The sequence below is a fragment of the Pseudonaja textilis genome, chromosome Z (genome assembly GCF_049901715.1).
Source record: "Pseudonaja textilis isolate UNSWEBS1 chromosome Z, rPseTex1.2, whole genome shotgun sequence".
NCBI lineage: Eukaryota > Metazoa > Chordata > Lepidosauria > Squamata > Elapidae > Pseudonaja > Pseudonaja textilis.
In genome coordinates, this window is record NC_142008.1 from 121,534,226 (window position 1) to 121,606,314 (window position 72,089).

General features: G+C 41.7%; 2 pseudogenes; both read left to right on the plus strand.

Moving 5' to 3' along the window:
* The first annotated feature begins 20,334 nt into the window (after nt 1–20,334).
* On the plus strand, nt 20,335–33,666 carry LOC148124348 (vomeronasal type-2 receptor 26-like; annotated as a pseudogene).
* A 32,160-nt stretch (nt 33,667–65,826) lies between these two features.
* LOC113453623 (sal-like protein 2 pseudogene) lies at nt 65,827–69,507 on the plus strand (annotated as a pseudogene).
* The last annotated feature ends 2,582 nt before the right edge of the window (nt 69,508–72,089 follow it).

A 72,089-nucleotide genomic window follows, 5' to 3' on the forward strand; every position in this document is an offset into this window, starting at 1 on the left:
GTTTGCGATGACAGGTGAGAGGGTGATCCCATGGGTGCTCCTTCTATTTGTTTGTATTTTTGTCCATTGTAGGTGAAGTATGTATTGGATAGGCAGTGGTTGGTTAGATCTAGGATGTGCTTGGGGGTTGTATTTGTTTTGGATGGCTGTCAAGGCTTCTTTTATTGGCACTTGGGTGAAGAGGGATATGACATCGAAGCTTACTAGTAGGTCGCTAGGTTGTAAGTTTTGTTTCTTTATGATCTCGATGAACTGGAATGAGTTTCTTACGTGTGAGTTGATGGATTCTGCATAGGGTTGTAGCTTGTTTGGTGAGAAATTTGGCCAGGTTTTGTAGAGGTGAGCCTATGGAGCTGACTATTGGTCTGAGTGGGGTTCCTTCTTTGTGTATTTTGGGGAGACCATAAAGCTTGGGGCATCTGGATGATTTCTCTCTGGGTATGATTCGTTGCTGGATTTCTTCACTGATGGGGGAGGCTTTTATTTTGGATTTGGTAGTTTTTTCTAGGTAGGTGGTGGGGTCTGTCTTTAGGGGTTTGTATGTGGGGTCTTGGAGTAGGTTGGTTAACTTGGTTTGGTAGTCAGATGTGTTCATTACCACTGTCACGTTGCCCTTGTCTGCTGGTAGGATTATTATGCTGGTGTCTTCTTTCAGGTTAAGTAGTGCAGTTTGTTCTTCTTTGGATAAGTTGCTTTTGGGTGGTTTGCTAGTGCAGAGGATGTTGGTGATTTCGAGTCTGATTTTGTTAGCATCATCAGGGTTGGTTTTGGTCAGGCTGGTTTCAACTCCGCATATGATGGTTTCTGTGGGGATGTGTTTGGGAGCGACAGCAAAGTTGAATCCTTTTGAAAGGACCTTGGTTTCAGCTTCAGTGAGGATCTTGTCTGAGGTGTTGTGCACTGTTTGTTTCATGTGTGGCTGTGGGGGGGGAGGAGTTGGTTTCTGGCCCCCACCCAATCAAGTCCCACCCCCACTAGCAGTTAAAAGGAAGGAGCAGCTGCAATCTCACATTACTCTGAGAAGCAAGAGCCAGAGACAGAAGCCTGAAGATGATGAATGAGACTTCATCGAAACGTTGCCTAGATACTCCGAATCTTACGCGGGAGAAAACCCGAACAACCAAAGATCCATATATATATATATATATATATATATATATATATTACCTTCTCCATTTTTTTCCTTTTTTAACAAAGAAGAGACTTTTATAAATTTTGATACTTGACCTATACCTTTTTTTACATTTTTTCACATTGTACAAATAAAAAAAAACGTGGGGGAGAAGGGAAGAAAAGGAATCTAGCAATGGGAAACATGAAATGCAATATATACTATGTATTATTATTTTCTGTAACCATTGTAATACTTGTAACACAAGCAACTGCAAACCAAAGCTTATCCCAGAGGAAGGAAACATATGGGAATATTTAGCAAGAGAAATACTCAACACCACTAACTTTTGCCTAGCAGGAGGGAAATCAGTCAAGGATAACTTAACCACATGCCTAATGGGAGTAGCAACTAGGCCACATAACAATATCAACTACACCACATTTAGAAACCTTCCTGACTCCTATGAAAGCATTTTTATCTGGGGTCATTCTACAAAAACCAAGGACCACACCATGTACGCCTTACACATTGCTGCAGTAACCACCTCTGAGAGATGCTTTAATGTCACTGGGTGCAGCTCACCGAGGATCACAGAATGCATCAGTCTTAGCAACACAGAACTAAAATGCAACTATACAGAAACTATATCATTTTCATATAGTTACCTGAAGCTCCCACCAGGATGGTTTTTCCTTTGTGGTTTAAAAGCCTACTCATACCTTCTTGCAAATGCCACAAATGGCCCCTGCACCTTGGGAAGGTTAACCATGCTTATGCCATCCTTACAGAGATGACACAGGAGAACCCTCCAAACCCTAGACTCAGACTGTGATTCCAAAGTCTCCCTTCCCACAAAAATAGAATATAACTCATTGGCAATATCCTTGGTAGGGGTACTTGGATTGGCAGTGAGAAATTCTAAAAATTTGAATAGACTAGCATGTACCCTGGCAAAAAGCTTGAATTCGACCTCCCATGCCCTGGATGCCCTTAACAGAGAACTGAGGGAGGTCAGAGAAGCCACTCTGGAGAATAGGGCAGCAATAGACTTCCTTCTCTTGAAGCATAACTATGGCTGCGAAACATTCCAAGGGATGTGTTGCTTCAATCTGAATGAAACCTCAGAACTCATAGGAAGGGACATCCACCACCTGAAAGAGCTAGCTCAAAATATTGGCCAGGAGCAATCATTCCTGGACTTTTCATGGCTCTTCTCATGGATGCCGGATCTCCATTGGCTCAAAATCCTCATAACAACCACAGTCAACATTTGTGTCTTTGGAGCACTCATGTGTTGCCTCTGTCAATGCATACCGCCCTGCCTCAGCTGCCTAAAGGCCTGTATCCCCTCTAAAAAGAGAAAATTAAAAAAGGGACAGGCAGCCATGATGATGATACACATTGATCATGAATACCAAGTATACCCAGACATTCAATCAGAAACCACCCCTTAGGGGGGAAAAAAGGAAGGATTATGGAAAGGGAACTTCACGAGGACAGTGGTGACACCCAAGCAGGAAAAGCCCGAGGGGAACATCAGGCCAGCCATAGAACAAATTGGCATAGGAAAAGAAATTTAATAAAAAGTATTGAAAGAAGCCCCCTAGACAAAAGCCAAGTAATTAAGAAAGCTAGGGAAACAAGGAAATGAAAACCCATACAGGACATACCAAATCAGCAAAACAAACAAACAAAAGACACAGAATAAATTACATAGGAAACAGACAGGAGATTGCCAGAAAACAAACAGAAAAATCCATTATAAAGATAAAAGAGATTAAGAAAAAACCAATAAGGCAATCAAGCCGCCCCGCAGAGTTTATTTTCCACACCTCGCTGTTGTGACTCTGGGATTTGAATCTGGTCCGTCAGCGGATGTGAGCTCGAGTGAAGAGGATCTGGCACTGAGATTTGAGCCTGCATTGTTGAGTGATTTGGAAGGCCAGGATGAGGAAAGCCAGGATGAGGAAGTGGACTCAGCTATGAGAGACGAACCTAATTTATTGAAGGTGTCAGAGTCCTCCACCGAATATCCCTCTCTGATTACACAGCAGCTGGGAACAGATAATCAGGAAAACATGTGAGAGATTTCGAGTGAGGAGGAGGACTTTGAGGGATCTTGGCTTGACGTGAGAAATAGACGGAGATTGAGACATCAATCTCAATTGGGAAGGAGGCGTCAAGCCAGTGATTAATTAATGAGACTAACACACACCCTTTAGGGGATAAAAGGAAACGGATTGGCTTGAGAAATTTGCCAGAAGCAAAGTGTATTGTTGAAGCAAAAGTACTGTGAAGATTCTCTGAGGCATTGTGATTTATAGGCACCTCAGGATTGCCAAACAGATATCAGAATTACTGCTGAGGACTGGAAAACCTCAGCAGTTAACTTTGTTGGGGTTTGTTTTTGGTTGCTTATATTTTTGGAACTTTAGAATTTTGATTGCTCACCTGTGGATACAGGTGAGACATAACATTCTTGCTAAGTATGCCTTCCGGCAAAAATTAAACTCTGACAGGATTTTAATATCTAAACATTAAACATTAAACACTAAATGAACATTTACACACAAAGGGAGAAAAAAATGGTATAAAGAACCAGGAATTCACCATTCAAAGTTAGCTAGCTACTAGGAACGCAGCATCTCTTGCCTTCCTGAAAAATAAAGAGAAGCTTTCTTTCTGTTTCCTTCTCCCAGCTCAGAAGAAAGAAACTTTCAACAGCTGCACAAGAAAGCAGAAAAAGTCTTTCTTTCTCTCCCCAAAATTGGTGAGTCCTTACTGGTGACACACAATGATTCTTCCAACTGCTTTCTTTATTATTTTGCATCTATAGGCAAAATCTTGTAGGACTGCCCACTTTACTGTTGGTATTAGCAATATCCTCTGTTAACCATAAGGAAGGGACTCCATTCCATTATAGATAATATATTCAAATGTATGAGACAATAATAGGATAAAACATAATGTAACTGGAAAATGTATTTGCTTTGTGTGTATGAAGAAAGTATATACATAGATAAACATAAACCTTTTCAATTACATTTATCTTGTTATCATCTTCTTTCTGGTCTGCAATATTTCAAATCAAATGTTAGCATGGCTACAGAAAGTATAAGGCTGTTTACAAGTAAGAATAGCATTAAACTTTTATAACACTATACATCCTACCATTTCTTATGCATTTATTAGAAGTCATCCAGTTTATGAGGCTTTAGTAATTAAATGTATTGCGAATTAATTTTTTCTGGTTTTCTTTTAGTTTGCTATTCTACATTACTTTTTTTCAGTAACCTGATATTTAACTTCTGCCTCTATATTGGAAAGATTGTTATGTTATATTTGTTTGATACTGGCCTACAATTAAAATATTAATAAAGCTTTAACATTTTCTTTGTTTAAAGAAACATCTATGTGTATATTTTGAACATATGAATGTAATCTCCTCTCTCTCCTTTTCTCTCTTTGTCTCTCTCTGGCTGTCCCTGTATTTCAGGTTTATTCTTTTCTGAGAAGTGTCAGATTCGACAACAGTGTTGGGGAGAAGGTCTCCTTTGATGAAAATGGACAATTCATTGATGGATATGATATTATCAACTGGATCTCATTCCCAAACAAATCCTTTGTTAGGATCAAAGTTGGGATGATAGATCCTACAGCCTCCAGCAAATATGTTCTTCAATATTTCTGTAGATTCCATCGTGTGGCCAGTAGGCTTTAATCAGGTTAGATGTCTGAATGTAGACTGCCCTGCCTTCATTTACGTATGCATAAAAATATCTTTACTGATTAAAGTCTTCCAGCATCATATCTGAACTAGCCTAAATACCAATGTTCTAGGGAAGGAAAAAATTGTCTTAGGAAGGATTATATTGCAATAGTTGATATAAAATATTGTACTCTTTACTTTCGGCCTTTATTATTATGTACAAGAGTTTCATGTCTTTGAAGTAAAAGCTACAATCCAGTACACTAAATTTCATCAGTCTGGTGACTTCAAAATTAAGAAGTTGAGGAAAACATCTTTAACCAGCACAAAAATTATCATTGGAAACTGGGGTTGATAGACTTAGAAAGTCATTGATAGCAATAATGCTAAATATTGAATGAATTATTATTTCAGACCAATTAGATCTCAGAATGATGTAATCACATTACTTCTCATTATCAATCCATTTTTATGCACTTGATTCCACACTAACAATATCTTTCAAAGAACATACTTTTTACTTGTATCTAAAAATTCCTTCATTCACTGATAGACGTTGCCTTTATCTCTGTGTAATGATCCCTGTGAGATAGGATACAGCAAGGAAAAGTTAGAAGGAGAATCATTTTGCTGCTATGCCTGCCGTCTGTGTCCAGAGGGGAAAATATCAAAAAGAAGGGTATGAAATTTCCAAAACATTATAATGGGACTAAGCCATGAGGGTACAACACTTTCTATAATCCACTCCATCAATTCCAATTGAAATCTTCTTTTTCAGATGTAGATGACTGCTCTCCATGTCTGGAAGATCAGTATCCAAATCCTGACAAAAATATGTGCATTCCAAAGCGGATCAACATTTTTGTCCTATGAAGAACCCTTGTGGATCAGTCTGATTGTTCTTTCCCTTTGTTTTTCTTTGATGACAACTTTGGTCATCACAATCTTCATGAAACACAAAGATACTCCATCATCAAAGCCAACAACCAGAATCTCACCTACATTCTCCTAGTTTCCTCCTCCTCTCTTTCCTTTGTGTCTTTCTATTTCTCGGGAGACCCAATACAATTGTGTGTCTCCTTCGACAGCCAGCTTTTGGGCTCATCTTTTCAGTGGCAGTTTTTCTGTCTTGGCTAGAACATTTGTTGTGGTTCTAGCTTTCATGGCCACCAAACCTGGTTCTGGATTGAGAAATGGGTGGGGGGAAGAATGGTCAGTTTCATTCTTCTAGCCTGCTCCCTTGTCCAAATGTGTGTTTGTGCTGTGTGGCTGATAACATCCCCACCATATACAGATTTTGATGCACACTCAATACCTGGAAGAACTCATCCTGGAGTGCAATGACGACTCCGGTCATGTTCTAGTGTGTTTTGGGCTTTATGGGTTTTCTTGCTCTGGTTAGCTTCTCTGCTGCTTTTCTAGCTAGGAAGTTACCTGACAGTTTCAATGAAGCCAAATTCATCACCTTCAGCATGTTGGTCTTCTGCAGTGTTTGGCTGTTCTTTATCCCAACCTATTCTAAGCAGAAAGGGAAAATATACATTGGCTGTGGAGATTTTCTCCATGATCTCATCCAGTGCTGGATTATTGGTGTGTATCTTTTCTTCCCAAGTGTTTTATCATTGTGATGAGACCCGAACTGAATGATAACACATCAACTCATGAAGAGAAATTCTTAACAAATCTTCCATTTTCCTGATATCCTTTGGAGATCTTCCCAGTAGCGCATTTTTAAGCCAAGAGAACAATGTGCAGTAAGATTAGCCTTCTAGATTGCCCTTTGTCTGTGATTTAAGATAGGTCAGAACTTTCTTTCCCCTTTCTTGGAAGGCACCAATTATAAATGGGGGTGGGTGGTGTGGATCTAGATAATTTAACAGTCAGTTCTTCTGCCCTAATGACCAGTTGGGTAGGTGTGGCTGGGTGGGCATGTGACTGGCTGGGCTTGGCCAACTCAATGTCACTCAAGTCAAGGGAGCTTCTCCTCACTTGGTCTCTTGCAACTTTGGGGATGCTGTAATGAGTTGTAAATGTGAAAAACAGTCATAGGTCACTTTTTTCAGTACCATTGTAACTTTGAATGTTGTAAGTCAAGGATTTCCTGTACAAAAATACAAAAAGAAAATATTGAACAAAAGTGCTGAAAATGAATAGATTGACATTTGAAATTAGAGAACAAGAGGATGAACAATTTTAGTAAAATTTGGGGTCTTTTCTTATCAATGGTTAGACAATAAAATACAGTAATGAAATATGTAGACTTTTAGAAAATAATAAATATATAAAGATGTACTTCTCTCTTATTTTATCTACAAAAATGATTTTTAGGATAGATTTGGGATGATGATATGAACTGTTATAAAATAAACTAAGTAAATTATGATTAACTTTGTAAAACATGAATGAATAAAATAGTCAAATGATTAATTAATAATGATACTAAGGTATTTAATGATTGACAATATGAGATGCCTGCCTCATAAAGGCCTGTATCCCCTCTAAAAGGAGATAAAAAGGGACAGGCAGCCATGGATGATACACATTGATCATGAATACCAAGTATGATTCAATCAGAAACCACCCCTTAGGGGGAAAAAGGAAGGATTATGGAAGGGAACTTCGTGATTTGGAAGGCCAGGATGAGGAAAGCCAGGATGAGGAAGTGGACTTGGGCTATGAGAGACGAACTGTCTAATTTATTAGCAGGTGTCAGAGTCCTCCACCGAATATCCTCTCTGATTACACAGCAGCTGGGAACAGATAATCAGGAAAACATGTGAAGAGATTTCGAGTGAGGAGGAGGACTTTGAGGGATCTTGGCTTGACGTGAGAAATAGACGGAGATTGAGACATCAATCTCAATTGGGAAGGAGGCGTCGGGTCAGTGATTAATTAATGAGACTAACACACACCCTTTAGGGGATAAAAGGAAACGGATTGGCTTGAGAAATTTGCCAGAAGCAAAGTGTATTGTTGAAGCAAAAGTACTGTGAAGATTCTCTGATGTATTTTAGATTTATAGGCACCTCAGGATTGCCAAACAGATATCAGAATTACTGCTGAGGACTGGAAAACCTCAGCAGTTAACTTTGTTGGGGTTTGTTTTTGGTTGCTTATATTTTTGGAACTTTAGAATTTTTTTGATTGTTCACCTGTGGATACAGGTGAGACATAACACCTTGGCATAAGTATGCCTTCCGGCAAAAATTAAACTCTGACAGGATTTCAATATCTAAACATTAAACATTAAACACTAAATGAACATTTACACACAAAGGGAGGAGAAAAAATGGTATAAAGAACCAGGAATTCACCATTCAAAGTTAGCTAGCTAGCCTAGGAACGCAGACTTCTTGCTATCTCTTGCCTTCCTGAAAAATAAAGAGACCCAGCTTTCAAGCAGTTGTCTGTTTCCTTGCACTGGAGCTCTCCCAGCGGGAAAACTGAATCCTCAGAAGAAAGTCGTTTTGCCAGCCTTTCAACAGCTGCACACAAGGAAAGCAGAAAAAGTCTTTCTTTCTCTCCCCAAAACTCTGCCAGAAATGAGTCCTTACTGGTGACACACAGTGATTCTTCCAACTGCTTTCTTTATTATTTTGCATCTATAGGCAAAATCTTGTAGGACTGCCCACTTTACTGTTGGTATTAGCAATATCCTCTGTTAACCATAAGGAAGGGACTCCATTCCATTATAGATAATATATTCAAATGTATAAGACAATAATAGGATAAAATATAACATAACTGGAAAATGTATTTGCTTGTGTGTATGAAGAGAGTATATACATAAATAAATATAAACCTTTTCAATTACATTTATCTTGTTATTATCTAGTTTCTGGTCTGTTGGAATGTAACTGCAATATTTCAAATCAAACCTTAGCATGGCTACAGCAAGTATAAGGCTGTTTACAAGTAAGAATAGCATTAAACTTTTATAGCACTATACATCCTACCATTTCTTATGAATTTATTAGAAGTCATCCAGTTTATGAGGCTTTAGTAATTAAATGTATTGCGAATTAATTTTTCTGGTTTTCTTTTAGTTTGCTATTCTACATTACTTTTTTTCAGTAACCTGATATTTAACTTCTGCCTCTATATTGGAAAGATTGTTATGTTATATGTATGATACTGGCCTACAACTGAAATATTAAAAAGTTTTAATATTTTCTTTGTTTAAAGAAACATCCATATGTACATTTTGAACATATGAATTTAATTTCCTCTCTCCTTTTCTCTCTTTGTCTCTCTCTGGCTGTCCCTGTTTTTCAGGTTTATTCTTTTCTGAGAAGTGTCAGATTCAACAACAGTGTTGGTGAGAAGATCATCTTTGATAAAAATGGAAAATTCATTGGTGGATATGATATCATCAACTGGATCTCATTCCCAAACCAATCCTTTGTTAGGATCAAAGTTGGGATGATAGATCCTACAGCTCCAGCAAATATGTTCTTCAATATTTCTGTAGATTCCATCATGTGGCCAGTAGGTTTTAATCAGGTTAGATGTCTGAATGTAGCCTGCCCTGCCTTCATTTACGTAGCATAAAAATATCTTTACTGATTAAAGTCTTACAGCATGTCTGAACTAGCCTAAATACCAATGTTCTACGGAAGGAAAAAATTGTCTTAGGAAGGATTATTTTGCAATAGTTGATATAAAATATTGTACTCTTTACTTTGGGCCTTTATTATTATGTACAAGAGTTTCATGTCTTTGAAGTAAAAGCTACAATCAGTACACTAAATTTCATCAGTCTGGTGACTTCAAAATTAAGAAGTTGAGGAAAACATCTTTAACCAGCACAAAAATATATTGAAACTGGGGTTGATAGACTTAGAAAGCCATTGATAGCAATAATGCTAAATATTGAATGAAATTATTTCAGACCAATTAGATCTCAAAATGATGTAATCAAATTACTTCTCATTATCAATCCATTTTTATGCACTTGATTCCACACTAACAATATCTTTCAAAGAACATACTTTTTACTCTGTATCTAAAAATCTCCTTCATTCACTGATAGACGTTGCCTTTATCTCTGTGTAATGATCCCTGTGAGACAGGATACAGCAAGGAAAAGTTAGAAGGAGAATCATTTTGCTGCTATGCCTGCCATCTGTGTCCAGAGGGGAAAATATCAAAAAAGAAGGGTAGGAAATTTCCAAAAACATTATAATGGGGCTAAGCCATGAGGGTACAACACTTCTATAATCCACTCCATCAATTCCAATTGAAATCTTCTTTTCAGATGTAGATGACTGCTCTCCATGTCTGGAAGATCAGTATCAAATCCTGACAAAAATATGTGCATTCCAAAGCGGATCACATTTTTGTCCTATGAAGAACCCTTGTGGATCAGTCTGATTGTTCTTTCCCTTTGTTTTTCTTTGATGACAATTTTGGTCATCACAATCTTCATTAAACACAAAGATACTCCATCATCAAAGCCAACAACCAGAATCTCACCTACATTCTCCTAGTTTCCCTCCTCCTCTCTTTCCTTTGTGTCTTTCTATTTCTCGGGAGACCCAATACAATTGTGTGTCTCCTTCAACAGCCAGCTTTTGGGCTCATCTTTTCAGTGGCAGTTTCTTCTGTCTTGGCTAGAACATTTGTTGTGGTTCTAGCTTTCATGGCCACCAATCCTGGTTCTGGATTGAGAAAATGGGTGGGGGGAAGAATGGTTGGTTTCATTCTTCTAGCCTGCTCCCTTGTCCAAATGTGTGTTTGTGCTGCGTGGCTGATAACATCCCCACCATACCCAGATTTTGATGCACACTCAATACCTGAAGAACTCATCCTGGAGTGCAATGACGACTCAGTCATGTTCTAGTGTGTTTTGGGCTTTATGGGTTTTCTTGCTCTGGTTAGCTTCTTTGCTGCTTTTCTAGCTAGGAAGTTACCTGACAGTTTCAATGAAGCCAAATTCATCACCTTCAGCATGTTGGTCTTCTGCAGTGTTTGGCTGTTCTTTATCCCAACCTATCTAAGCAGAAAGGGAAAATATACATTGGCTGTGGAGATTTTCTCCATGATCTCATCCAGTGCTGGATTATTGGTGTGTATCTTTCTTCCCAAGTGTTTTATCATTGTGATGAGACCCGAACTGAATGATAAACATCAACTCATGAAGAGAAATTTTTAACAAATCTTCCATTTTCCTGATATCCTTTGGAGATCTTCCCCAGTAGCGCATTTTAGCCAGAGAACAATGTGCAGTAAGATTAGCCTTCTAGATTGCCCTTTGTCTGTGATTTAAGATAGGTCAGAACTTTCTTTCCCTTCTTGAAGGCAATTATAAATGGGGGGCAGTGGTGGGATTCAGATAATTTAACAGTCAGTTCTCTGCCCTAATGACCAGTTGGGTAGGTGTGGCTGGGTGGGCATGTGACTGGCTGGGCTTGGCCAACTCAATGTCACTCAAGTCAAGGGGAGCTTCTCCTCACTTGGTCTCTTGTAACTTTGGGGATGCTGTAATGGTTGTAAATGTGAAAAACAGTCATAGGTCACTTTTTTCAGTACCATTGTAACTTTGAATGTTGTAAGTCAAGGATTTCCTGTACAAAAATACAAAAAGAAAATATTGGAATGTGCTGAAATGAATAGATTGACATTTGAAATTAGAGAACAAGAGGATGAACAATTTTATAAAATTTGGGGTCTTTTCTATCAATGGTTAGACAATAAAATACAGTAATGAAATATGTAGACTTTTAGAAAATAATAAATATATAAAGATGTACTTCTTTCTTATTTTATCTACAAAATGATTTTAGGATAGATTTGGGATGATAATATGAACTGTTATAAAATAAACTAAGTAAATTATGATTAACTTGTAAAACATGAATGAATAAAAGTTTAGTCAAATGATTAATTAATAATGATACTAAGGTATTTAATTTTTGATTGACAATATGAGATTATATACAATGTAATTGTAATTGCAGACTATGAAATGGAAGCACAAAACAATTTGTAAAGCAACTGGTACACTGTATGTACACCTATGGAAGATAGCTTGATGTTTTTATGTTTTGTTTGTTCATGTTTGTTTTTAAAAACCAATAAAAAATTTTTAAAAATACAAAAAGCTTCCTTGCCTGCAGAGAGCTGCCCTAAATGCCAATCATTAGATTAAAAATACTTGCAAGCTGGAGTGACAAATCAGGCAGGGGGCCAGAGCACCTTGAGGAATTAAAATATTACAAAAATAACTATCAGCAGCTGATTCTTCCTCATAAAGTAAAATCCTTTAGTAGAGAGGTCATTTAAGCTCCCCAGAAAGAGCACACTCAGGAGAAGCAATCTTTAGATCCATTTGCATGACTTAAAGAGACCAGCTGGTCTCACTCACCTCACAAGATGTCCAAACAAAATCATCCAGGTTTAAGGAAAGATCACAGGCTCCCCAGAAAGGCAATAAAAAAATCAGTGCCAAGCTTGCATCTGGCCTCTTGAAAGTACACCCCAAAAGGACAGTGCCAGGAACCAACAAAGCAGTGAAGGAATACCCCCTCATCGGATAGAAAAAGAAACCATGAGGTAGGAAAAAAATTAAACACAATGCAAATTATGAAATCACAACAATAGCTGTTGGTTCTTAAACAATTACCAGGACACAGGAACTAGCCAGATTTCTCAACCCAGTTTCTTTTCAGGAACAGAGATTAACCATTTTCATTCCTGAATAGGGAAAATTATTCCATCAATAAACACAGGATTGAACATCGCCAAGCACAGAATTAAACTTCACCAAAAACTAGTTTTAGACCAAAACTCAGAAAGGGTATGTATATTCACATTTGAATATCAATCAATTTGAATATCAATCTTTCTAGCTAGCCAAGAAACCTTGCTGAATGTCACTCATCTTGGTTCCTTGTCATTGAAAGCTTCTTTCCGCCAGCTCTGCTTCATTGTTCAATTATTTCTTCAAAGTGCTGATTGTTGCACCCCAGCTGGAAAACTCCAACAGGGAGTATTTCCTCCCAACAGTATCATAAAGAATTTAAAACAACCTTTCCCCTTTAAGAAAGTCAAGCCCCAGCAACATACCAGCATAGAAGAAAAAAACTCAAGAGAAGCTCAACTGACAGGAAGTCTAGGCATACTGCCAAGAATCTAATAAGTGTTAATGGAGAGGCAGTTTCTATAAGCAGGACAATAAAGATTAGGCTAGAATCAACACAAGAATGTTTCCTGCCTTCCTTACAGGATTAGTCCTGTAAAGTGGGAAAAAAGGAGATTTCTTCCATTAACCAAGTTCTTCAAACTGCTCAGAAAGTTTACAAAAAGTTCTAGCAAATAGGTGAGAACCGGTAGAATCCCATCCCTGATGGGGACCACAAAAGCATATGGATAAATTGATGTACGGTCATATTTAGTGTATTATAGGCAGCTCTGATTAAATATATGATTAAATATGAATTGTAAATTTCTATTGACTGATCATCTTAATCCACATCCATTGTGGAAAAATAGTGGAGTTAAATACGAATAGCTTTTCATTTAGAGCTTATGAATGGTTTCTGAAACAAGCAAACACTGACAGTTTTCTAGTGTACATCATGTGTAGAGGTTACCTATGAAAAATAGGTTAAATTCAAAAAATCTGCCTGGAATTTGCAGAGCCTTTGCAACTAGGTGATCTAAGAAACTGTCCCCAATGAGATTTTATTTATTTATTTATTTATTTTTGTCAATTGCTTACAAAATAATAGGTATAAGTAAAAACATAGTTATGAATACATGAATACATATAAGAAAAATTTTAAAAAATAAAAGAAACAATATGACAGGGACGGTAGGCATGTTGGTGTGCTTATGCATGCCCCCTACAGATCTCTTAGGAAAGGGGTGAGGTCAATAGTAGACAGTCTAAGGTTAACATTTTTCAGGTTTGTGGAAGAAACCACAGAGTCAGGTAGAGCAGTGGTCCCCAACTTTTTTTGTGCCACGGCTCGGTACCGGCATCACAAAATGATCCGTGGCCCGGTACCAGCATCAACACGCATGACAAGGCAAGGCGAGCTGAGCTTCTCCCTGCCACCTTCAATTCCTCCTTTGTACCTTTATCGATGGGCTTCGCTTCGGGACAGCTTCGGGACGGTCGCTCGGCTTGCCTTGGCTTGGGTGCTGAAAGAATCCTCACGCCTTAGTTTTGTTTGAAGCCCCCCCCTTCAGTGAAACTAAGGCATGAGGATTCCTTCAGGACCCAAATGCTGCTTCCCAACTGGAAAAGCTCACCCGGAAGCACTTTCTTGTCAAACAAGATGGCAGCGCCCAGCAAACCGGCGGCCCGATAGGAAATGTTCCATGGACCGGTACCGGTCCACGGCCTGGTGGTTGGAGACCCCTGAGGTAGAGTATTCCAGACATTGACCACTCTGTTGCTGAAGTCGTATTTCCTGCAATCAAGTTTGGTGCGATTAACCGTGAGTTTGTATCTATTGTTTGCTCTTGTATTGTTATGGTTGAAGTTGAAGTATTCATTGACAGGTAGAACATTGCAATGTATGATTTTATATACTATACTTAGATCGGACCAAAGACGGCGTAGTTCTAGGTTTTCTAGGTCTAGAATTTTGAGTCTGGTGGCATAATGTATTCTACAATGAGTAAAAGAGTGGAGAACTCTTCTTGTGAAATATTTCTGGACTTTCTCAACTGTGTTAATATCAGATACGTAATGTGGGTTCCAGACTGATGAGCTGTATTCGAGTATTGGTCTAGCAAATGTTTTGTATGCTCTAGTTATTAGTGTAATATTACCAGAGAAAAGGCTACATAAGATTAGGTTAAAAACTCTTAACACCCTTTTGGCTATGTAGTTACAGTCAGCTCTCGCACTTAGGTCATTAGAGATGAGTATTCCAAGATCCTTGACAGAGTTTGGATCATCAACAAGATCTTGACTATTCAGACTGTATTTTATTTTCTGATTTTTTTTGCCAATATTTAAGACAGAGCATTTATTTGTTGAGATTTGAAGTTGCCCCCAGTTGCCCAGGGATGTGAACCAATCAAGTTTCAGGAGGCTAAGTAGTGCTACTAAGCACTAACAGCAATGGTCCTGAAAATTGGCCATACTCTACATTGAACTCACTGCTCCCCAAAATGAGTATATGGTTCCCTTGGTAGTCTCGTAGTCGTATTGGACTGAGTTTGAGAGTCCGGCTCACCTTTTATTTCATATCTCCTTCATGGTTTCCCATGATACTATTGCGGTGGTCGATCCTGTGTCCACTTCCAACTTCCATGGCACCCCTTCTATATTAACATATATTTTTGTCACATATATTTTTGATGGGGGTGGCTTCCTGATTGTTGGCTGACATTTCCATGGGCCGCGCGTTGGTTTGAATTGTGAAACATGCTTCCTCTCTGTCTTTTCACCTTTGGAACCAGTGTTTCCCTCCACTTGGACATGCCTTGGACATACTTTCGGGGATTAACACAGGGAATGCTGCACAGCACACATGTGAGAGGTGTCCCTTTTTCCCACAGTGTCAGCAAATCGTGTTTTTGTGCCAGTATGCTGATCACTGGTGTCTCCCCTCCCCCCCTCCCTGCAGCCCATGCATTTGGCTGACCTTCTGTCAGCATCTGCAACATGGCTCTTGGGGGCTGACCTCATGTGATGCCTGTTGCCCTCATCTCCATCGTCATCGTCAATGTCCTCTGTTTCTTCATAATTAACCATGGCTTCCTGCCTGGTAGATCATGGGCTGGTTGACTTGTGCTTTTGAATTTCCTCCATTGATCCACCTTATTGCTTGGCAATGATTGCTTCATTGAAAGCCTCTTCTAGTGTCAATGTGGCCCGGGCTAGCAGGTGTCTCTGCAATTTAATGTCCCACATGCCACTCATCAGTTGGTCCCTGAGGGCCTCATCCAGGCTGCAGAACTTGCAATACAATGCAGCATTCCGAACTGTTGGCCATGTAGCGATTAATGGACTCACCCTCTCTTTGGTCCCAGCGATGAAATATATGTCATCTGGCAATGCTTTAGGGTCATGGAGCATAATGCCAAGTCAATTTCTCCTGTTATGTGCTCCAAGGGACCATTTGCAGTGGGTCTGGTGTGATGAACCGCCGAGCTTTCTGCAGCTACTCAGAAAAAGGGCTCTATTCTGGTTCTCTGTGATGTTTGTGTAGTTGTTTGCTTCTAGGATGCAGTTGAACTGTACTAGTACAAATCCCATGTTTGTGTTTCAGGGTTGAATGCCACAAACTTGGGGGGGTTGTCATTCTTCTCAGCTTTGATCCCTGCAGTGATCCATTTGGCTCCCATCCCAATCAATCCCACCTTCATCGCGAGTTGCTAGGTTCAGCTATCTGAAGAACTGCTAGGAACCAGGATCCACTCAACTGTTTATTACATGGTAAGTATTGCAACAAAATTACTGAACAAGCACGCTTCCCACTGGTGGGCAGCCTTTATATACTTGCTGCCCACTCCGCTATTATCTAATGGACACTAATGAATTTCCCACGCTACTTTGTAATGGGCTATAAGGTGTCCGTGCCTGAGCAGACACAATGAATAGAATAGAATAGAATAGAATAGAATAGAATAGAATAGAATAGAATAGAATAGAATAGAATAGAACTATATTTATATTTGTGTCTTCATTTATGGATACAATTGTTTTATTTTTGTCTTGTGACTCCTACCTTCCTGCCCCAGGAGGCCTTCACATGTATTGACGATGTTCACACATGTAACTGTCTCACTATCACGAAATTAGCCAGTGTCTCTCCTCCAAATCCTATGGGATCCCATGGAAAAAGGAGGAACAGACTCTGAAGGATGCTATTTATTGTCCCCATAATATCCATCCTATGGTTGGGGACCCTAAAGCTCTGTGAGTTCATTTGATAGCATGTTGGACTCCCTGTTTGTGTCTGAAAGACATCTCAAGAAGGCAGGACAGTCTGATCTAATTCAAAGATCTTCCTGCAGACAGAGACATTTGCAAACAGAAAGTGGGGGGGGGGGGGGGGGGGGGGGGGGGGGGGGTGGGGGGGGGGGGGGCGCGCGGGGGGGAGGGGGGGGGGTTGTTTTTTTGTTTGGTTTTGGGGGGGGGTTGGGAATAGGGGGGGGATAGTTACTGGAGGGAACAAGGGGGGGGAAGGGGGGGCCCCAACCTTATATAGGGGGTTTTAAAAGACACCTTTTTTATGTTGTGTTTCCTGGGGATTACACACCCACAGCCTTGCAACCCCGGGATACCGAGGCACTTTGACTGACACGCCTGTTGGTGTGGGGAAAACCTGCACATTTAGAGGCTGCCTGTGCTCTGCCCCCTATCCCTGCTCCCTGCTTGTTGCGTGGTGTCACCGCTGCCGCGAGATCTTTGCAGCAGAGAACCAGTTTTAACCGCCATAAACTGAGGTTTGTCAGTTCCATTACCTCAGGAACGCTACAGGAGGAAAGGAGATCCATGAGGTTCACAGCCCTGTAAGGTGGCCTTCCGATCCCCACATCCAGCACCTGCAGCCCCGAGACCAGGGAGACGAGTTTCACAGCCCTGTGTGGTCACCCCAGCCCAGTCCGTCATAAACATCGCAGGAGGACTGCACCGCAACAACCAGACACAGCGCTCACGATAAGCAGCATCGGGCGGCTGTCCTGTAAGTGCAATTAATCCTAAAATCTGCATTTCTGTCTTTGTGGCTCTCCCTTCTTCTCTCCCACTGTAAAACGCTTGGATGTCTAGTCTGCAGCATTCAGCTCCTCTCAGCTTTAATTGCCTCCATAGCACCTCTTACAGTTCTTGCTTCTCACCATCCTCACAGAGCACACCATGCAAACCCTCCAAAAAAAATCTCTAAAACCCAAACCAAAAAACCCCCTTATTTTGGACATCACCTTGACTTTAATTTCTTTCTCCTGGCAGGGTTCTTCTTCTGAGGCCGTGTTTCCCTGTCCTACCATTCTGGAGCCTTCAACTCTCTCCTGTTTCACAGCACAGACTTGCTGAGCTCTGCCAAGAGTGCTGCAGGTACGTACGCGTACGCCTGCCTACTGCTAGTTACAGAAGGGAGTACGTAGTGTAGTGCTTTAAATTATTTTGTCTGTCAGGAGTCTGTCCAACATCACCGTTACAGAGGTAATAAAAGCAGTTAATTTCATAGGTTTTTAATTACCTCTGTAACAGTGTTGTTGGACTGACTCCTGGTACAAAATAATATAAATTAATTTCTTAATTTACCTTGTCTATAAATTGCCATGATTTTTATTTATCGATTGTTGCAGCTCTGAGATGGATAATCCAAAATGTAAGAAAGCAAGATTGAATGATAAAGGGAGTGGTAGTAGCAGACCCTTTCAAGATAGATGGAAATAGCATTATAGCATTATATGGCATTATAGACAGAAGAAAACAGATCATTGTGCATACTATGTAATGAGACAGGAGTAAGCAGAACGTGGAACATAAATAGACATTTTGAAACTAATCATCTCCAGCTCTTGGGAAAAAGTCTGGATGAAAGGAAGGAACACATTTCTAGGCAGTTACACCTCTATAACAGCCAATCAAATTCCCTCCTTAAATTTGTAAGAGGGTCTACAAATTTAACATCAGCAAGTTTATGCGTTGCTCACTCCATAGCTCAGCATGGGAAAGCCCTCAATGAAGGAGAATTTATTAAAGAAACTCTTCTAAGATGTGCACCAGTTTTATTTCATGATATGCAAAATAAAGACGCTATAATTAAGCGAATTTCTGAGTTACCAATCAGTAGAAATGTCATCAAAGACAGAATAATGAGATTGAACACAAACATACAGCATCAGTTAAAAGGAGACTTAGATAATTGTAAATATTTTTCGATTTCTCTTGATGAAACTACTGATGTCACGTCAGATGCTCGGTTGGCCATTATTGCTAGATACTCAGATGGCCTCACAATGAGAAGAGTTGATTAAGTTAGAATCAGTGCCAACAAGTACATCAAGGAAGGAAATATGTAAGGTTGTTATACAAACATTCTGTGACCTAAGCATTGATACGTGTAAAGTTGTGTCCGTGACGACAGATGGGGCACCCAATATGGTGGGGAAAAGTGTAGGATTTGTGAAGTTGTTTCTGGAAGCTATTGGACATCCACTTTTTCCTTTTCATTGTATTATCCATCAGGAGGTGTTGTGTGCCAAAGCAGGATTCACAGAATGAAATGATTTAATATCAGTTGTAACAAAAATAGTGAATTTCATAGCTGCTCGACCCCTTCACAAGCGAGAATTTTCTGCACTGTTACAGGAAGTTGATTCGACCTACAGTGGACTGCTGATGTTCAATAATGTGAGGTGGCTAAGCCGAGGAAAAGTACTTGAGCGATTTGTGGAGTGCTTTTCTGAAATTAAGCTTTTTCTTGAGAATAAAGATCTTGCAAACTTTCCTCAGCTCAATGATCATAAGTGGGTTTACTCATTGATGTTTTTCACAGGTATCTCTGTTCAAATGAATAAGCTCAACTTAAAATTACAAGGTTTTGGCAAAAGTATAGATGTTATGTTCGGATACATAAAAGCCTTTCAAAGTAAAATTAAAATCTTTAAGCGAGATATAGAAAGTAAAACGTATAAGTATTTTCCACAAGTAAAAAAAGTATTTTGAGAATGCCAGCACAACTGTACAAAATGAAATAGAGCCCATGCACATGAAGTACCATGATATTGTGAACTCATTATTTGACCAGTTCAGCGAAAGATTTAATCAATGTAGAAGCCTTGAACAGACCATTAAAATAATTAAGTATCCAGATGTAGTAGTCTACAGTACTTTAGAATTAAATAGTTTCAAAGGGATGAAAATTGATGATTTGGAGGTGCAACTTGCTGAATTTCAAGACAGCATCTGGATTCAAGTGTTTGTCGATTTGAGCTCCAAGCTTGAGAATCTGGAAAGAAATCATTTGGAGAAGGAAGAAGACTGCCACTACGAACAGGAAATTTGGAGTGCTTGGAACAGATTACCAGACACTTTGAGTGCCTTGAAAAATCTAGGAATGGCTTTACTCACAACTTTTCCCTCAACATACTTTTGCGAGACCTTATTCTCAGCATTAAATAATATTAAAACAAATAAAAGAAGCAGACTGACAGATGAAGTTAGTAGTGCTTGCTTGGCCCTGAAGTGCACAAAATACAACCCTGCAAATGCAATTCAGCAACAGAAAAGTCACTAAGGTGAATCATCATTTGTTTTTTGAACTAATAAATATATTAAAAATATAACTTTTTCTTTATTAGGGCTGCAAATATTACCAAATGTGATGAAGGATTGCAGGTGCCACGATACAAAGCAAACATTTCTTAATATATATCTTTTCTTTACAGAATATTTTTTCAGAATTACCAGCATGTCCTGGCCTTAGCATTTACTCTAAAAGAGATCAATGAAAATCACCAGATCCTTCCCAATATCACGCTGGGCTTCCATATTTTTAACAGCCATTTCAGTCCAAGCTGGACTTACTTTGCTTCAATGCTGCTGCCTTTCACTCATGGAAAATTCATCCCTAACTACAAGTGTGGGGTCCCAAAACCTTTGGCTGCAGTGATTGGGGGACCTGATATCTCTCTTCACATGGCAGCTGTATTGTCCATCTACAAAGTTCCTCAGGTAAGAGGTGCAAGAAGATATTCTTTATTATATTGCCATACTTCCCCAGAAGACTGTGTGCTTCTTTCTCTCTAAAAAAAGAAAAAAAGGAGACAACTTTCATATTCCAGGATATTATTTTTTGCTTGATAGGGTTACCATAGCAGCATGAATACTCATAATTCTGAACAGACAGTGGGGATACTGGCATAGAAAAACATTCCCTAATGCCAGACACTAAATTAAGAGTTGGAAGGAACCATGGAAGTCTTCTAGTCCAACGCCTGCTCAACCAGATAACCCTATACCATTTAATTGTACAACCTCTTCTTAAATGCTTCCAGTGATGGAGCACCCACAACATCTGAAGGCAAGCCATTCAACTGATTCATTGTTCTAACCTGCTTCTCTCCTTGATTAGTTTCCATCCATTGCTTCTTGTCCCACTGTCAGGTGCATAGGAGAATATGTTGACCCCTGTTTTTTCCTCAACCTCATGATATAGAGGGACATCTTCGTTGCTTTCTAAATAAACACAACTAGTTGTATAATGTTTCAGTATATAAACTCAAGGGCACCCAAAGCCTTAAATTAATATAAACAGTATCAGAGGTTACTTAGACCTTTCCATCTGCATATGTTTGTCTTCCTTTAGTTGACCTATGGCTCTGCTCCAGCCATGGATAAAGAGACTCAAGCGGTTTTCTTCCAGCAAATGTTTCCAAATGAATCCCATGAACATAAGGGCCTCAAACTGCTATTGAAGTATTTAAGATGGATCTGGGTTGGAATTCTTGTAGTAAAGGATGAGAAAGCAGAGAAATTTGTCCAGGAGGTAGTTCCTACCTTTTCTGAGTATGGCATCTGCACAGAATTCATAGCAGAGTTACCAAACACAGATTTCTATAATGATTTTACTGATGTTATGGATGAATTACTACATATATACCATGTTCTCATGAAGAGCAAGGCCAATGTGATAATCATATATGGTAAAATTGACACCATAACAGTTCTGAGAACTTTCCTCCGGTTTTCAGAAGTGGAGGACATACCAAAGAAGCCAAAGATCTGGCTTATAAATGCTCAGACAGACTACACTACACTTTGCCTTCATAAATCATGGGACATCCATTTCATACATGGGGCTTTATCCTTTGCAGTTCACACAAAAGAAGTCCAAGACTTCCAGAAATTCCTTCACAATCTAAGTCCAAACAATGACTATCATGATCATTTTAGGAAAGATTTCTGGGAACAGGCATTTGGTTGTTTCTTCTCCAACTCAAGAACTGAGACATCTGAGGAAACTTGTACTGGACAGGAGAAGCTTGGGACTCTTCCTACATCTGTGTTTGAAACACGCATCAGTGGACAGAGTTACAATATTTACAATGCAGTCTATGCTGTGGCACATGCTTTGCAATCTCTGTATTTATCCAAATGCATGGGTGCAACAATAGTGAAAAAAGGAAGGAAGCAGTTTCACAATCAAGTATGGTGGCAGGTAAGCCTGTAAGCAGATTAATGCAGAGATAACCATATCTGAATGTCTGTGGAGATTCTCAGTCATCCAGGTCATGGTTGTTCCAAAGGTTCTTTTTCAAGAGGCAACTGGACTTCTTTGCTTTTCTTTGAAGACCTCCAAATGACTCTCAATGAATCTCAGAAAGAGAGTCCTCAATGACTCTCAGAAAGAGTGTGAATGACCGGATGACTGCAAGGAATATAAATCCTTTCATTCCACACCATTCACTTAGAACTGAAGAAGCTGTTGGATGAGAAGTGGAAACTCTTCAAGGAAAACAAAAAAGTCCAGTTGGCTTTTTGAAAAGAAACTTTGGGACAATGATATCTGCAGTTGCAAGGTCTGTCCATAAACTCAAACAAACAATATTGTATAGGGGGATTAACTTTAGGTCTAAAAGTGAGGTGTATTAATGGATTAACTAACTGATTCTCTACCTGAAATTGACAGACTTGCCCAAAACTTTCTTGGTGACACACAGTGATTCTTCCAAGCTGCTTTCTTTATTGTTTTGCATTTATAAGCAAAATCTTGTAGGACTGCCCACTCTACTATCGGTATTAGCAATATACTCTGTTAACCATAAGGAAGGACTACATTCCCTTATAGATAACTTGCTGGATACTGATGCTTTGCAATGAAACTATGTGGTTGGCCTTGATAAAGCTTGAAAATTAATGATTAGTTTCGATCGGGCCTGATAAATTGACACTTAAAGCTTGAAAATTAATGAGTAGTTTAAAAAGGCACTGTATTATTTCATTTGAGACAGTAAACTAAATCTCTGTTACAGATTAAGACATTATGATAAATCTAACAGCAGTAAAATAGATGGGCCCTTTAATCTCACCAACACTCCTGGCTTTTTGGTCATGCTAATAACTTGCAAAGCATAGACTTTCAATTCATCTTCTCAGATGAATTGCTCCGGACCTCCCTGTAAAGAACATTCCTGGTTTTGCTCTCTGGCTGGTGAATGACCAGGCTCAGGTGAACTGACTCTGGAGCACACCACATACAATTGGCCATGGGAGAGAGTCACTCCTCAGATGCACACCAGCCACTTTTAAAGTCTGCCCCGGACCTTATTGATGGTGATGGCGTAGCACATTTTAACGAGAAATTGTAGACATTTGAACTCAAATTGGTAATCTGATGGGATTAGAGCAGTGGTGAAATTCAACCACCTCACACCACCTCAGGAAAGGTTGTAGGGATGATTTGAATTGGTTGGCCGTGCCCATACCCACCTGCCTTCTCTTCGTTTTAGAGACTGAGTCCCACCAAGCCATGCCCACAGAGCCGGTAGGGAAACATTTTGAATTTCACCCCTGGATCAGAGGAATTCAGGGGATGAAAACAGTTTCTCCCTGATTGATGCCTGTGAAAATTGTGGCTTTAATTACAAGTTTGTACAGAGTCTTCACCTGAAGCCTGGTGCCACTGCACAGTTTTGGAGGGCTTAGATTGCGTAACAGCATGATTGGAGCACCAACCTTGAGGTAGAGGACATTAAAGTTTTTCCTGTGTTTTTTCCCTCTTTTCCCTTTAAGTGGTATTACAGTAGAAGGAACAGATTTGTCAGAACTGAAGAGGTCAGTGTAAGAAGTGAGTTGGGGCTAGGACACTATGCAGGACAAATTTGGTTCACATTCAATTGGCTCAGTGGTGGTGGGTGATTGAAACTCATAAGGGAATATCTCTCCTGCCACCTTAAGTTTGGAAGCAGTATCATAGGTTGAAGGTGTAGATATTTTGATAGGTACCGACATTTAGTACTGTAAGGAGCCACAGACCCCTCCTGAGTGAAGGTGTGGAACATCTGGCAGTTTGAACCGAGGTAACGGAATATGAGGCAACTGGCAGTTGGAACAGAATTCTTTTCAAGTATGGAGGAGGAGCTGAATGTCTAACTCCTTAGCATCAGAGGGTGTTAATACCCAGAAGCAGTTCCATACATGGAAGGTATAGACATTTTTTTTAAGTTTTCTTTATTAAACAATTAAACAATCAAACAGACACAGACAATTCTTACAATAAAAAAGTTGAACGTGGTACAGTCTTCCTAACATCAATCATTGTCATTGCTTCGCTAAATCCAATAGTAATATTACATAATTCTCCTCTGTTAAGGTATAGGCATTTTGATGAGGTACTGATGTTTAGTATTGTAAGGAGCCCCAGACCGCTCCTGAGTGAAGGAGTGGAATGTCTACCAGTTTGAACTGAGGTAATGGAATGTGGCAACTGGAAGTTGGAAAAGAATTCTTTTCAGGTGGGGAGTAGGAGTAGAACTCCTTAGCATCAGAGCATGTTAATTACCATATAAGAAATACTAATGAAATACTAATGATCTGATTATCATTTCAAAAAATCATTTCTTAGTGAGCTCCTACCAGCCAAGAGGAACATACATGCCAAATTTCAAGTTTGTAGGCTTTAAAGTTATGGAAATTCCATGATAAATGAGTGGTATTTGGCATTTATATATAGATAACTAGCTCTATACCTGTGCTTCGCTATGAAACTATGTGATTTGGCTTAGTTTTTTGGGAGGAAAATTTGGCTAGCATCCTGTCAGTGTGTGAGAGAGTTGAGGGCTGTTTGGAAACTGAAACATGGAAACTGAACAGTATTCGCTGTGTGAGCAAGAAGGAGACAGCAAGGAGTCTCAGCATGGCTTAGCTCAACTAGTCAATACTAAAGCTGGTTGCTACTAAAACTGAAACTCCTCTCCTCTGCTTTTCTTTTGCATTTGGAACAGATTTCTTTTCAGGTGGGGAGCGGGAGTAGAACTGCTTAGCATCAGAGCCTTCTAATAATAATAATATATGAAATGCTAATGCTCTGATGGTCATTTTGAAAAATCCTTTCTTAGTGAGCACCTAGAAGCCAAGAAGAATATACATGCCAAATTTCAAGTTTTGTAGGCTTTATAATTCTGGAGATTTTGTGATGATGTGTGAGTGGTATTTCACTTTAATATATATATAGATATATTCAAATGTATAAGACAATAATAAGATAAAACTTAATGTAACCAACAAGTGTGTTTGCTTGCATTTGAGAGAGAGAGTATATACATACATAAACATAGACCTTTTCAATTACTTTTTGTTTTATCTTGTTATTATTTTACTTCAAGTGTGCAATAATCCAAATCAAACCTTAGTATGGCTACAGCAAGTTTAAGGCTCTTTGTAAGTAAGAATAGTAGTAAACTTTTATAGCCATATCCATCCTAGTATTTCTTATTATCTATCAGAAGTCATCTGGCTCATGAGGTATTAGCAATTAAACTAATTTATATATTTTTTTCAATTTTATTCATAAACATTTTTGAATATAGCATTTTGTCCAGATATATTATTTACAAAAAAGACAGAAAGAAAGAAACATAGCTAATACTGTAAAAATATTGTCCATTTACTAATAATAATACTAATAATATAATAACACCTAAATTAACAGCACTAGTAATACTACAGTTCCCATACAATACAGTTCCCATTCTTTGTAATTCATATTTTTAATGTTTATAGCAATTATAGTTATATATCTTCCCTGTTTTTAATAAGAACGTTCATTGTTTTTCTTCCTCTAACTTCTACCCCTTATTTTAAGCCACTCATAAAATCTATTCCACATCAAATAGCAGAAGAAGTGGGACAGCGGCTCACATGGGCTTCTTTTGCACATGGCTAGTGGTGCTACTGCCACCATGAGGCAAGTGTCAGGGCATGGATGCTTGGCTGTGGGGACCCTAAGGTAAGCCAGTGCAGGGAGCACCACCACCCCACCTGCGGAATCGCGAGCAACCAGATGGAATAGGCAGACAGTTGGTTGCACAGGCTCTTACATAGGACTTATTGTGTGTGGGGAGTAGGGCTTATATTAGGCACACATGTAAAAAACATGCTAGAGTTTATTTTCAGGACAGGTCTTATTTTCAGGGAAACATGGTATTTGTTCGATCCTGGCCTACAACTACAATTTTTAAAATGTTTTAATATTTTCTTTGTTTAAAAAAACATATATATGTGTTGTGCCTCCGAGGTTTGAACCAGGTCAGTCAGCAGATGTAGGCTCGAGTGATGAGGAAGATCTGGCATTGAGATTCGAGCCTGCATTGCTGAGCGATGTTGAGAGGAGTCTGGGGGAGGAGGAGTTGAATCTGAGAGATGAGCCTGATTTATTAGAAGTTTCAGAGGCGTCTTCCTCTTCTGGAACTCTCTCCCTGATTGCACCTCAGGTGTTAACTGTTAATCAGGAAAGTGTGCCAGAGGCTTCAAGCGATGATGAAACTGCCGGATGCTGTCTGGATGCTAGGACTAGGAGAAGATTAAGACATCAATCTCAATTAGAAAAGAGACATCCAGCCAAGGATTAATTAAAGAGACTGACATGCCCCTTCAGGGGGTATATAAGGAGCGTGTTAACGCCTCTCCCCCGCTCAAAGCAAAGTGGATTTTTAGTGCTTTTTGGATTTGGAAGAATACGTTTGAAGCGGCCGTCATGATTTATGGACAATTCAGACTTGCCAGACAGATTCCAAGAAGACTGCCAAGGACTGTGGAAACAGAGTAGTTAACTCTTTTGGGTCTGGTTTTGTTTTGCTTGAATATTTGAACTCTGAACTTTGGATTCTCACCTGTGGATACAGGTGAGACATAACATTTTTGCTTCAAGCCAAGACTCCATCTTATAACCAAGATGGACCCAACACAACTAAAGCAACTAGTGGAGCAGCAGCAACAATAAATAGACCAACTTTTACAGAATAACCAAGTACTCCAACATCAGGAAACTCAATTGGTTAATTGTGTAATGCAGTTACAGGCTCTGGTTGCTCCCCCAGCTCCTCCTCTTAGGAAAAGCCCCATATCTGTGCTGGATAAATTCTTGGGACTGACTAATATGTTCCCAGTGTTTATGGGACAATGCCAATTATTCATGTCCTTACGGCCTGAAGACTTTCCTGATGATCGGGCTAGGGTGGGGTTTGTTATTAGCCTCTTATCAGGTCCAGCTGCTAGATGGGCTACTTCTCTGCTGGTACAAAATAGCCCTTTATTAAATGACTACCAGGGTTTTCAGCAGCAATTACATGTCATGTTTGAGAATCCCATTAAGAGCCAAACTGTGGCCAGACGATTGAAGGACATTTGTCAGGGGAAACGTCCTTTGCAAGAATTCATTGCAGAGTTTCGTCTGCTCTGCATGGACTCTACTTGGAATGAGTCAGCCCACATGGATGCCTTTCAGGAGGGCTTGGCTGATGACATCCAAGATGAGCTGGTGCATGCAGAGTGGGCTCTAACCCTGAATGCGTTAGTCATACAATGTCTATGTATTGACGCCCGGCTTCATCAATGCAAGAGTAAACAACCAGTTCCAGAACCGCCTCTCACTCACGACTGCAACCTCCAGTACAACCCATGCCCTTGGTATTCCGCAATAATGTGCCCAGGACCGGAGAGCCGATGGAGTTGGGTGTACTCTGCCCACGGTTGATGGTGCAGGAACGCTCGTGAAGGTTCCAGGGAGGTTTGTGCCTTTATTGTGGGGGGCCGGGACATTTTGCCAGTTCTTGTAAATGGAGGGAGACATGAAGACCAGTGCCAGAATCGAATCCTGGGCCATCGGGAAATGGGGTGGGCCCGACCTCGGGGAAACCTTAGGTCAGGCACATATCCCACCACTACCTGAAGTGGCTGAGGTGAACTCTGGTCCTCCCCGGCATTTACTTTTGGACACGCAGGTTTTCCTACAGTCCTGGAAGGAGGGGATTCCTGTGGTTGCATTGGTGGACTCAGGGGCTACGACTAGTTTTATGGACCAGGCCTTCTCAACTCACTTTGATGTCCCTTTGGAACCACCCATCAAGGTGGAAACTGTTGACAGGCGTGAACTTAGGTCGGGGCCCATTCGCTTTGCTACCCAGCTGCTGCGTTTGGTTATCGGAGACCATGAGGAGGCGATTAGCTTCTATATCACCACGGACCTCCATCTCCCTTTGGTTCTCGGCATGTCCTGGCTACAATTGCATGATCCTTTGGTGGCTTGGGCACAGAACGCCATTTCCTTCCCAAGCCTCCAGTGCATGGATCATCTGAGACATATCAGTGCTGGCCAGGACATCGCTGCCCCCGCTGTTTCCATACCAACGGAGCTTTTGGACTACTCCGACATTTGCAGTGAGAAGGAGGCAGAACAGTTACCACCGCATCGAGCCTATGACAGTCCCATGGACCTTCTACCTGATGCCCCACTGCACAAGGGTCATCTATATTCCATGTCTGAGCCCGAATTGGCTGCTCTCCGAGATTTCCTGGATAAGAACTTGGCCCGGGGATTTATCAGACCATCCTCATCTCCTCTTTCTGCTCCCATCCTTTTTGTGAAAAAGACAGGGGATTTGCATTTATGCTGTGACTACTGCCGGTTGAACGCCATTACAGTGCGGAATAGTTATCCCTTGCCGCTCATTCCAGAGTTGATGGAGCAGTTAAGGAAGGCCACTATTTTTATGAAGCTCGATCTTCAAGGGGCCTACAACCTGGTGCAGATGCACAAAGGGGACGAGTGGAAGATGGTGTTTGGCACCCGATACGGACATTTTGAATACACCGTAATGCCGTTTGGATTGACCAACGCCCCCGCAGTTCTCCAGCATCTAATGAATGACATTTTACGGGACATGCTTGATCAGTTCGTGGTGGTGTACCTGGTCGACATTTTGATCTATTCCCGGTCCAGGGATAGCCACCTTCGTCAAGTCCGTCAGGTATTACAACGTCTTTGGGAGCATAAACTCTATGCAAAGCTGGAGAAATGCCTCTTTCCAAACTTCCATAGAGTTCTTGGGGCATATCATCTCTCCCAAGGGCATTGCCATGGACCCGAGGAAAGTAGAGGCCTTGTGTAGTTGGGAACCCCCTTGTCGAGTAAAGGACGTGCAACGTCTCTTGGGGTTCGCTAATTACTACAGGACCGTCATCCCGGATTTTGCCGAGCTGATGGATCCCATCACCCAGCTCCTTCGCAAGAAAGTCCTGTTTCAGTGGGGGCCCCCGCAGCAGCAGGCTTTTTAGTCTCTAAAGAAAGCCTCCGTTGCCAAACCTATATTGAGGCATCCTGATCCGAATCATCCATTTGTGGTCGAGACAGATGCCTCCAACATAGCTATTGGGGCGGTGTTGCTACAAGCCCCAACGGAGGGCGCACCTCTTTTCCCATGCGCATATTATTCAAGGAAGCTCACAACTTCTGAGCACAATTATACCATTTGGGAAAAGGAGTTGCTGGCCATCAAGGCTGCATTCGAGACCTGGCAACATCATCTGGAGGGGGCTCAGCACAAGGTGGAGGTTCGGACAGATCACCGTAACCTGGAACATTTGTCCACTGCCAAGAAGTTGAACCAATGACAGATCCGGTGGTCGTTGTTCTTCGCTAGGTTCAACTTTTCAGTCACATACGTTCCCAGTGGACAAAATCAGAGAGCAGATGCTCTATCTTGTAAACCCGAGTACCATAGTCCCGAGGACCCTCATCCTCCACATACGATCCTGCCACCGGAATCTTTGGCTGTTATTCAGGACCCGGTGGATTTGAGGGCTCGAGTAAGAGAGGCACAGTGTGTAGACGCTTGGTCACAGCAAAGAATGGGGGAAATTGGACCTGATTCCCCATGGACTCTAGAGGAGGGCTTGCTATGGCATCGAGGACTATTGTACGTACCCACCAGGATGCTTAGAGCCCTCATCATGACTCAATGTCATGACAATCCTGCTGCTGGCCATTTTGGCTTCTTTAAAACTCTTCACCTAGTCACACGGACTTTTTGATGGCCTCGAGTCCAAAAAGACGTCTTTTCTTACGTCGCCTCTTGTATTACATGTCGACAAGCGAAGGCCATGTTGGGTGCGCCTCCTGGACTACTTCAACTGCTGCCGACTCCGGGTAGACCATGGGGTGTGATCTCCATGGACTTTTTAACACACTTGCCCTCGTCGTCGGGTTATACAATGGTACTCGTGGTAGTTGACTTGCTCACTAAGATGGCTCATTTTATCCCTTGTCAGAAGTTCCCATCAGCCCGCACTACTGCCCAGTTATTTCTGCAGCATATTTTCTGCTTACATGGTCTGCCAGACAGGGTGGTTTTGGATCACGGTGTCCAGTTTACCGCTCAGTTTTGGAAGAACCTCATGACGGCATTACAAGTGCAGGTGTGTTTGGCATCGGCGCACCATCCGGAGACTGATGGCAGGACTGAAAAAGTGATTGGCATCCTCACCCAATATCTGAGATGTTTTGTCAACCATCGATAGAACGATTGGGTGACTTATCTCCCTTTGGCGGAGTTTGCCTTTAACAATTCGCAGCATACATCTACTCACGTAACACCATTTTATGCGAACGTGGGCTACCATCCACAATTTTTTCCATTGTCAATTGTGGACTCCCTGGTCCCAGAAATGCGAGAATTTCTCAAGGAGCTGCACTCAGTTCACTGATTAGTGGCGCAACAACTGGAACGGGCGAAGGAGGACTACAAAAGGTTTGCAGATCGTTCAAGTCGGGCAACGCCTCCGCTAGCTGTGGGTGACAAGGTGTGGTTATTCACAAAGCACTTTTGAGTCGATTGCCTGATTAAGAAGTTGGACCACCGCTTCATTGGTCCATTCCCTATTGAGGCGGTCATCAATCCCGTCGTGTATCGACTTACCCTGCCACACTCCATGCACATTCATCCTGTCTTCCACTGTTCCCTTCTGGTTCCTGACTCCCCATCGTGTACACTCCATTCTCCTGAAGGTACAGCTCCTCCATTGGTACCCAGCAATGAGACCGCCGCTGATGACACGGTTGTCAGAGTTCAGGATTCTCGTTGGCTGAAGGGGAGATTTCAATACTTTGTCAGGTGGCTGGTGAATGGATCAGAGGTTATCTCTTGGGTTGATCCTTCCACGGTTTCTGCTCTGGACCTTATCTGGAGGTTCCATGAACACTTCCCATTGAAACCGCATCTGGCTCGTCAGACTTGGGGGAAGGGCCCTGCAGTGAGGGATAGTGTTGTGTCTTCGAGGTTTGAACCAGGTCAGTCAGCAGATGTAGGCTCGAGTGATGAGGAAGATCTGGCATTGAGATTCGAGCCTGCATTGCTGAGCGATGTTGAGAGGAGTCTGGGGGAGGAAGAGGAGTTGAATCTAAGAGATGAGCCGGATTTATTAGAAGTTTCAGAGGCGTCTTCCTCTTCTGGAACTCCCTCCCTGATTGCACCTCAGGTGTTAACTGTTAATCAGGAAAGTGTGCCAGAGGCTTCAAGCGATGATGAAACTGCCGGATGCTGTCTGGATGCTAGGACTAGGAGAAGATTGAGATGTCAATCTCAATTAGAAAAGAGACATCCAGCCAAGGATTAATTAAAGAGACTGACATGCCCCTTCAGGGGATATATAAGGAGGGTGTTAACGCCTCTCCCCCGCTCAAAGCAAAGTGGATTTTTAGTGCTTTTTGGATTCGGAAGAATACGTTTGAAGTGGCCATCATGATTTATGGACAATTCAAACTTGCCAGACAGATTCCAGGAAGACTGCCAAGGACTGTGGAAACAGAGTAGTTAACTCTTTTGGGTCTGGTTTTGTTTTGCTTGAATATTTGAACTCTGAACTTTGGATTCTCACCTGTGGATACAGGTGAGACATAACATATATGTATGCTTTGAATATATGAATTCCTTCTCTCTTCTGTGTCCTTTTCACTCTTTGTCCCTCTTCGGCTGTCTCTGTATTTCAGGTTCATTCTTTTCTGAAAAGTGTCAGATTCAACAACAATGTTGGTGAGAAGGTCTCCTTTGATGAAAATGGAGAATTCATTGGTGGATATGATATTATCAACTGGATCTCATTCCCAAACCAATCTTTTGTCAGGGTCAAAGTAGGGATCATTGATCCCACAGCTCCAGAGGACAAATTCTTCAATATTTCTGTAGATTCCATCACATGGCCAGTAGGATTTAATCAGGTTAGTTGTTTAAATCTAGATTGGTCTCCCTTCCTTTATGTGACATAAAAGTGTCTTTATTGATGAAAGACTTAGAGCATCATCTGTGAACGAGCCTAAGTATAAATGTTCTAGATTAGGAAAAATTTATCTGTAAGAATGATTACTGTTGTAATAGTTGATATAAAATACCCTTTACTGGGCCCTCTGTTACTTACGTATAATAGCTTCATGGTTTCAAAATAAATGCTGCAATCCGGTATACAACCAATTTCACCAATCTGGTAACTTCAAAATTCAGAAGTTGAGAGAATAATTGTTATCTAACCACCACAAAGATTGTCTTAGGAGAGTTTTGATGATGGTTATTGAAAGCCAATAAGGGTAGATGAATTGTTATTTTAGACTAATTACATCTAAAATGATGTCATCACATTACTTCTGGATTGCACTATTTAATTCATAAATATGTTTTATGCTGGTTATTCCACATTCACCAAACACTTTCTTTTTCCTCTGTATCTTAAAATATTCTTTGTTCTTTGATAGGCGTTGCCTTTATCTCTGTGTAATGATCCTTGTGAGGCAGGATACAGCAAGGAAAAGTTAGAAGGAGAATCGTTTTGCTGCTATACTTGCCACCTGTGTCCAGAGGGGAAAATATCAAAAAAGAAAGGTAGGACATTTCCAAATACAGTATAATGGGACTAAGCCAGGAGGGTACAACACTGTCTATAATCCATGGTATCAATTCCAATCAATGTGTTCTTTTTCAGATATGGATGACTGCTCTCCATGTCCAGAAGACCAATATCCAAATCCTGACAAAAATATGTGCATTCCAAAGCGGATCACGTTTCTGTCCTATGAAGAACCCTTGGGGATCAGTCTGATCATTCTTTCCCTTTGCTTTTCTTTGATGACAACTTTGGTCATCACAATCTTCATGAAACACAAAGACACTCCCATTGTCAAAGCCAACAACTGGAATCTCACCTACATTCTCCTAGTTTCCCTCCTCCTCTCTTTCCTTTGTGTCTTTCTATTTCTCGGGAGACCCAATACGATTGTGTGTCTCCTTCGACAGCCAGCTTTTGGGCTCATCTTTTCAGTGGCGGTTTCTTGTGTCTTGGCCAAAACCTTTGTTGTGGTTCTAGCTTTCATGGCCACCAAACCTGGTTCCAGATTGAGGAAATGGGTGGGGGGAAGAATGGTCAGTTTCATTCTTCTAGCCTGCTCCCTTGTCCAAATGTGTGTTTGTGCTGTGTGGCTGATAATGTCCCCACCATACCCAGATTTTGATGCACACTCAATACCTGAAGAAGTCATCCTGGAGTGCAATGAAGACTCAGTCATGTTCTTCTGTGTTTTGGGCTTTATGGGTTTTCTTGCTCTGATTTTCTTGCTCTGCTGCTTTTCTAGCTAGGAAGTTACCTGACAGTTTCAATGAAGCCAAATTCATCACCTTCAGCATGTTGGTCTTCTGCAGTGTTTGGCTGTGCTTTATCCCAACGTATCTAAGCACAAGGGGAAAATATACATTGGCTGTCGAGATCTTCTCCATGATCACCTCCAGTGCTGGATTATTGGTGTGCATCTTTCTTTCCAAGTGTTTTATCATTGTGATGAGACCCGAACTGAATGATAAACATCAGCTAATGAAGAGAAACTTTTAACAAATCTTTACATTTGCCTGATAGCCTTTATATTTAGACATTGGAGATCTTCCCCACTGGCACATTTAAACCAGAGAACAATCTGCTGTAATATTGGCCTTTCATAGTGCCCTGATACTGAGATTTAGAAAGCTTTTGAAAGAGACCACAAAACCATATCAATAAATAATTGCACAAATTGATGTATGGACCTATTTCAGTATATGATATAGAAATTAAATGTGAGTTTAATCTCAAACTAAATTTGTCTTGACTAGTCATGTTAATTCGTATGCAGACTAGAATATCTAAGAGGAAGTGGGCATTAAATAGAAATGAGTGTTTTAATTTAAACAGGGAAGGCCTACAAATTGTGTCAGAATCAAGTAGATACTAGCAATTTTCTGGTGCGTATGATGTGTAGTAGTCACCTGACTGTTGTTCTGGTCCCTTTCACTGTTTTTTTTTAAACAAGTTTTATTGATTTTACCAACAAACAAACAAAACAAAACATCATTAAACATTAAAAACATAAAACCTCTTTCCATTGTAGATCCTTACAAGGCAAGTAACATATTGCTTTATATCACGTACTTATAGTTTATCCCATTTCCATATAAACACGTAAATTCCCTTTACGAAATTCCTCTTTAATCATTATTCAATCATATTTCCTTTCTGATTTATCTGCTATCCAGTCATCAACTTTATATTTTCCTCTGGCTTGTTTATAATTATTCTCATCTAGTCTTCTTCCGAGATTTTATTATTTAATTCTTAATTAAACACACACACATAAAACATAGACATAAAAACATAAAACTTTCTTCTAGAAAGTAACTTGGCCCCAGATTACCTCTTTTTGTATGGACTCAATTGTATTCACGCTCTTCTTATATACCATTACCCATCTTATTTACCATTCTATATCTATTATATAACTCCTCTCCACTTTTGCCTCATGTTAATTCTGTTTTATATATTTAATCTTGCTTTTTTAAAAAAAATATTTTTATATCTTTTGTCCATTTCTCCATTTACATCTGTCTCATTTCCAATTTAAGAAAGAATAGTTTCCCCTGGAATCACTAATCGGAGTATGATGCCTTTCTATCATTCCCCTAAGTTAAAATTTAAAATAACACCTAAATCCCAATCAGATTCTGCTTAGTACATTCTACTATTTCAAAAACCAATACTACAATAATAAATCTATAACAATCAACACATTAATACATTAAACTCTATATTCAAACTAATATTTTAAACATTCCCTTTAGTATTTTATTAAAACTTATTATCATTCATTATTAAACCTTTTAAAGTTATACCTTGATATTTTAGTCTTTTATTAGATCTTAAAAAGTTCTAATTATCTACTTATAATACAAATACCACTATTACAATACTCATGTGTACTTTGCAGAATCCCCCTTTTTAAAAAAAACCCCATGTTACCCATTATCCCTGAAAAAAGTTTCCTTATCTCCATCTTGTCTTATATCTTTGTAACTTTTCCCCCCTTTTCCCTCTCCTTCTTAGCTCGCCTAAACTTTTTACCCGCTTCTCTCCAAACCTCTGCCTTCTTGATTTCCCCTTTCTGTTGCATTCCTCTTTCCTTTTGCTTTCTAGCATTCTGTTGTTTTTGCATCTTCTTTTTCTCTTTCATAAACATTTTTTTTATTTCTTAAGTCCTTCCTTTTTGCTCCTCTCTTTCTCCTTTCTTTCTTAGTCACACTGTTTAGTTCATTAAAAATGGCTTCTTCTTCCTCGGCTTCTTGCAGCGGTTGTTTAATTTGCTGACACATGACAAGCGCCATATCTAGGAAACAAAGGGCTTCTCCCATAACATCTTTGCCTTCTTTCTTTATTTTTAAATATTGTTTTTTTAGTTCATCAAGAGATAGAGCCATTTTAAACTGTTTCTTCTTCTCTTTCTGTATCCTCTTCTTAAACCAATCAGTTATTTCCAAACTTAAAACAGTTCCCAAAAGTTCCAAAGTCCCACAGTCATCAAAGAGTCCAGGCAGAGTACAAGCTTCCTCTTTTTACAATTTCTCTTCTAGGGGTGAAGTCAAATTAGGGAAAGAAAAAATGTCCAATCTGTGCTTTAAGTCTTTCTTATAATTAATTTCTATTCTCTTTATCTTCAAGGCATCTCCTCCAGCAAAGTTTTAGAGTGAAAATTTGTTTTCCCAAGCCTCTCCCTTCCCACTTATAACAAAGGAGTTTAGGTTTTACCTTCTATCAAAAGGCTAGTTTCCTTGTCCATTTGTTAATTCCATAAGGAGGAGAGTAACTTCCTTTTCGTCACTTTTCTTCGCAGCTGAAAACATCAATCGGGAACATTATAGCTTCCAAGTCATTACTTTCCCAGGTGATAAATATATCCTTAAGGTCCCAGTTCAACCAAGAAAAAACTTTCTTTAAAAAAAAAAGAAAACTCCTTCTCCCTCCTGCGCATTCTTTATTATCCAATTGCCGGCTTCTTTATGGTGGCCATAAAAGACCACCGCTGCACCGTCTTGAGAGAAGGGGGTTATTGCCGGCTGGGGGGGGTTGCGATGCCTCTCACCCCCATCCGGATCCCCCCTATCTTCAGCTGCCCCAACAGGGCAGCCTTAGCCTCCAAATCCATCAGGATCGGAGGCACCAAGGCGGCTAGCACAGCAGGGATCGCAGAGAGGCGAATCCCTGCTGTCACCGAAGCCGACAACTGGAAGTGCCCCTGGTCCCTTTCATTGTTTTAACTGTCCCCCTTCATGGCTTGGGACCCAGTTATCTGAGGAACCATCTCTTGCCAGTCACATTCAGGTGACCCACTAGAATGAAGATGCAAGGAATGTTGCGTGTCCCATTGCCTCAGGAGGTACATCTTGCAGGGCCCAGAATAATATGGCTCTACCTATTACTTCATATTATTGTATCATCAAAATTCCAACCATTTGGGGGAGGAGGAGAGGAAAGAAAAGAGGAGAAGGGGAGGGGGAGGTGAAAAGGGAGGAGACAGAGGAGAGAGAGAAGGAAGAGAGGGGAAGGGAGGAAGGAAGAGGGGGTGGGGAGGGGAGGAGGAGGGAAGGAGAAAGAGGAGGAGGAGGGGAGAGGGAGAGAAGAGGAAGAGGAGAAGGAGGAGGGGGAGGGTGAAAAGGGAGGAGACAGAGGAGAGAGAGAAGGAAGAGAGAGGAAGGGGAGGAATGAAGAGGACGGGTGGGGAGGGGGAGGAAGGAGAGAGAGGAGGAGGGAAGGAGAAAGAGGAGGAGGAGGAGAGAGGGAGAGAAGAGGAAGAGGAGAAGGAGGAGTGGGATGATGAAAAGGAGGAGGAGAGGAGAAGGAGGAAAGAGAGAAGAAAGAGAGAGAGGATGGGAGAGGGAGAGAAGAGTGAAGAGGAAGAGAAGGAGGAGGGGGGAACGATGAAAAGGAGGAGGTGTGGAGAAGGAGGAAAGAGAAAAGAAAGAGGAGGTGAGGAAGGGCAGAGGGGAAGAAGAGGAGGGGTGGGGAGGGGAGGGGTGGAGGGGACAGGGAGAGGAGAGAGAAGAAGAGGAGGAGGAGGAGCAGAAACATGAAAAGGGGGGAGGAGAAGGAGGAGAGAGAGAAGGAAGAGAGGGGAGGAGAGGGGGAAGGAAGAGAAGTGGTGGGGAGGGGGTGAGAAAAGCAGAGGAGGAGGGGAGGGGGCGGGGAGGAGAAAGAGGAGGAGGGAAGGAGGGGAGGGAGAGGAGAGGGAGAGGAGAGAGAAGATAAGAAGGAGAAGGGGAAGGGGAAGATGACAAAGGGGAAGGGAGGAGAGAGGAGAGGAAGAGAGGGGAGAGAGAGGGGGAAGGAACAGGAGGGGAGAGTGGAGGAAGGAAAGAGGGGAGGAGGGGGGGGAAGAGGAGAAGGGGAGGGAGGAGGGGAGGGGGAAGAGAGAGAAGAGGAGGGGAGGCAAAGCAGAAGGGGAGGGTGAGGAGGATGAGAGAGAGGAGGAGGAGGAAGAGAAAAGGAAGAGAGAGGAGGAGGAAGAGGGGGAGTAGTAAGAAGTGGGATTCATCCAATTTGCAAGTATTCGCAAGAACCAGTTGTTAACTTTCTAAGCGGTTCGGAGAATAGGTTATTGGAAGAAATCTCCTTTTGTTTTTGTTTTTCATTTTACAGAACTAATCCTGTAAGGAAGGCAGAAATGAAACATTCTGCTGTTGTTTCTAGCCTAATCTTTATTGCCCTGCTTACAGAAACTGCCTCTCAGTTAACCCTTATAACAGCTAAAGATTCTTGGCTGTACGCCCAGACTTACTGAGCTCTGGAGTTTTGTTTTTTGTTTTTCCTTTGCTGGGGCTTGACTTTCTTAAAGGGGAAGGGTTGTTTTAAGCCTTTTTGCACTGATGTTGGGAAGAAATACCCCCTGTTGAAATTATTCCAACCAGGATGCAACAGTCAGCATTTTGAAGAAATAATTGAATAATGAAGCTGAGCTGCCAAAAAGAAATTGTTAATTACCAAGAACCACAATGAGTGACATTCAGCAAAGCTTCTTGGCTAGCTAGAAAGATTGACATTCAAATGAGTTTACATACCTTTTCTGAATTTTGGTCTAAAACTGGTTTTTTGTGAACTTTAATTCTGTGCTTGGTGACTTTTAATCCTGTGTGTATTGATGGGATAATTTTCCCTATTCAGCTTTGTTTGGAAGTTAAAATGTTAGTTTTTGTTCCTGAAAAGAAGCAGGATTTAGAAATCTTTTGCTATGTTCTAGCGCTAATTGCTTTCTTTGTAGTTAAGTTTCTTTGTAGTTTCTTTGTAAACACTTCTCTCAAGTGTTTACACTTGAGCTTGCCTGGGGTGCGAGCTCTGGCAATGAGCCAGACACGGATTGTGTTTTAGTTTTAAAAAGATTTAACTGTTGGGATTTAATTATTTGTATTGTGTATGATTTTTTTCCTACCTTGTGGTTTCTTTTTCTATCTGGGGAGGAGTCTTACTTCACTGCTTTAATAGTTCCTGGCACTGTCCTTTTGGGGTGTGCTTCTAAGAGGCAGGATGCACTGATTTTTTACTGCCTTTCTAGGGGCATTAAATCTGGATGATTTCCTTAGGATATCTTGTGAGGTGAGTGAGACCAGCTGATATTTTTAAGTGGTTCAAATAGATCTACGGATTGTTTCTGCTGGGTGTGCTCTTTCTGGAGAGCTTCAACGACCTCTCTGCTAAAGAGTTTCACTTTATGAGTAAGAGTTGGCTGCTGATAATTATCATTGCATTTTAACTATTTTAATTCCACAAGGTGGTCTGGCCCCCTGCCTGATTTGTAATTCCAGCTTGCAGGTATTTCTAATCTAATGATTGGCATTTAGGGCAGTTTTTTTGCAAGCAAGGAAGCTTTTTGTATTTTTGTACAGGTAATCCTTGACTTACAACAGTTCATTTGGTGACCCTTCAAAGTTACAATGGCACTGAAAAAGTGACTTATGACTGTTTTTCACACTTACACAATGGTTGCAGCATTCCCATGGTCATGAGAGGCCGGGAGAGATGAAGTGCCCCTCGACATAAGTAATGTCGAGTTGGCCACACCCACCCAGTCACATGACCAGCCAGCCAAGCCTACTCTGCTGGTCACTAGGGCAGAGAACTGGTTGTTGAATTATTTGAATCCCACCACTGGAGCGGAGGAAAAGAGAGGAGGAGGGGGAGAAGGAGAAGGATTAATTTTCTGTGATGATTTATCTCTTTTGAAAAATTCATCTAAGTAGGGATTTATAGGTCCCTTGCGGTTCCAATGTGCTGGGTGCAGAGGAGACCACCCCTGTTCTGAGTGCCATTTTCTAGACACTGTTTGACAACACTGAGAGAAACGGGGACACATTGCGAGGGTCTGCTGAAATAAAAAGAGCTACAGCCCTAGGCGATGAGACAGACCCCCCCCCCCAGGACCAGAGACAGACAGACAGGGAGCCATTGGAGCCGCAAAAGCAGAAGTAAGCAGCTCAGCGAACCCTACCAGAAGGAAGAAACCCACCAAACAATAACCATTAGGCATTCGAGCACAACCGATGCCCGAAAGGTACATGTGCAGGTCGGCATCGAAGGCCCACAGTGCAACATGGAGGTGGACTCCGGATCATACCTGTCCATGGTATCCTGGGACACAATAAGCGCCTAATACCCAGCATATGGAGAAGAGAGCTAGACAATCGGTACTCATCCAATACAGCGAAACCCTACCACTGACCGTGACCTGCGACACATCACCATTCAGCATCGGGGCCATACTCAGCCACGCACTACCAGATGGGAGAGAAGCACTGATCGCCTTCTACTCCAAGACGCTGTCCAAGGCAGAAAGGAACTACAGCCAATTGGACAGGGAGGCATTAGCAGGAATCACCGGAATAAAACAATTCCATGAATTTCTCTATGGTAGGACTTTCATGCTCGTTACAGACCACAAACCACTCTAGGGGATACTCACAGAGAACAAGGCCACCCTAAACATATTGTCACCATGGATGACAAGGTGGTCCGAGTTCCTTGCCGCTTATAATTACCAATTAATCCACCGGCCAGGGAAGAGCATACCACACACTGATGCCCTGAGCCATTCCCCCCTACCTGAACTGGAAGATGACCCAGCACCAACCACATCCACACTACAAATCGAAACTCTACCCAACCTGCCCTTAACCGTGTTGGACATTGTGAAAGAAACCACAAGAGACAGACAGCTGGCGCAGATTTTAAACTGGGTAGGTAAAGGGTGGCCGGAAACTGATAATGGCAAGACGTTTAAACCATTCTGTAACCAGCAAACTCAGCTCTTGATTTTGAAGGGGTGTGTTCTATGGGGGGATCGGGTTATCATACTGGGAAAATTACAGGAAATAGTGCTGGACAAGTTGCATGACGGAAACCTGGGTATAGTAAGGATGAAATCCCTGGCCAGGAGTTACGTATGGTGGCCAGGGATGGACAAAGATATAGAGACATGGGTGGGAACATGCAACCAATGCCAAAAATCCAGGCCTACACCCCCTGCCGTACCGGTGCTTGACTGGGAAACACCAAGGGGACCCTGGTCAAGAATCCACATTGATTTCGCAGGGCCGACAAAGGGACACACATTTTTAATAACAGTAGACGCTTACTCAAATTGGTTGGAAGTAAGCACCATGAACTCCACCACCACAGAGGCCATCTTCAGACAGCTGAGGAAGCTGTTCACAACACACGGGTTGCCGGACTTACTGGTTTCAGACAATGGGCCGCAATTCACGGCATTAACATTCGAAAAATTCCTTGCTGAACTGGGCATAAGGCAAGCCCTGACAGTGCTGGGTCAGCTGGCTATGAATGGGCAGGCGGAACACATGGTTCGGTACACAAAAGAGACTAGAGAAACTAGACACGGGGGACATCCAAGAAAAAATCTGCAAAATGCTAGACATACAACATATCACATCCAACACCACTACAAATAAAAGCCCTGCCGAACTGTTAATGGGCAGGAAATTAAGATCACACTTTGATAGACTACACTCTACATACAGCCCTGAAAAACCCACAGACTCCTTCAGCAAACACTGCACATTCAGAAGAGGGGACCTAGTCTACACAAAAAATCTCACAGGAGACCCACTGTGGATACCTGCCAAAATAACACAGGTAACAGGCCCCTGATCATATAGACTAGAAACAGAGGACGGAAGAGGCTGGAGGAGACACATTGATCAACTAAGATCACGAACACCAGGAAGAAACGCTAATAAAACCAGGGGTGAAGGAGAAGAACTTATCAGTGTTACATCAGTTGTTTGGAAGAGAATTGTAAACTTCTGGGAGGGTTACTTAATGATATGTGGGTAGTGATGAAGGTCTTGCGATCTTTAAAGATGTTCCTTCCATTCCACTTATGGCATACTTACCATGTTATATAGAAGTCCTGGTACTACCTATAAATCAACCAAGGCATCTTCTGAAGAAGGTAGCAGAGTTCTCCAGGCAGAGATTCATCCCAGGCATCCTGGTTTTCCCATCTAGGGGAGACAAGGTACTGACAACAAGGTTTCATCAATATCAATTCCAAATTCCTGGAAAACTGATGACCAGTTCATGGAGCAGTCAAGTTAGAGAAGCACAGTGATAAATCACAAATTCCTTCTTAAGAATGTAAAATGCAATGATGGTTTTTTTTGGCAGTCCTCGGGAGAAATAAGGGACTATTTAAAAAAAAATAGATATTGGAAGTTGAGCAGTGAAAAAGAAAGAAAGAAAGAAAGAAAGAAAGAAAGAAAGAAAGAAAGAAAGAAAGAAAGAAAGAAAGAAGGAAGGAAGGAAGGAAGGAAGGAAGGAAGGAAGGAAGGAAGGAAAGAGAGAGAGAGAGAGAGAGAGAGAAAGAAAGGGAGAGAGAGAGAAAGAAAAAGAAGGAGGGAAGGGGAAGAAGAAAGAAACGAAAGAAAGAGAGAAAGAGAAAGAGAAAGAAAGAGGGAGGGATATAAAAAGAAGAAAAAGAGAAAGAAAGAAAGAAAGAAAGAAAGAAAGAAAGAAAGAAAGAAAGAAAGAAAGAAAGAAAGAAAGAAAGAAAGAAAGAAAGAAAGAATAATTCTGGAAATTGAAGTCCACACAAACTGGCTGGAGAATTCCAAGTGTTGAAATCTACACAATCTGACGTTGCCACAGTTAAACACTTCCCTAAACGACAGTGTTTCTCCCTCTCCCCAAACAACTGTCCACCACACCCCATCTTAAAATTCACCCTCCATTAACATAAAACCCTCTCAGGATGCATTTTATCCCCCACATCAAACTCTAAGAGAAGCTTAGCACCTATACAAATTCACAACCGGGGGTGGGGGGGAATCCCATGAGAAATCTCCTACAGAAGTCCTCTTTGCCACCCCAACTTTTCCCCACCCTGGTGAGTTTGCAGACAAGCTATAATCTTTCTTTTTTTTTTTTCTAAATTACATTTTTGGACTGAGGCCAGCTTGCTTCCTGCCACTGTGTCTCTCACAGCACAGAAGTACACACCAGCGTCTTTCAGCCTTGCTATGCCTCTCATAAGTTTGCTCAAGCGGGATTTTTGCTCCACGTTCATCGTAAACCCATCAGGAAGATCAGATTTTCCATTGTAGTTGGATCCCAGAAATGCTAGGACTCTTCCAGTTTGCTTGTACCAAAACATGTTGTTAATGACAGTGATGTTGTAAGTGCACTTCAGCACAATCTCTTCTTTTTCCCTGAGGATCAGTTGCTCAGGTTGAAAGACCTGGCTGCAGGCAAGATGAAGAACCTCTGCGGGTGAAGAGAAGATCAATATTTTTATTTCTTCAACCTCCTCAGCATCAGTTTGAAAATTTGGGACCAGTGTGCTACAAGATCTATTTCTGCCCTCTTGCCCACCCAAGAAAAATAATTCTGAGAGATAAGTCAGGGTGAGGGACAAAGACTTTCCCAAAATCACCCAGTGGCTGAAGAGCAATCTGGCTCCAAGCCTAACAAGAGATTGGGCAACCATTTGCCCGAAATGGTATAAGGTTTCCTGCTTTAAGCAGGGGCTAGAAGATCGCCAAGTTGACTGACCCAAGAGGAAGAAGAGACTGAAGATCATCCTTGTGGAGGAAGGCAATTCTCTGAAATGAGAAGGACAAACAATCACACCTGGGACTTCAAGAGATGATCCATCTGATCAGAGCTACAAGACAAGCAATGGGAGGAGAAACTCAGATGGATCTCTCACCATCACACCTCCTTGTCGCTAGTTGGAGGTAGTCTTCTCAGGGAGCTGGTTGACTTTGAAGCTGAAAAAACTAAACAACGCTGGGCATTCTAGCACAGCTTTTGGAACTGGCATATAACATATCTTTATCATAAATTCAAAGGGCAGGGTGAGGAATTTGAATTAAAGAAATATCCTCCATTACTTGCTCTTGACTGCTGGTGACTTCACCAATGCTTGCTCTCTTTCTTTCTTTCTTTCTTTCTTTCTTTCTTTCTTTCTTTCTTCCTTCCTTCCTTCCTTCCTTCCTTCCTTCCTTCCTTTCTTTCTTTCTTTCTTTCTTTCTTTCTTTCTTTCCTTTCCTTTCCTTTCCTTTCCTTCTTTCCTTCCTTCGTTCCTTCCTTCTTTCTTTCTTTCATTTTTTCCCAGGACAGTAACTCTATTGAATTCTACTGTATTGTGCAATATTAATGCAATATCAGGGTGTTTCAATTCAATGTATAGAATGTGAAGGATGTGTGTTTTTGTTTTATTTTCATAGTCATAATGTACACTGAAGATGGTATTTAATTTCATTGTACGAGGTGCAATGACAATAAAGTAAAGTAAACTTTCCTTCCTTCCTTCCTTCTTTCTTTCTTTCTTTCTTTCTTTCTTTCTTTCTTTCTTTCTTTCTCTTTCTTTTTTCTTTCTTTTTCTTTCTTTTTCTTTCTTTTTTCTTTCTTTCTTTCCTTCCTTTCTTTTTTCTGTACTGCATACTCCTTCCTCCTTCTATTTTTCCCACAACAACAACCCTGCGAGGTGGGTTGGGCTGAGAGGGAAAGAGACTGCTCTTAAATAAATAAGCATAAAGATAAAGTCAGATGGGTGTCATTCGTTTGCATGTCTTCCTTGTTAGGGGTGAACAAACTGCAATTGCTTTTGAATGTTATACAGTAGGAACCGTCAACTAACCACAGAAGCCACATTTACAAAACTGCTGTGGCCAAAATGAAAGTGGCTAATTGGTGTGACATCGCATCTTGTAAATGTGCTTATTTAAGAAATTTATATGGCCTCCTACTTGCTCACAGCCACTCTAGGCAGCTTGCAAGCAACAAGAATACAATATAGAAAATAAACAAATAAAAAACAATAATCAAACCACCCACCTGTGATAAAACACTCCTTTTACTCCTTGTTCCTCCTCCTTCTCTTCTCTTCCCCAAACTTTCATTCTGGCTTTGGAGAAGACAGATTTTTGTGGTCTCTTCCTGCACTCTAGTGGTGAGTTGAAGCCTTTCTCAACACAACCTAAAACTATAGGTAGCCTTAGGACTTAATCACAATTAGGACAAGAACATTTGTGATTAAGTGGTGCCATCATTAAGTGAGGCATCATGTGACCACACCCAGTTTTATGACTTTTTTAATGCAGTCATTAAGCAAGGCAGTACGTAATCATGACTTGTGACCATTCCTGCTGGCTTCCCTAATGTAATTTGCTTCTGATCGTGTGATTGCAGGACTTTCTCATAAATGTGAATTGGCTGCCAAGCACCTGGATCATGACCATGGGGGTGTAGCAATAGTATCAGGTCATAAGTCATTTTTTTCAGCACCACTATATGTCTGTCTGTCTGTATGTTTGTCTCCATCTTTCTATCTAATCTATCTATCTATCTCTATCTAATCTAATCTATCTATCTCTTTCTAATCTATCAATCTATCTATCTCTATCTAATCTGTCTATCTTATTTATCTGCCTGTCTCTATCTATCTCATCTATCTGTCTGTCTGTCTGTCTCTATCTAATCTAATCTATTTTATCTACCTATCTCTATCTAATCAATCCATTTATCTGTCTGTCTATCTCCATCTCTCTAATTTATCTGTCTCTATCTAATCTATTTATTTATCTGTCTCTATCAAATCATCTAGCTAGCTATCTCTATCTAGTCTATTTTATCTATCTGCCTATCTTATCTATCTGTATCTATCTATCTATCTAATCATCTAGCTAGCTATTTCTATCTAATTTATCTATCTATCTCTATCTAATCTATCTTATTTATCTATCTATCTGCCTATCTATCTAATCTATCTATCTGCCTGTCTCTATCTCTCATCTATCTATCTGCCTCTATCTATCTCATCTATGTATCTGTCTGTCTCTATCCAATCTATCTATCTATCAGTGAAGTAATCAACCCATGGTGAACAGGTATTCCATGAAAGCCCCCAAATAATGCATAAAACAAGCTTAAGATCAACCCAGAAACTATCAGCTCCTGTGTTGACCCTAGACAGAGTCCATATTTGGATTCACAACTACTTGATAAACCAACATAGAGAGCCAATGCCAGAGTGGTTTTACCCAGTTTTGCCTGGTGGGCAATTGGGGTTTTTACCCAGAACGTCCTGGGATAATGTCTCGTACCCTCATCATCTTGTGGCTGGATTCCATCTAGTGGTTATGGCTGTCTAGCCTTAGAGATGACAGCTGCCTTGGGGTCCTTGGGCCAATCGCCAGGAGACTGTGAGCTCTAATCCCATTTTAAGCATGAAAGCCAGCTGGATGACAATAGAAGGAGGAAGGTGTGTTGGATATGTTCACTGTCTTGACTTATTTGCAAAAAAAATAAGGAAAGAAGAAAGAAAGGAAGGAAGGAAGGAAGGAAGGAAGGGAGGGAGGAAGAAAGGAAAGAAAGAAGGAAGGAAGGAAGGAAAGAAGGAAGGAGGGAAAAAAGAAAGAGACAGAAAGAAAGAAAGAAAGAAAGAAAGAAAGAAAGAAAGAAAGAAAGAAAGAAAGAAAGAAAGAAAGAAAGAAAGAAAGAAAGAAAGAAAGAAAACTATTCCAACACCATTCCAAGGGTGTTCATCCCAAATTGTATAGCTAAAAATCTTTTTAAAAACAAGGAAGTCCAGTTACCTCCTGAAAAAGCACATTTGGGACAACTATGACCTGGATGACTGAGAATCTCTACAGACTTTTAGCTGAGATGAACTCCTTTGGAATAGTGTGGGAGCAGGAATGGATTTCCAGAGGACAAATGCCAGACTACGGGAACCAGGAGCATTACTCGGGTGACCCTGAAGACACAGATAAATCTTCAAGGCCTTCAACGATCCTCTGAAAGGATGCAAATGACCAGCTGTCCAAAAGGAGTATAAATCCTTCCATTCCCCACCATCCCATCAGAGCTGAAGAAACTTCTAGGATGAGAAGCGAAGTGTCTTCAAAAGAAAAACAAGAAAATCCAGTTGGCTCTTGAAAGAAGAACCTTTGGGAGATTGACTGAAAAACAGATTTATTTGTTTGGCTATCAGATTTTGTGCTTTATTCACCTGGTATTTGTTTGTTTGTTTGTTTATGAAATAAATTTATATGGCCACCCAACTCACACACTGTGACTCCGGATGACCTGTGGCAATAAAAAGCCACAATTTCAGTCCTCCCATCCCCCGCAGTAGAAACAAACACAATCAAACAGGCTACTATTTTGGTTTTAAGTTTTGCCTATTGGGTGATCCCCTCTAACATATGCAGGATTGCCCTGGGCAGCATGGATGATAAAGCATCGCATCAGAAAAATAGTACAATATACTGAGGGTGATCGGTTCAGAACTTGTGTTTCTCAACCTTAGCAACTCAAAGATGGGTGGAGTTCAATTTCCCAGAATTCCCCAGCCTGCTAGTTGGAGAATTCTGAGAGTTGAAGTCCACTCCTTTTAAGAATTGCCTTGGTTGAGTCTAATCTATGTAAAGTAGGACCAGAGGAGACATGACAGCAGTGTTCTAATATTTGAGAGGCTCAAACTATTTTCCAAAGCACTTGAAGGCAGGACAAAGAACAATGGATGGAAACTAACCGAGGAGAGAAGCAACCTAAAACTAAGGAGAAATTTCCTAACAATGAGAGCAATCACTTGCTTTTGGAAGCTGTGGGTGCTCCATCACTAGTGGATTTCAAAAAAAAAAAAGATAGGGCAACCATTTATCTGAAATCGTACAGAATCTCCTGTTTGACCAGGGAGTTGGACTAGATGACTTCTTTTTTTTAATTAAACAAATTTTATTAATTTTTAAGAAACAATACATAGACAAACTAAACGTAGAATGTAATAACATAAGGTATTTTTTCTGAAAAAACCAAGAAAACATCTTATTTAAAGACAGAATAATTCCAAATTATCACATTTCCATACAAACACAATTTAATATATATATTTGTTGTGGCTCTGGGCTTGGATTCAGCTCCTGTGACTGATATGAGTTCAAGTGAGGAGGACATGGCAGAAAAATATGAGCCGGCATGGCTCAGTGATTGGACTGGTAACCAGGATGAGGAGATGGACGTGACAAAGGAAGACAGACCTGATGTATTAGAATTGTCAGGACCTTTGACCTCCTCTGGTTCCTTATCTGATCAACAGCTGGGAATGGCTGACAGGGAAGTTTTGAGAGAGTCTTCTAGTGGAGATGAGAACTTGGAAAATTTGTGGTTAAATGTAAGGAACAGAAGACGGTTGAGAAGGCAAAATCAGCTGGAGCGAAGGGGGAGGGCGAGTCAGTAAATTAGCACATTGTCTCAATGGGTATAAAAGGACACAGCTGGGCTGGTACAATTTGCCAGGAACAAAGTGACTTATTGAGTGAGGACGTTACAGCAAGAAGCTCTGAGACTTGAAATTTATTGCCAGGACTGGTTTGCCGGACAGAGTAAAGATTTATGCTGTGGATAGAGATTTCTGCCAGCCGTTATCTTGTAAGACTTCTATCTGTTTGATTTAATTGTGAAACGGCTGCTTTCTGTTTTGTTCGTTTGAATTTTGAAGGGGAGTCATAACATATATTTATCTTATCTATTCAACTTCATATCTTATCCCAACTTCTCTTTGTTTCTCCCTTTCTTTCTACTATTCAATTATATTTCTTTTGCCTTAGATTATATATATTCTTTATATCTATCTGTCTTATTTACAATTTCATTATTCTCTTCCAATGTTCTTCTTACATTCTTCTAAAATTTGATTAATTCAGACATAGAGAAACAAAACACAAAACATAAATACATAAAACTTCTTTTTGGAAAGCGGCTTACCCGGGTTACCTCTTTTTGTACAGACATAAATCAAATTCATGCTCACTTGATATACTATTTCATATCTTATTTAGCATTCTGTATTTTCTATATATTTTCTCTCCTCTATTCACTCTCTTAATTCTATTATATTTATTTCATTTCAATTTAAATAATTATACTTGTATCCTTTGTCCGTTCTCTTTCAATCATCTATTTATCTTTTCTTTCTAATACAATATTTCTCCTGTAATCACTGGTTGAAGCATGACAACTTTCTATCTTTTCCTTAAATTTAACACTTGAAATAATACATACTTTCCACACTGATTTTGCTTAGTAAATTCTAAATGCTACATTTTAGAATAATAAAGCAAAACTAGAAAAGGAATTAAGTTTATAATATAATAAAAACAATATTCCATAAAATATTAAACTCTATTGTTAACTCTTAAATATTTTATACATTCCCTTTAATGCATTATTAACTCATATAATAATTCAATTCTATAACTCAATTCCAAATACTAATATCTACAATACAATCTTATGTAGTTTTGCAAAATCATATATAATCATAATCTGGCCACACGGGAAAGAAAAACTGAACAACTTCCTCACACACCTCAACAGCCTACACCCCAAAATACAATTCACCATGGAAACAGAAGCCAACAATCAACTTCCCTTCCTAGATGTCTTGGTTTGCAAAAGATCCACTGGCTCCCTAGGACACACCATCTACCAGAAGAAAACACATACAAACCGCTATCTACATGCACTCTCACACCACCACCCAGCACAGATCAATTCCGTAGCCAAGACACTCATCTCCAGAACAAAATGCTTAGCCGATGAAGAACACCAAAAAACCGAACTACACACTCTCACCAACGTACTTACAGCCAATGGATTCCAAAGAAAGAAGATTACCCACCTAATCCAAAAAGAAACCCCAACCAAAATCCAAGACAGAGAACAAGAAAACGGCAAAGCCCTCCTCCCGTATATAAAAGGCACTACAGACAAAATCAGCAAGATCCTCCAAAAACACAACATCAAAAAAGCATTCTACACAAACAGAAAAATATCCACCATCCTAAGAAACCCCAAAGACAAAATCAATTAGAAAACCAAGGAGTATACAAAATCCCTGCACTGCCTGCCCTACCATATACATTGGACAAACTAACAGAAGAATAAGTGCACGCATTGAAGAACATAAGAACTCAATCAAAAAGAAGAAACGACCTCTTCCTGGTCCAACACCTCAAAGCCACAGGACATGAAATTGATTTTAAAAATACCAGAACTATCACCAAAACCGAACACTTCAACAGCAGAATAATCAGAGAAGCCATAGAGATAGAAAACGCCCACACAGCATGAACAAACGAGATGACACCTCCGCCTTCCAGCCATTTGGAAACCCGCCCTCATGAACAGACGAGTACCTAACATGAAGAAGGACACCAGACCCACACCCATGAGAGCCACACAAGATGCCACCACCACACTTCCATGTAGAAAACAGACTCACACCCACTCAGAAGATGAGACATGACCATGGACCAGAAGCTGCACTGCAGCTGCATCACTACCCACTTCAAACCCCTCCGAGCCATATATGAAGCAAACCGACACCCACTATGAAGATGCAGCACGACCACGAACTCGAAGCCAAACAGCAAGATCACAGCTCACCAGCTCAAATCCCCAGCAACTAAGACTAACCTGAGCACAACCAAGCCCCACCTGAACAGAACACACCTCCAACCAATCAGAACACGGCTAACCCCCAACCAATCAGAACACAACCAAACCCCTACCAATGAGAACACACCCCCACCCAATCAGAACACAGCCAAGCCCCCACCCAATCAAGTCCCACCCCACTAGCAGTTAAAGGAAGAAGCAGCTGCAATCTCCATTACTCTGAGAAGCACAGAGCCGGAGACAGAAGCCTGAAGATGATGAATGAGACTTCATCGAAACGTTGCCTAGATACTTGAATCTTACGCGGGAGAAAACCCGAACAACCAAAGATCCACATACAAATACCCATGAGAACCTCAGAAAACAATATATATATATATATATATATATATATATATATATATATATATATATATATATATATATATATATATATATATATATATATAAAACTTTTACCCTTTATCTCTGAAAAAATCTGTTTTTTAGCATAAACCTTTATGACTACTCTTTCCTTTTCCCCTTCCTTTCTTATCAATTCTAATCTTTTTGCACCCCCATCTCTCAAGTTCCACTCTCTTAATCTTCTCTCTCTGTTGTGTTTCTCTTTTTTGTTGCTTTCTGACATTATATCGATTTTTCATCTTATTTTTCCCTTTCTTGGTTGCTTTTTTAAGTTCTGAATTCTCCATTTTCATTCCCCCTTTTTTTCTTTTCCTCAACTATGACTTTTTGTCCATTAAAGATGGCTTCTTCTTCTTCATCCCAGTCCTTTTGTTGTTGTATTTCTTGGTAAGTAAAAATTGCCATTTCCAAAAACTGAAAAATAGATCCAGAAGAGCCCTTGCCTTCTCGCTCCTCTTCTTGTAACTTTTGATATTCCACAGATAGTGCCATTTTCTTTTCTTTTTTAAAGCAACCCAAATGTTTTTAGTCTTTCAAAAAATAGTTATCCCAAGATCCCAAAGTCACAAAGTCACAAAGCAGTCCAAATCAGAACAAACTGTTTCATTAACACTTTCTTCTTCTTCTTTTTTGTTTAATTTCTCTTCCTGGGGTAAAGTTCAATTACATTTTCAAAATGATTTTTTGGAAGCCTTATTGCCACTTATTTCTTAGTCTTATAAACTCCAAGCAGTCTTCTTCAATGGAATCTTAGAATAAGTTTTTTACCTCTTCCTTCCCACTTATACCAGTAAAATTTAATTTTAAATTCCAATGTTCCAAAAACTTTTATCCCCTTGGCTTTAATTTTTAGGTTTATTTACCTTCTATGCCCAAGCAGGTTTTTCAGATTTCCATCAGCTATTTCTGTAGGAAAGGAGAGTGAGAAAAAATAACTTTCCCTTTCAAAACTTTCTTCCGCCACTTGCAATCTTTCTGGGAAACAGTGTAACAGTCAAAAAATCAAATTTCCAGGTTTTTGAAGGTTCCTTGTTATCCCAGTTCAGCCAATAAAAAACCTTTCACTTTCTTCCTCCTGCACGATCTTGTCCAGCTGCAGGCTTCTTTGTGGAGGCCATTGCTGACCACTGCTCCACCGCCTTGGGAAAAGAGGATTTTGCCGGCTGAAGAGGGGGTCTGTGACACCCCCAAACCCCTGTCTGGATCCCCCCTATCTTCAGCTGCCTCTCCGGGGCAGCTATATCCTCCAAATCTGTCTGGATCGGAGGCAGCAAGTGCAGCAAGAACCGCGCGGAATCGCGGATCCCTGACGCCACCAAAACCTGGCAAACCGGAAGTCTCTGGACTAGATGACTTCTAAGATCCTTTCCAACTCTTTTATTCTGTTCTGTTCTATTCTATTATTTTTCTTCCTATTCTATTATTTCTATTCCTATTCCTATTCTATACTATTCCATGCCATGCAATGCCATTCTATTCTGTTCTATTCTGTTAAGAAACTGTATCTAAAATTCTTGGGCAACGCTTTCTGGAGCACAGATTAATTCATCATGCCAGCTAAATAAAACATTTTTTTTAATTTTGTAGACCTTCCCATTCACTCCACTCTCCCCTGTCAAGGGAAAAAGCTTCCTGTCCTTTGTACTAAAGTTGAAAATATCTTGGAATGGTTATGTCCCACTCAACAATGATGTCATGAATTGTAATCTCTACAGGGTCAACAGATGGCTGTTGCAAAGCAACATTAAAAGACTTTGCCTCGATGCAAAAAAAAAAAAAAAAAGAGGGGGGGCTGCGGTATATATGGCAAAAGAAAAAAAATACAGGTGAGATTAAGCAACTTCAACGGAGCTGAAGCAAGTAAACAAAAGGAACTGTCCTTCAGGTGCATGCAAAATTGTAAGTTTTCTTTTTCTGTCATTGTCTGAAAGCAGGAAACATTGACAAGGGGGGTTGTCTCCTTTTTTTTTTTAGTAGAAATGTATATTGCGAAGAGCTTACAGTAGAGATTATTGTGTGTTTGCTTATTGTGTGGGGTAGAACAGATCGCTGAATTGAAAAATAAATACATGTACTCATTATAAGAACTGTGATAATAAATGCACCGTCAACCTGTTCTTATGGATGTCACTTTAACACCAAGAAAGCCCTGTTGAATTTTGCATAGAATATAAATAGGAATAGGAACGGGAATGGGAATGGGAATGGGAATGGGAATGGGAATGGGAACCGGAACGGGAACAGGAACAGGAACGGGAACGGGAACAGAACAGAATAGAAATTGGAGGGGAACTTGGATATCTTATAGTCCAATCCCCTGTTCAAGCAGGAAATTTTATACTATTTCAGACAAATGCCTGTCCAATTCTCTTCTTAAAAATCTGCAGTGTTGGAGCATTTACAACTTATGGAGACAAGTTGTTCCATTGATTAATTGTTCTAACTGTCAGGAAATTTCTCCTTGGTTCTAAGCTGATTCTCTCCTTGATTGGTTTCCTTGATTAGGCTACTATTTAAAATTTTGTATTCTGAGTTCTTGTGTCTGTAAACAACTCCAGGAATTTTTTTAATGTGAAATCCCTTTTTCTGTTGGTGGGGGAGGGGAGCCTCCAAAGTGAGTAGCTAGATTATGGTATAGGTTGGTCAACTCCAGCACTAAATTGAGCAGAAAATAAAACCCGATATTTTAATGAAGCCAAGCTTATTACCTTCAGCGTGTTGCTGTTTTTCAGTGTTTAAATGTCATTTGTTTCAACCAATTTTAGCTGAGCACCAAGGGAAAGTACCTGGTGTCTGTGGAAGTCTTTCCCATTTCTGCCTCCAATTTAGGGATAGCGGGTTGCATCTTTTCACCCAAATGCTATATTATTTTGCTGAAGCCAAATCCTAACACGAGAGAGCAGCTAACAAGAAAAAAAAATCTCTGAGAAATGAATCTGAAATATTGTGTAATTATTCAAAGGAACACTATAGGAAAGAAATATGCTCTTTCAGCCAAAATCACTCCAAAAGGAACTTTACTGTGTATGCTCTCAAGCAGACAACCCCAAAACAAGAAAATGATGCAAAATGAGGAAGAAAGGGGGTTTCTGTTCTCACAACAGCCACATGACATCAAAAGAGTTAATGAGGAGGAGGATGTGATGAGCTGTGCACTGTTAGCACCGAGAGAGGATTGGCGGCTAAATTCCCATAAGCACCTTCCTTATTTTTGCTTCAAACTCTTTGTGGATAGTCCTTATTCTTTCACCCTCCCTAAAAAAAGAGATAGTTTTGTGGTGCAAGGGGAAAAAAGAGGTCCTTCATTTCTAGAATTGGTGAAACAGGGGATTATTAAAGATGCATAGGTTCTTGTCATGCGGTTGGCAGTTTTTATCTATTTCCATTTGAGAATCGAGAGAGATAGAGAGATAAAGACAGAGGGAGGGAGGGAGAGAGAGAGAGAGAGAGAGAGAGAGAGAGAGAACAAGAAGTGAACTTTTAAAGTTTCCTTTGTCATCCAGAGAATTATTATTACTTATTTGATTTTATCCCACCTTTATTACTTTAAAAGTAACTCAAGGTAACAAACATACCTAACACTCCTTCCTCCTCCACTTTTTCCTCATAACAACTGTTCCGGACTAGCAGGCTCGAAAGCCTGCAACTCTGATTGGCCCGTGAATAGCAGATTGTGATTGGTCTCTACAGACCGATGCGATTGGCTAGTAAACGGGCTGCCGCGATTGGCCCTGCCAAGAGCGGCAAACTCAAATCACTTTCATTGGCTGCCTAGCCGCAGCCAGCCCTATATAAGGGCTGCTGCAGCTGGGATAGTTTGCTCAGATCTGAAGTCACTAATAAAGAGCTGTTGTTGTTATCTGAGTCTTTCCTCCATTCTTGAACCATCCTCCCAGATCTAACACTGGCGACGAGGATGGGATACGGAGGCAACGAAGTCTACGAGAACTGAGCTAGCTGAAGGAGCACGTGGCTGACAGAGCGCAATGATGGCAACATGACCAGTAGCGCTATACCACCCACCCCATTCGATCCAGCTAGCGAGGACTGGGACTCATATATGGACAGATTTCAAATGTTCCTAGAGTCCAACAACCTCAAAGATGCCACACCCAGCAAGAAACGAGCTGTTTTTCTAACCCATTGTGGACCAGCTGTTTTTAAGATGGCTAAAGCCTTAGCAAAACCAGCTGAAGTTAAAACTATGGATTGGGACACCCTTGCTCCGATCCTGCGCAACCATTACGCCCCAGCAGTAGCAACTCTCATTCGCAGACATGAGTTCTATCAGAGGGACCAATGTGAAGGTGAGAGCGTTGGGGATTTTGTGGCAGACCTGAGGAACCTGGGCGGTTTATGTGGCTTCGCCAATCTCGAAGAAGCCATGAGAGACCGAATCGTCCTTGGCCTTAGGGATCCAACTGTCCAGAGCAAGATCATGGCCAAGGGAGACATCTCGCTTGCAGATGCCATAGCAGACGCCACCGCAGCTGAAGCCACTCGCAAATCAGCAGCACGAATGCGCCGAACCAGTGGAACCAACCGCCAACCCACCAATGATGCTGGGAAACCTTCAGACAAGTACACATCGACCACCCATCATGAAGATGTCGAGTCATCCTCAGACAGCGAGGAAGAAGAAGTCCACAGACTCTGGTCAGAACATGAGCAATGGAACCAGCGGGGTCGTAAATCCAACTACCAATGCGCCAGATGCGGGGGAAACCATCCTCGATCCGAATGCAGATTCTTAGATGCCATGCGTCATTTTTGTGAAAAACGAGGGCATATTGCGAAAATATGCAGAAACAAAAGAAATTCCAGCCCCAGACGGAGAGGGAGCAGCCCAAAAAGGAATGATGGCAACTCCACCACACAGAGGGACCACCCTAGAAACCAGTGGAACCAGTACAGCAGACCCCGAAGGTTTAACGGCACACCCAGACGAGAAGAGGCTCATCAAACCATCACCATCGGCCAAACTTCATTGCTTGATGCTAAAAAAATCTGTGTAAAGGTCACCATTGAAAATAAACCGTGCATCATGGAAGTTGACTCTGGGTCATCACTATCCATGGTATCCTGGAAAACACTCAAGCAACTGATTCCCAACATCCGACGCCAAGACCTCAGCAGTCAGAGACTCATACTGAAAGATTATCAAGGCAACCAGATTCCAGTCGCAGGTACCCGCCATTTCCAGGTCTCTTTCAAGGGACATAATGCAATTCTACCACTCACCATCGTAGACAGAGACCGGCCAAGTCTATTGGGCCTTCAGTGATTCGCGCCATTAGGAATCAGAATGGCTGGCATCCATCATTCTGAAGACAATGACTGGGAGGCAGCCCTCATCCATGACTTCCGAGAAGTGTTCAGCGAAAACTTAGGCAAGTACAAGGGGTCCCCTATTTCGTTTAATCTTCGCCCCAACATTGTGCCCATTCACTTAAAGCCACGCCGAGTTCCCTTTGCTCTCAAACCCAAAATTGATGAGCAACTGGACAAAGTAATTGCACAAGGCGTGTTAGAACCCATTGACCACGCCTGATGGGAGACACCAATTGTCACCCCCATAAAGCCTGACAGGTCCTTGAGAATCTGTGGTGACTACAAGGCCACCCTCAATCATGCGCTACAGCAGAGTGCCTATCCAGTACCAGTCATTCAGCATCTCCTGCATTCACTTGGGGGTGGCAGAATATTTGCAAAATTAGATCTGGCCCAAGCGTATCAACAGCTGCCAGTTGATTCCGAGACTGCAGAAGCCCAAACTATAGTCACACATCGTGGTTCATTCAAATGCAACAGGCTCCAGTTTGGAATAAGCGTAGCCCCAGGCATCTTTCAAAGCCTGATGGAGAGACTGTTACAAGGTATAAAAGGGGTCGTGACCTATTTTGATGATGTATTAATAGCAGCCCCAACAAAAAGTCAATTAGAGAAACACCTCAGAACAGTCCTACAAAGGTTCAAAGATGCTGGCCTCAAGGTTAAGAAGGAAAAGTGCCAGCTATGCACAGAAAGGGTGGAGTTTCTTGGCTACCTTCTTGACAAACAAGGAATCCACCCTACAGAAAAGAAATTGGCAGCTATCAAAAATGCCCCAGGACCTAAAAACAAAACTGACCTCCAAGCCTTCCTGGGACTTAACTTTTATAACATTTTCCTACCACAGAAGGCGACTGTTGCAGAGCCCCTTCATAGGCTACTAGATAAAAGGGCCTCCTGGATTTGGGGACGTCGGGAGGAACATGCCTTCCAGCAAGTAAAAGACCTCCTTACCTCTGATGCAGTGCTAATTAAATATAATGAGACACTCCCCTTGACTGTTACTTGTGATGCCTCACCATTTGGGGTGGGGGCCATCCTGATCCATGTCCTACCAAATGGCTCAGAGGCACCAATTGCATTTTTTTCAAGAACTCTGTCAAAAACAGAAAGAAACTATAGCCACTTAGATAAGGAAGCCCTTGCTATTGTCTCTGCAATTAAAAGGTTTCATGAATATGTTTATGGGAGACCATTTTCTATTATCACGGATCATAAGCCATTACTTGGCATTCTGGCGGATGACAAACCTACCCCACACATTCTCTCCCCCAGAATGATGCGATGGTCAGAATTTCTAGCTGCCTACGACTATCAATTAAAGTATCACCCGGGGAAATCTATTCCTCACGCAGATGCCTTGAGCCGCTCGCCACTACCCGAGCCACAGGAAGACCCAGTTCCCATGCTCCCAGTACTACAAATTGAGAAAATTCCCTCACCTCCACTAACGGCCCAGACATCGCCTTTGAAACCAAAAGAGACTCTTGTTTGGCACGAGTTCTTGGCTGGGTGGAGAGGGGATGGCCAGAAAACGAGTCCAAGGAAACCTTTAAGCCATTCAAAAACAGACAGACAAAGCTTTTCTCACAAAGAGCGTGCGTTTTATGGTGACACCGAGTTGTCATACCAACTAAACTACAAAAAAAAGTCCTGCAAATGCTATACAATGGACACCCGGGCATCGTGCGTATGAAAGCACTGGCCAGGTGGCCAGGTATGGACAAACAAATTGAAACCTGGGTCATCTCTTGTAACAGATGCCAGGAAAACCACTCAGCCCCACCAAAAGCTCCACCAGCAGAATGAGAAACACCCAGGGGTCCTTGGTCACGCATTCATATTGACTTTGCAGGACCCACTAGAGGCCACACTTTCCTAATAACTGTAGATGAGTATTCTAACTGGCTTGAGGTCAATAAAATGAAAACAACCACTACTGAGGCAGTTATCAAGAAATTGAACAGACTCTTTGCCACACACAGCCTACCTGATGTCCTGGTTTCTGACAATGGGCCCCAATTTACTGCCTTAGCCTTTGAACAATACCTAGCTGAACGGGGCATCCGACATGCACTCACATCGCTGGCTCATCCAGCGGCAAATGGTAGGGCTGAACGAATGGTTCAGTTCACAAAGAAAACCCTACAGAAAATGGAACAAGGTAATATCCACGATAAAGTCACTAGAATGCTGCTTCTTCAACACATAACACCGAACAGCATGACTAACAAGAGCCCGGCTGAACTCCTGGTGGCCAGGAAACTCAGATCGCCTCTAGACCGCTTGCACCCTGCCTACACCCCGGAAAAGCCCCTGGGTTCCAGCAGCAAGCACCGCGCCTTTAAGGTAGGAGACCTTGTATTTCCAAAAAAAATTTCTGGGGATCCCCTCTGGATTCCTGCTCAAGTAACTCAAGTTACAAGTCCCCGCTCCTAGCGTCTACTCACCACTGATGGCAGAGCATGGAAATGCCATATTGACCAGCTACGCTCCAGACTGACCACCACTTCCATCCCTGACCCCAACCTTGACACCGGGGGGGAGGGGAAGCCGTGAGCCCGGAAATAGAACCAACACCTGTTTATTCTGAACTAACACCGAGATCACCACACCATAGCTTGCAATACTCATCAGCTGTAGTTGAACCTGGGCAGATGAACACTTCACCAAGAAGCAGCAGCCAAGCAGGTTCAGCGAGCCGGGGGAGCCATAGCAGTAGCAACGAAGCTGAGGACTCTATCACCCCGGGGCATCAGAAGAGAGCCCTAACCATGGCACCGGTTCACCGTTCCTGCTAGATCCAGCAAACAGTCCATCTGAACCCGAATTTGAACATGGACAATTGGAATTGCGTAGAGTCAGGTAGACAGGTGCGAAGACCTGCCTACCTGCAAGACTATATTACTCCACCCCTTAAACGGAACCAAGAGGGGAGGGGTGTTCTGGACTAACAGGCTCGAAAGCCTGCAACTATGATTGGCCCTCGAATAGCAGATCGAGATTGGTTGCCACAGACTGATGCAATTGGCTAGTAAATGGGCTGCCGCGATTGGCCCTGCCAAGAGCGGCAAACTCAAATCGCTTTCATTGGCTGCCTAGCCGGAGCCAACCCTATATAAGGGGCTGCTGCGGCTGGGATAGTTTGCTCAGATCTGAAGTCACTAATAAAGAGCTGTTGTTGTTATCTGAGTCTTGCCTCCATTCTTGAACCATCCTCCCAGATCTAACAACAACAATCCTACGAGGTGGGTTGGGCTGAGGAAAAGTGAATGACCCCAAGTCACGCATCTGGCTTTCATGCCTAAAGCAGGACTAGAATTCACAGCCTCCTGGTTTCTAAGCCAGCACTTTAACAACTACACTAAACTGCCTGATGGGACTTGTTTTCCAACTTGTGGATAGCGTTACTTGAAAAAGAATGCCTTCAAAAAAGATCGGTTGTTCATCACCAGCATTTGATTTCTTGCCAATATATCCCTCTCTTTCCCCCCCCTCTCTTTCCCTCCCTCTCTTTCCCTCCCCCTCTTTTCCTCCTTCCCTCTATCTTACCCTCCCCTCTCTTTCCCTCCCTCTCTTTCCCTCCCCCTCTTTTCCTCCTTCCCTCTATCTTTCCTCCCTCTCTCTCTTTCCCTCCCCTCTCTCTTTCCCTCCCCCTCTCTCTTTCCCTCCCTCTCTTTCTTCTCCTCCCTCTTTCCCCTCCCTCTCTTTACCTCCCCCTCTCTCTTTCCCTCCCTCTTTCCCCTCTCTCTTTCCCTCCCTCTCTTTCCCTCCCCCTCTTTCTCTTCCTCCCTCTCTCTTTCCCTCCCTCCTTTCCATCCCTCTCTCTCTTTTCCTCCCTCCATCCCTCTCTTTCCCTACTCCCTCTTTTCCTTCCTCTCTTTCTCCCCCTCCTCTCTCTTTCCCTTCCTCCATCCTTTCCTCCCTCTCTCTCTCTTTCCCTCCTCCCTCTCTCTTTCCCTCCCTCTCTCTCACTCCCTCTTTTTCCCTCCCCTCTCTCTTTCACCCTCTCTCCTTTCCCCCGCTCTCTTTCCCTCTCTCTCTCTTTCCCTCTCTCTCTTTCTCCCCCCTCTCTTTCCCCCTCTCTTTCCCTCCCTCCCTTTCTCTTTCCCTCCCCTCTCTCATTCCCTCTCTTTCCCTGCCTCTCTCTGTCTTCTCTCTCTGTTTCTCTCTTTTTCCCTTCCTCCTCCCCTCTTTCCCTCCTCCTCCTCCCACACACCCCAAGCTTGGCTCAAGGACTGCAGGATTGAAGATGCCAGGAGATCGATCCTTGAGGATGACCCAAATGTCTGGGAAGAAGGCCAGGGTCAAAACAGAGCAAGCTTCCTCAACTGAAGATTATGCTTCCCAAAATCCCCAGCCTCCATATGCGCTAGTGGGGTGGGAGATTCGGGGAGTGGATGCTGGTTGTATCTGGAAGCCATCACCCATTTTGGCTTTGTGCATTAGTATTGTGATTCACCTGTGGCCCAGTGTTTCTCAACTTTGGCCACTTTAAGATGTGTAGACTTTAATTCCCAGAATTCCTCAGGCAGGCATGGCTGGCTGAGGAATTATGGGAATTGAAGTCCACACATCTTCAGAGTAGCCAAAGTTGAGAAAGACTTGTCATGTGAAATTCTAGATTTTATTGAAAAATGTGTGTCTAGGCTTTGCTGACTGGGGAATTCTGGGGCTTGAAGTCCATACATCTTAAAGCTGCCAAGATTGAAAAACACGGATTCTAGTCCAATTGTTACTCAGAACAAAAATCTGCCAAACCATCTTCAGGCCATTGGATCCTTGTCTGAGACTTCCACTATCCATAATCCTGCTTTTAGGCTCCCGGTGCAGTGGCAGGCTGATCTATCACTTAACACTCTACTTTCTTCCTTGCCTTTAAATGCTCTGCTCATGCTGGCATTTTGGTGACCAAAGGGGTTTTGAAGAGGAGGAACAACCTCTGAGATCCTTGTATCATATCATTTCCAAATTAGATCTGACCTAGATCTTTGAACTGACCTTCACAAGGCCAGGTTTCCCGATCTGCAGGGAGGATATCTCTGAATCTTCTCTCATTTTGCTGTCTCCCCAAGAAATGTACAATGGCCAGAACTGGACACAGCCCAGATAACAATCTAAGCAAGGGAGAGTATCTTTTTAACTGCTGCATCGCATTACATCAGTTAGATATATTGCTTGTTGAAAGGAAATTTTCCATCTGGTCCTCTTGGTGTTTATGGATCATGATATGCTAAGAGAAGGCCGTGGCCATGCCAGCATGCATGAATTATGCTGCTTGAGAGATGCCAACTTTCCCCAACGTGGTCCTCTCCAGATGCATGGCTTTATCCCTGGAACTAAAAATTTGGGGAATTATAGGTAGTCCTCAGTTTATGACCACAATCGAAAGCAGAGTTTTCACTGCTAAGTGTTGCTGAGTGAGTTGTTCCCAATTTTATGAGCTTCATTGCCACAATTATTAAGTCAATCGCTGAAGTTCTTAAGGCAGGAGTGTCAAACCTGATTTCATTGAGGACCACATCAGGATTGTGTTTGACTGGGGGGGCAGGGGCATGGCCAGGGTGGGTGTGGCCAGCTCAACATCACTTGTGGTGGGGCAGGGGACACCTGTGGCAGCCCAAGTGCTCTATCAGGGAAAATGGAGCTCAGGAGGGCTGTGTGCAGCCTTCCTGAGCTCCAATTTCACTGGCAGAGGCACCGTGGACTAGTCCTTTCTTGTTTTCAGGGCAGCTAAGCACCCCATGGGCTGGATCCGGCCCGTGAGCCTTGAGTTTGACACCCCTGTGTTAAGGGGATCTTTTTTAAAAATCCAGCTTTCTCCAATGACTTTGCTGTTTGGAAAGCGTTGCAAAGCGGTGTTCTCCCCTGAGCTGTAAAGAGCATCCAGTAGTGGGTGGTGCTTCAGTCTCCTCTTGGATAGGCTGGGCTTAATTTGCAGGACGCTCTTCCTCCTCCACAGGACTCCGCCCCAACATCCCTCAGTTTTAGCTCAGCCTTTGTTGAGATAGGTGGCTTTCCAGATTGGCTGGAATAGCAGCTAAGACAAAGAGAACAAAACATCAGGTATGCTTTTTCACTAAATTCAGGAACCCTTTTATTTTGTCATCTAGGAGTCCCAATAGCCTACAAGCGGTCTCTTTAAACTCTGACCGTCTTAGGCTATTGGGACTCCTAGATGACAAAATAAAAGGGTTCCTGAATTTAGTGAAAAAGCAAACCTGATGTTTTGTTCTCTTTCATCTTAGCTGCTATTCCGGCCAATCTGGAAAGCTACCTATCTCAATGAAGGCTGAGCTAAAACTGAGGGATGTTGGGGAGGAGTCCCATGGAGGAGGAAGAGCATCCTGCAAATTAAGCCCAGACTATCCAAGAGGAGACTGAAGCACCTCCCACTACTGGATGCTCTTCACAGCTCATGGAGAATGGGCATATCAGGTAAGTACCAACGCCCATTTCCATGACCCAGGGACATTACATCCATCATAAAGCGGCTAAATTTTGATCATGTGACCACAGGGAAGGTGTGATGGTTGTAAGGACCAGTCAGAAGTCCCCTTTTTCACTGCTGTTGTAACTTTGAATGGTCCCTAAACCAATACAGGTAGTCCTGGCCTTACAACAGTTTATTCAGTGACCATTCAATGTTATGACAACAACCCTGAAAAAAGTGACTTAATGACCATTTTCAACCATTGCAGCATCCCCAGGGTCATGTGATCAAAACGTGAATGCTTGGCAACTGGTTCATATTTATGAAAGTTGCAGTATTCCGGGATCGCGCAATCCCTTTTTGCAACCTTCTTTGTTACTAACTGGACAACTGCAATGATTCACTTAACAAATGGAGCAAAACTCACCTAAAAATGTCTCACTTAGGAAGAAAAGTGTTGGGCTCAATTGTGGTAAGTCGAGGACTATTGTGGTCCTCATCCAACTGGAACAGTGGCCCTCCAACCTTTTGGTCACCAGGGACCGGTTCTGTGGAGAGAGAGGTTTTTCTGTGGACCAGAATGGGTGTGGTTTCATGTCCTGTGGATGGGGCTTTGCTTGTTTATGCGGCCTGATTTCTGGTGTGCCGCGGCCCAGTGCAGGTCCACGGACCTTGCTGGAGGGAAAATTGAACTTTAGTGGATCTCTGCTTTGAATATGCAGCGAATATGATTTAAAATTATACAGGTAGTCTTGACCACAATTGAGCACAAAATTGAGATACATGTTCTTTAAAAAAATTGTTTAATGATTCTCTCCTGATGTACTGCAGTGGTGGTATTCAGCCGGCTTGCATTGGTTTGGACGAACCTGCCATGGAGTGGCAGTGCGAGGGAAGGAGGAGGCTGTTTTCCCTCTTTCTTCTCCCTGCTCCTCCTCCTTCCCTCATGCAGTTCCTCCGTTGCAGTGCAAATCCCAGGATCCACTTTGATAGCGGTGGGGAGGTATTTAATAACCGATTCGCCCATGATCAGGTTGGTCGTTGCGAAAGATTTGTCCCGCATGTGCGGCAGTGCTGAAGGACGAAGATGGGCCACGCCTCCCATGACAACCAACCTGACCCTGGGTGAACCAGTTGTTAAATTATTTGAATACCACGACTGATGTACTGCCTGTGTTTCTCATCTTCTACCTATCTTATATATAGGTAGTCCTGGTATTACAACAACCTTTGAGCCCAACGTTTACATGGTTAAGAGAGACATTTGTTTAGTGACTTTGGTCCCATTTTATGACTTTTCTCACCTCAGTTGTTAAGTGAATCCCTGCGATTCTTAAATTAGTAACACGGTTGTTAAGTAAATCCAGCTTCCCCATTGACTTTGCTTATCAGAAGGTCACAAAAGGGGGTCACATAAGCCCAGGACGCCCGTAACCATCATAAATATAAGTTGGTTGTCAAGCCTCCGAATGTAAATCATGTGACCAGGGGGATGCTGAAATGGGTATAAGTACAAAAAAAGGTGCATCAGTCATTTTTTCAATGGCATTGTAGCATTGAAAGGTCATTAGATGAACTGTTCGTTAAGGTATTGATGATTTAATAGCTGACCAGCTGTTGTAATGTTGTAATACTGTAATGATGATGCAATGGTAGTAACAAGTCAGCAGAATTATTTGACTGCTACCACTTTAAGCGGCTGTATTATAAGAGAGGCCTTGTTGGGGCATAACTCTCTTTCCTTGTGTGCTTCCCTGCTGTAGCTAATTGCTAATTGAGTGTTTGACTTTTGCCTAGTACTTGTATGTATATTCTTTTGTGTAGATAAACCACTATTTAATTATAAACCTCTGTGGGCTGTAATTGCTCCTGGGTTGTCTCACCTAGTCACATTGTGCGTACTCTGACACTGTTGTAAGTTGAAGACTATATATATATATATATATATGGATCTTTGGTTGTTCGGGTTTTCTCCCGCGTAAGATTCAAAGTATCTAGGCAACGTTTCGATGAAGTCTCATTCATCATCATCAGGCCTCTGTCTTTGGCTCTTGCTTTTCAGAGTGATGTGAGGTTGCAGCTGCTTTTTCTTTCTAACTGTCAGTGGGGTGGGATTTGAATGGGTGGGGGCTTGGCTGTGTTCTGATTGGGTGGGGTGTCTTCTCATTGGTGGGGGGCCTGGCTGTGTTTGATTGGTTGGGGGTTGGCCGTGTTCTGATTGGCTGGATTTCTTGCTGCCCGGCTTGAGTTCGAGGTCGCGCTGCATCTCCATAGTTGGTGTCGGCTTGCTTCATGTATGGCTCGGAGGGGTTTGGAGTGGGCAGTGGTGAGGTTGCAGGTATTCGTCTGTTCATGAGGGCGGGTTTCCAAATGGCTGGGAGGCGGGAGGTGTCATCTCGTTTGTTCATGCTGTGTGGGCGTTTTCTATTTCTATGGCTTCTCTGATTATTCTGCTGTTGAAGTGTTCGGTTTTGGCAATAGTTCTGGTATTTTTAAAGTTAATTTTATGTCCTGTGGCTTTGAGGTGTTGGACCAGGAAGAGGTCGTTTCTTCTTTTTGATTGAGTTCTTATGTTCTTCAATGCGTGCACTAATTCTTCTGTTAGTCTGTCCAATGTATGTGGCAGGGCAGGCAGTGCAGAGAAAACCCGAACAACCAAAGATCCACATACAAATACCCGAGAACCTCAGAAAACAAATATATATATATATATATATATATATATATATATATATATATATATATATATATATATATATATATACAGGAAGTATCATGCAGACATGTATAAGTCTGCTAATCTGGAACAGCAGCCTTTTAAATATATAAATATATTTTAAATATACATATTAAGGGTGTGAATAAGGTTTAGAAGGCACTACAGGTAGTCCACAACGTACAACCACAATTGTGCCCAAAATTTATGTTGCTCAGTGAGAAATTTGTTAAGTAGGTTTTGCCCCATTTTACAACTTTTCTCGCCACATTTGTTAAGTGAATCACTGCAGTTCTTAAATCTGATTTCCTCATTCATTTTGCTTGTCAGAAGGTCACAAAAGGAGATCACATGACCCTGGGATATTGCAAGTCATAAATATGAACCAGTTGCCAAGTGGCAAAATTTTGATCATGAGACAGCAGGAATGCTGCAATGGTTGTAAGTGTGAAAAACAATCATAAGTGACTTTTTTCAGTGCCATTGTAAGTTCAAATGGTCACTAAATGAACTACTGTAAGTCAAGGACTAATTGTATTAAGTCTTTATCTGTCATCAGTGTTCTATGTTCCTGTATTTATTTATTTATTTATTTATTATAAATCTGGTCTCCTTCTCTTTTTTCTTTCTTTTACCTTCCCAGAAGACACTGGGGATAACTCCAGCCCCTTCTCCTGCCCTTCCTGTCACATCAACTTCAAGGACCCCTCCGAATTATCCACTCACACCACTACTTGTTTCTCAGAGTGAGCCACCAGTTCGGCAGGCCTTGCGACTACTCCCACCACTGGCCAGGAACACTCTAGCATTTGCTCTTCATCCTCCTCTTCCGTTGAGGTCCACCCCAAAAGTTCTCCAAGCATGGATGTGGAACCTGGGTCCTTGCTGACTGAGCCAAGCCAAGAATCAGCCTCTTCCCTGTGCCCTCCTCCACCACCCCCAACCCTGCCTCCCACCACCACTCTTTCCACTGGGCATCTCAACATTCCTCTCATCCTGGAAGTGTTGTGTGTTCTGCACAACTCCAACTCCATCAGATGCAGATGACGGAACAGATCTGCCACCAGGTGTTGCTCTTGAATTCATGGGGGCAGGTTGGGGCTCCCACTTCTACCACAGAACCTGCTTCAGTGGCATCTGCCCCGCCCAAGCCCCCTTTGCCCGTCTTTTACATCAAGACTGAGCCTGGGAGGAGTCAGGTATCTGCCTCTCCAGATGTGCCCAAGCCAGCGTTCTTCCATCTCTACCACCCATTCCCTGGTGGCACCAGAGTGTCCAAAGCTGAGCAGCTCCTAGCTCCAGCCTTCCCTACAGCCACAGGTGTCTTGGCAGCCCAGTGCTTAGGAACTGCCCGGGGTCTGGAACAAGCCACATCTCCAGGACTCTTGGGACCGAAGAATGGAGGAGGTGGCAGAGGAGGAGGAGGGGGAGAACCCAACTTGAAAGGTGAGAAACTAAGTGGGTGCCACAAATGCCATTTCTGTGGGAAGATCTTTGGCAGTGACAGCGCCCTCCAGATCCACTTACGTTCCCACACCAGCAAGCATCCCTACAAATGTAACATCTGTGGGAACCATTTCACCACCTGAGGCAATCTTAAGGTCCATTTCCATCATCACTGGGAGAAGTACCCTTATGTCCAGATGAACCCTCATCCAGTCCCAGAGCATTTGGACTATGTCCTGACCACTTCAGGACTCCCTTATGGCATGTCCGTGCCACCTGAGAAAGTCGAGTCAGGAGAGGAACACGGGGCCCTCCCTGCGGCCGAGCGCAAGGCCCTGAGTGCCATTGAGAGTCTGAGCCTACTATCCAGCACAACTCCTTCAGGCACGGCTCAAGCTTTGCCCCCTTTCAACAAGCTGGTCCTGATGAAGGCGGTGGAAGCCAAGGGGAAGTGGGATGAGAACACCCCTCCTGAATCAGAGACCGTCTTCAGCTGGGGAAGCTTGTGGGGGCCTTGCCCAGCTAGGCTCTGTTGGCCAATCACTTCAGGGCAGGCCCAGCCATGGGTCCCTTCCCCTATGTCCTGAAGGCCTCTCCCTCAGAGACCTCCAAGCTCCAGCAGCTGGTGGAAAAGATCAACCGCCAAAGATTCTCGTCCCCTGCAGGCACAGCCTCTGTGGCCCCATCCACAGCCGGCTCCTCGATGTCATTTTCTCTGGCATCTTCAGGGCCCAATCAATGTGTCATCTGCTTGAGGGTCCTCAGTTGTCCCAGAGCTCTGCAACTTCACTACGGGCAGCACGGGGGTTAACGCCCCTTCAAGTGCAAGGTCTGTCGGTGAGCCTTCTCCACTTGAGGGAACCTGAGGGCTCACTTTGTGGCCCACAAAACCAGCCCATTGGTCTGAGCACAAAACTCTTGTCCCATCTGCCAGAAGAAGTTCACCAATGCCGTGAGCCTCCAACAGCATGTCCGAATGCTCCTGGGTGGGCAGATCCCCAGCGGAGCTCTCCTGCCTGAGACTTCAGCCCCAGAGAGGGCCCCATTGGGAGAAAAGGAGAAGCCACAGGAGCAGCCACCTATCCCAGGAGGAGGAGCTGTCAGAGGAAGAGGAGGAGGAGAAGCCCACTGATGAAGACTCAGTGGAAAGCATTGGAGAAAAGGCAGAGCAGGTCTCCAGTCCTGAAGGTCTGGGTCCTCCCAAAGAAGGGGAGGAAATGGAGCAGCCTGAGGGGGAAGAGGGAGGACCCAGAGTACTCTCCTCCTCTCCACTGGGGCCCCAAAGTCCTCTCTGCCCCTTGAAGGATGGGGAAGATAAGGCCAATATGGAAGAAGAGGATGGTGGAATTGCCCCGGTGGAAGAAGAATCAGAGAAGGACAAAGGAGGTGCTGGAGAAGGTCCATCCGAGAAGCAGCAGCATCAGGGCAGCCAAGCCAAAGAGGAACCAGTGCTGATCTGTGGGATTTGCAAACAGCCCTTCACCGACAGGACAGCCTTGCGCAAACATGCGATGACTGCCCATCCCCAGGTAAGAAATGAAGACAGTGGGATAGGGGACATCTGGCTTCCTCTTGTGGTCTTGGATAGGAAGGCATCTTCCCTAGTGTGCTGTCTGTCGCCCTCTAGAGGGGTCCTTGGGATAGGCAAGGCTACATTCTTCCCATGGATTATCTCATTTTTCTTTGAAGACATTTCACTCTCATCCAAGAAGTTTCTTCAGCTCAAATATGAAGATGCTTCTTGGATGAGAAGCAAAATGTCTTCAAAGAAAAACCAGAAAGTCCAGCTGCCTCTTGAGAAAGAACCTTTGGGACGACCAGGTCCTGGATGACTGAGAATCTCTATAGATTCTCCTGTGGATGTTCTCCAGATGTGTGGTGCCACAACTCTCCTATGATCTGCAGTTCAGCAGGATGAGACCTTCATAACTTTTGTGTTGGGTGGACCAACCTTCCCTAACCTGGTGCTCTGTAGTCTCCACCACCCTCAATGTAATGGGGAGTGGGTTCTGTAGATGGAAACAGAATTGGTTGACCTCTTGATGAGAGACTAATAGGGAATCGAGAACTGTAGACAGGGAAGTCAAAAAATTGGATAGACCACTTCCATGCTGTTCCTGAGGAAACCTCATAGAAGTCCTACACCATCTTTTAATCTTGTGCCATTTCTGATTATGGGCAAAAATGTAATTATCCTATACTGCAACGTCATAGGTTCCTTGCCTAAAAACTATACCCTGCCTTAAAATAATCTCCAGAAATCCCAAATATTTTGCTGCTCTACATTACAGGTAGTCCTTGATTTACAACAACCATTGACCCCAAAATATATGTTGCCATGGAAGACAGTTGTTAAGAGAGTTTTGCCCCATTTTACAGTTAAGTGAAATCCTGAGGTTAGTTACTAATACTGCCCCATGGATGTTACTATGTTAGTAGCACAGTAAATAACTTAGTAACACAATTGTTAAATGAATCTGGCTTCCCCATTGACTTTGCTTGTTACAAGATCGCAAAAGGTGATCATGTGACCTGGGACATTGCAACCATCATAAATATGACCTAGTTGCCAAGCATCTGAATTTTGATCATGTGACCATGGGGATGCTGCAACAATTGTGTGAAAAATAGTCGTAGTCACTTTTTCAGTGCCGTTGTAACTTTGAACAGTCATTAAACAATTGGTTGTAAGTTGAGGATCGCTGGGTAGGCTTTATCTCATGATCATTTGGGTCTATGGAAATTCTCAGTCGTCCAGGTGATGATTGTCCCAAAGGTGCCTTTTCAATAGGCAACTGGACTTTTCTTATTTTTTTCTTTGAAGATGTTTCACTTCTCATCCAAGAAGCTTCTTCAGCTCTGACTGGATGGTTGGGAATGGAAGGATTTATTCTCCTTGCTGCTCATTTGCACCTTTTTAGAGAGTCATTTAGGCCACCTGGAGATTTATCACTTCATCTCTCATTATTAAGATAAAGACCAGACCTCGCTCATACCGGTGTGAATAACAGAAAAGCATGCTTGTACTTTCATGTCCAGTTTCTCTTTGAATTTTGGTACAACCATGCTTTCCTCATATAGTTTTCCTCTGTGCACATGTCTGGCTTCAGAAGCAATTTGGATGCTGGTAATTGTAGAGAAGCATGGATTATCCCATTCTGCCCAAATTTCAACTCTCAAGTTGTTAATGGAAGGTTGACACTGTTTTGTATAATCATCTTTTTTTAAAAAATTAACTTTATTGAATTTTTATTACATTAAAAACATAAAAAATATATCACTCAATAACAGCTATTTGTGGTGCTTATCATATAACAATCATTTGTACAATATTTACAGGTATTAATTTGTACATAATTATATTCTTATTCTATCTATATTCTATATTTAATAATTACCTATCCTTAATCTGCCTCCGATCTATCCAGTTATACCATTGTTCCCATACCTTATAAAATATTGAAGCTTCCTTATCTTTTAAACTCAGCGTTAATTTATCCATTTCAGCACAATTCATAACTTTTTGTATAAACAGTTCCTCTACAGGTGTATATGGCTGTTTCCAACATTGGGCAAAGGTGATCCTGGCAGTAGTCAATATGTGCAATAATAGGTATTTTGTGTTCTTTACGTATTTTTTTTAAGATCCCCATTATAACCATCTTTTGAAGTGGAGGCCGATGTCAACAATTTCAAAAGTTCTGCTTCCTGTCTTGGTGAATCTGGTTGTAACTCTTCACAGATAATCCTTGATTTACGACTAATGATTGCTCAAAAGTTACAACGGTATTGAAAATAGTAATTTACATCTGGTCCTGCACTTATGTCTATCAGAGTATCCTCACAGTCACGTGATCATGCTTTAGCTGTGTTGTAATGACGAGGCAGTCAAGTTGTTTGATCATGAACAATTGAATCATGATGATCTTTATTGGAGTCTAGTCTTGCATTTATACACATTTTTAGTAATCCTCCATCACTGGTTAACTTTTGTTACTGCTTAACTTTCATTACTGTTTAGCACAGTAATCCATACAATTAATTGTCTCTGGTTAAAGTCTAACATATGTTTACTTCCTCTCTCTAATCCTCCTTTAGATTAGTGACTTTGTTTACCTGAGTTGTATTTGCTTGGAAACATTCTTTATCTGAGGTTAGCCCTCCGAGATTGGAACATTCCTGCAATTACAACTCTACATATCCTCGTTTTTTATTTTAAATGGAGGATTCAAAGATTTATGAATGTATCGCAATTGTAGAGGGTTAAGAGAGGGGGAAGCAGGATGAAACAATGCAAATAAATTTGGAATACATTGAATAAAAAAACAGGTTGCAATTAGTACAATAATAATAATTATAGCATAAAAGAAAAAGCATAAAGGATTTTGTCTCTTTTTATTTTTCCTTCTCATATATGTTATGATTAGCCCTCTAATATATGCCTCAGCTGTGTTCCATACTCTTTGTAGAAACGTCTCTTCTTTTCTATTTTCTTTGAAGGAAAAAATCCAAATCTCTTTCCGTAAATTGGATAAACCCCTTTTCTTTTAATATTGTTTGATTCACTGTCCATCTTAGTTTCCTTTTTTCTCCCTCCCATGTAACTTTTATCAGGTTGTATTCTGCCCAGTTGCATATTTCTATATTTGTTTCCTGTACATTGAGTTTTAGCTCTGCTGACATCCACATCATATCTATATTAAAACATTATAAAATAATATATAACATATAATAAAAATATTTAAAAATTTACAAAAATTAAAATGTTAAAAAGCTTTACAAAAGTTTCTGTAATAGAAATTATATCAGCATCATTCAATATCATTTTCTTGGCAGTACACTAAGTACGATATGTACCCTTAGAATTTGACAGTTTTGTTTTCATATTAACTATTTTAATTCAAAATTCTTAATTGATGTTAATAAATAATGCTATAACATCTTTACAGGTCACTAATTCAAGAAAAAAGGGAAGAAAAAAAACAAAAGAGAAAAAAGAATATCATTTTGACACTTAATACATGTATATAAATCCAAAACAAACAACAAGGGTATTTATAGACTATGTGGTGTAGTTTAATATTCCATAAATATGGGAGGAGGAGGAGGGGAACATATTTTTATCATTCATTATTGCATATTTCTATATATTTCTACACTATATCTAGGTAATTATAAATCCTAATCTGGATGTTTATCTAAATCTCATTTTTTCCTAACAGTGCCTCAATTTCTATAACTTCTCCCTCACTGTCTGTTTGCTAGTATTCCAATTTTATTTCCCTTTTTTCTCCTTTTTAAATTCCTTTTGTAACCTTTCCTTATTGTACTTTATTGTCGAACCATTGGTACCAAATGTTCCAAATTAAATAGTACTCTGAGTCCTCCTTATCCTTTAATTTCAGCGTGAGCCTATCCATCTCTGCACATTCTAAAATTTTGTGAATTATAAACCTTGGGGGTTTGTTCTTCACCATGCATCTTCAGCATTTTCTCTCTTACCACTTGTAATATTTGTGTTTTAATGGCTTTTTTTGTAAATCTGATATGAACTTATCTTAGTAGGTTATTTCTCATCGCATATCTTGTGAAAACTCAATATACTTCATCTACTCCATCTATCATCTTCTCCTCTGTTATTTCCAAAGC